General features: G+C 43.4%; 2 protein-coding genes across 2 annotated transcripts; one reads left to right on the top strand and one right to left on the bottom strand.

Moving 5' to 3' along the window:
• Positions 1 to 31,292: 31,292 nt before the first annotated feature.
• LOC120023194 lies at positions 31,293 to 40,753 on the top strand. Its single transcript, XM_038967220.1, has 5 exons — positions 31,293 to 31,675; positions 35,790 to 35,929; positions 37,113 to 37,294; positions 37,395 to 37,521; positions 38,839 to 40,753. Exons 1-5 carry the CDS (start codon positions 31,527 to 31,529, stop codon positions 39,042 to 39,044), a joined length of 804 nt encoding a protein of 267 aa, XP_038823148.1. The 5' UTR covers positions 31,293 to 31,526; the 3' UTR covers positions 39,045 to 40,753.
• A 1,542-nt stretch (positions 40,754 to 42,295) lies between these two features.
• On the bottom strand, positions 42,296 to 44,038 carry LOC120023198 (transmembrane protein 179-like). The gene is made up of 4 exons (XM_038967228.1): positions 43,737 to 44,038; positions 42,839 to 42,976; positions 42,679 to 42,757; positions 42,296 to 42,503 (listed from the first exon to the last, which is right to left on the bottom strand). Exons 1-4 carry the CDS (start codon positions 44,036 to 44,038, stop codon positions 42,321 to 42,323), a joined length of 702 nt encoding a protein of 233 aa, XP_038823156.1. The 3' UTR covers positions 42,296 to 42,320.
• Positions 44,039 to 51,770: the final 7,732 nt, after the last annotated feature.

The following is a 51,770-nucleotide window of genomic DNA, read 5'->3' as shown; positions in this document are numbered from 1 at the left end:
AAGCCTGCCCGCTCAAAGACCTCTTCCTCACGGTTGACAACTCCAGAGTATCGCCCTCCCAGAGTGCAAAGAACCATGGCGTGACCCTGGACAACACCCTGTCGTTCTCTGAAAACATCAAAGCAGTGGCTTGCTCCTGCAGGTTCATTCTCTACAACATCCATAAAGTACAACACTATCTCACACTGGAAGCGGCGCAGATTCTATTCCAGGCACTTGTCATCTCCTGCCTGGATTACTACAACTCGCGGTTGGCTGGGCTCCCAGCTTGTGCTTTCAAAACCCTGCAACTTATCCAGAATGCTGCAGCTCGCCTGATTTTCAACCTTTCCAAATTATCCTGTCACCCTGCTCCCCCGAAACACTCCACTGGCTTCCAGTTGAAGCTCGCATACCATACTCCCCAACCCAAGCACTCTGTTCTGCCACCTTCTCTGTCCTGGCATCACAATGGTGAAACCAGCTTCCCCCTGAAGCTAGGACATCAGAATCCTTGCCCATCTTCTGAAAGAACCCTGAAACCATCAAAGAGTATCTTAAATACTGATTAAATATTGATAATTGTATGTGTGGGGTACAGAGATGAGGTAGTCATTCAAAAATCATAAACACTATTATTGCACACAGAGTGATTACATGCAAGTTATTATGTGACTTGTTAATCTTGTCAATAGGGGGGCGCTGTTTTCACTTTGGAAAAAATCGTGCCCAATTTAAACGGCCTCGTACTCTATTCTAGATCATACAATATGCATATTATTATTACTATTGGATAGAAAACACTCTCAAGTTTCTAAAACTGTTTGAATTATATCTGTGAGTAAAACAGAACTCATTTGGCAGCAAACTTCCATATAGGAAGTGAAAAATCTGAAAACGAGGCTCTGTTTCAGGGCCTGCCTATTCAATTGCCTTATATTTATTGATATGCATGCACTTCATACGCCTTTCACTAGATGTCAACAGGCAGTGGAAGGTGGAATGGGGTGTCTAGCTTGATCTGAGGCCGAACAAGAGCTTTTGGAGTGGCAGGTCAGGAATTCTACCAAGTCTACCAAGGCGCCGCGGAGCTCGACATTGGCTTCTGAAAAGCGTTACGTATACACGGCGAATATCTCCGGCTCTGATTTTATTTGATACATGTGATAATAACATCATAGTAGATTTTATCCGTTTATTTAACGTTTATTGGGACTTTTGGAAATTTCCGTTCTTTGCGCCAAGAGTTGATGGGCATGTTCGTGCCACATGGCTAGCTAAGGTTGCTAATTCGACAGAAGAAATGGACATTCTAAAACCAAACAACGATTTATTCTGGACCAAGGACTCCTTGTACAACATTCTGATGGAAGCTCAACAAAAGTAAGAAAACATTTATGATGTTATTTCGTATTTCTGTGTAAAATGTTGAGTCCTATTCTCCGCCGTTTTGGTGAGCGCTGTCTCGCAATAATGCAAGCTGTATGTTATGGTAAAGTTATTTTTAAAAATCTAACACAGCGGTTGCATTAAGAACCAGTGTATCTTTCATTTGCCATACAACAAGTATTTTTATGTAAAGTTTATGATGAGTTCTTTGGTCAGATTAGGTGAGTGTCCAAAATATCTCTGGAGATACTGGTGAATCGATGCTACGTATTCACAATGTATAATCAGGATTTGTAGCTCTAAATATGCACATTTTCGAACAAAACATAATTGTATTGTATAACATGATGTTATAAGACTGTCATCTGATGAATTTGTTCAAGGTTAGTGATTAATTTTATATATTTTGCTGGTTTTTGCGAAAGCTACCTTTTGCGGTGAATAAATGCGTTTGTGTGTTTGGCTATTGTGGTAAGCTAATATAATTCTATATTGTGTTTTCGCTGTAAAACACTTAAAAAATCGGAAATATTGGCTGGATTCACAAGATGTTTATCTTTCATTTGCTGTACACCATGTATTTTTCATAAATGTTTTATGATGAGTATTTAGGTATTTTACGTTGCTCTCTGTAATTATTCTGGCTGCTTTGGTGATATTTTTGATGGTAGCTGCAATGTAAAACTACGATTTATACCTCAAATATGCACATTTTCGAACAAAACATAAATGTATTGTATAACATGTTATAAGACTGTCATCTGATGAAGTTGTTTCTTGGTTAGTGACTAATTTTATCTCTATTTGGTCGGTTTTGTGATAGCTACCTATGCGGTAGAAACATGGTGAAAATATGCGGTTGAGTCTTTGGCTATTGTGGTTAGCTAATAGAAATACATATTGTGTTTTCGCTGTAAAACATTTTAAAAATCGGAAATGATGGCTGGATTCACAAGCTGTTTATCTTTCATTTGCTGTATTGGACTTGTGATTTCATGAAAATTATATTATATGATATCCCTGTCCCGTTAGGCTAGGCTATGCTAGTCAGCTTTTTTGATGAGGAGGATCCCGGATCCGGGAGAGAGAAGTGGTAGAGGTTTTAAGGACATTTTTACTCCTGATCGTATTTAGGCTTGCCATAACAAAGGGGTTGGATACTTATTAACTCAAGACATTTCAGCTTTTTTTGTTGATGTAATTTTTACCCCTTTTTGTGATATCCAATTGGTAGTTACAGTCTTGTCCCATCGCGGCAACTCCCATATGGACTCGGGAGAGGCGAAGATCGAGAGCCATGCGTTCTCCGAAACACGACCCTGCCAAGCCGCACTGCTTCTTGACACACTGCTTGCGTAACCTGGAAGCCAACCACACCAATGTGTTGGAGGAAAAACCGTACTGGCAACCAAAGTCAGCGTGCATGCGCCCGGCCCGCCACAAGGAGTCGCTAGAGTTCAATGGGACGGCCAAACCCTCCCCTAATCCGGATGACGCTGGGCCAATTGTGCACCGCCTCATGGGTCTCCCAGTCGCGGCCCGTGCAACACAACCTGGTATCGAACCCGGGTCTGTAGTGATGCCTCAAGCACTGCAATGCAGTGCCTTAGACCGCTGCGCCACTCGGGAGAGCTTTTCATTTTTTATGAATTTGAAAAAAAATCGACAAACATAATTCCACTTTGACATTATTAGGTATTGTGTGTAGGACAGTGACACAACTGTAACGGTCATCGTTGCATGAAGAAATGGACCAAAGCGCAGCGTGGTAAGTGTTCATGATTTATTAGTAAAACTGAACACTGAATAACAAAAACAACAAAGAGAACGAACGAAACCGAAACAGTTCTGTCTGGTGCAGACACAAAAACAGAAGACAACTACCAACAAAACACAGGTGGGAAAAGGCTACCTAAGTATGGTTCTCAATCAGAGACAACGATAGACAGCTGCCTCTGATTGACAACCACACCCGGCCAAACTCACAGAAATAGAAAACATAGAACACAAAACATAGAATGCCCACCCCAACTCACGCCCTGACCAAACCAAAATAGAGACATAAAAAGGATCTCTAAGGTCAGGGCGTGACAACAACATCGCAATTTAATACATTTTAAATTCAAGCTGTAACACAATAAAGTGTGGAAAAAGTAAAGTGAATACTTTCTGAAGGAAATATAGTTCCTGAGGCAACAGCAATAACAGCAATAACATGGTCATGTCTATGTTATCTGAGCTGGTGGTGAGGCAATACCTTTTTACCACGTGTCTTCTTCTCTGTATCTGGCAGGGTGGCTGTACCTGTTTGGGCTCAGGCTACAGTAGCTCTTATGAAAGTTGATGTTTGACCCAACGGAGAGGAGGTATACTTTCCTCAATGTCGTAGCCAGGATATTAGGCCTCTTATGAATATGGTGATGTGAGTAATGTAATATCTGCAACAGTACTGCCCTATCAGCAGCGCATCAAGCATTTTCTGATGTCTGTGTCAAATAGAGTCTCAGTGACTGGCTGACCTACTGTATGAGTGTTTTTGTTACCATGGTGATTTTAACAGCTGAAATGGAGAGAAGAGAACAAGGGGGAAATAAACATTATCACCCTTTAGTTCAATTAAAATCCGCTATCAATATCTCACAACAAACACTAAAGAGATTTTAAATATATGAAAACATATTTAAGTAAATTAGAAGCCGTAAAGTGAAATGGATCATGTGCTCTGTGTATTCATAAAATGAACGGATTCATTGCACTGTGGAAAATAATAATAATGAAAAACATATTTTGGTTGATTTAACAAATGAGAATTTGACAGCGTACTGTACGTCTAAAATTAAGGATAGATTGAATTAGCACATCCCTGTGCTGGAGCGCAGGGACTTTCTCGTTAAACAGACCCATTTATTTGAGAGCGATTGCTACGAGGCCTAATTCCCACTGCAATCGAAATCCACTAACATGCATGAAAGGTGTAGAAGCAGATTCATCATAACCACATTTTTTTATTTGACAACTCCTATCTAAGAGTCATTTAACAAACGGTATGCACTTCGGTGAAAAATAGGGTTTGATATAATCAGTTTGACTAATTAAAATACAACACTTCTGGTTAGGAGAATGGTTGTTGTCAAGAGAGCATGAATAAATTCAACAGTAATGTGACTACAGTCTGTTCTGATGAGCAAAAACAGAAACTATGGGTTACATCGAACATCATACCCCTGGCACAGGATGTTAACATTGGACCATTGCTTGCAGTTCAAGGTATCACACAGGCTTGTGTGCCACAGTTTAAACGAATTGAGGGGAGATGAATTGGAGTTGATGAGGATACAGTGTTGTGATTCCATAGCTGTTTGATTTGAGTTGTGATTGAGATTCTCCTTTCAGTCCTGGCAGGCTCTGCTGACTGAATCCATTATATTCAGCCCTGATCAGCTCATATTGCACAAACCAGGGGCCTTCGCTTTCCTAATGAAAGACTCCCAGATCCCATCATTATTTTTCCACTCGGTCACACTAACTGGGGGAAATCGACCAAATCCAGCAGCTTGGATGGGGTGGCCGTGTGGCCCACACCTGTACCATGACGCAGGAAGAGGGAACGAAGGAGGGAGGAGGACCATGAAAGGATTAAGACGTCCATAACGTGCAGGTGTGTCTTGTTAGTGTTTGGCTGTGATTGTCTGGTGGTGTGTGGTCATCTCCCAGAGGACAAAGCAGTAACCTGTCACACCACACATGCCATCAGGCGATGGCTCCTGCTCCCCTTCTTTAGATACAAAGAGGACCATCAGCCAGCATATCTAACGTGAACATTGGCCCACAGATATGGGTAGCCTAGGGGTGGACACTTTTAAGAGAGAGCCATTGACACACTCTCAGGTAACGGCTGATACATGAGCTAAGAGGTACAGCACAGACATGTCAACAGTCAAAGATGAGAATAATGTGTCTGACAGATAAAATGGCCATGCTTGTTTCGTCTTACGTGGATTATGGTTTCCCCTTCTGTATTTCCTTATTCTGTAGGTAGAACTGGTTGGTTGTCATGGGACTATACTGAGTAGTGTTGTAAATGCAGGTTAGCTGGCACTGGAATGTCGTGATTCAACGTTAATAGAATTACCTTTCCCCCTGGTTCTCACATCATTTTCTCCACTTGAGTTAAGGAGCTCACATAATCATGGGCATGAATTAGTGTGTGTGAAGCACTGCAGCACAAATGGCAAACAAAAGGCACAGGTGCTTGCTGTTAATGATGCTGCTTGCAATACAATCAATGAGATCTCTAACCCTGTGAGGATGACAATGATGCTGGCGTGCTCCACCCTCGGTCCCAACAGGCTGAAGAACACCTGTGGCGGACTTTGTCCACAGTTCCCAACCAGGCTTTCATATCAGGGCAATACGAGCTGCTGTGACAACACAGCTGAGGGTAGAAGACTAGAGAGAGCAGGGTATGATTGGCAGAGAGAGGAGAGGCGAATAGATGCAGTACTACTAAGGGGAGGCATCTGAGATCTAGAGTGGGAGAGAGGAGAAGTACAGTTAATTGCCCTGAGCTTGACGCTGTCAGAAGCACCCAGCAAGCAGATCAGATAGGCTTTCACCAGTTGTATTATGTCATTGTGTGAGACTGATTACCTCCACAGTGGGAGGTAAATGGCATCCCAGAACACTTCATAGTGTCTCCCAATTAGCTCTCCACACAGCAACAGTAATCTCACGCAGTACGCTCTTCTAATGCCAAGCTGCACTCTTCTCCTGGCTCTGTACGTGGCTCGTCGTTAGAAATAAAGAGCTGAGAGTAGCAGATATTATTATTGTACAGCACGGAAATATCCATTATGAATTCTCCAAAAGTAGAACACATTTTCAGTTGCTATAAGCACTGCCTCTGTGTGTAGTTACTAGAGGGTCGGTTATCTGCAGTGCTGCGGTAGACAGGCAAATCCCATTGAAGCTGGTAGATGTTTCTCCATTATCCACTGGGGGGCACTAGAATGGAGCAAAATATACAATTCTCACTTCAGCGCAAGGTACAGGCCACAGTTAATCAATTCCGAGCAAATTAATGGGAATGGTATTTATAGTGTAATAATAATGACCATCATTATAATTGTCATTGTTGTACTCAATGTGAACATTTACAGAGACATTGGGAAGGACCTCTGATGTGTACAAGCCGTTATAACGTGACAAGTGTAATGAGTGTGAAAGGAACAATTCGCCAGAAGCCAAAACTGTACTTGATCTATGATGAACAACAGTAAATGGCCTCCTGCACTGTGCTCAAGGACAGTGTTTACTAGAAAAGTTGACTGGCTCTGAGAATTGACCAAAAAGTGAATGCTGGATGATTTATGAACGTGTCATAGACATAGACATAGCTGGGGTTTGCCTTACAGTACTTACTGGGCCAGTGTTTGTCAGTAAAAGTCATTGGATCAGATAATTGAGTAAAAAGAGACAGATGGTGGCAGCATTTACTGCTGATTACATGGAGGTCATAAAAGTATCTTCACTAGGAGGAGGATGACCAGGCCAAGTACATAAAAACACCCAGAGCTTGAATCCTGAAGGGAATTCTTCTGTAGCCCAGCCCAGGACTCACCAGGCTGCTGTACAGATGAGACAGTCTACCTCTGCATATCTAGATTGATTAAGAAGAAATGTTCTTCTTAATGATTTCATAGGGTCCTCCTTCCCTGTACCTTCTCAGGTCTTTGATCACTGGAGAAAGTAAACTTCTATAGGGAAAACAACTTCTATAGAATATCCATGGAAGATTGAGGTGTATCTTATATGTCCTCCTCAAGTCAGTTAACTTGACATTATTGTAACTAGGGACATATTCACTGACATTTCGCTGAATATAACATTTTCCACAGCACAAGACCATTGGTTGAGAGAGGACTGCATACTGTAGTGTAGTGTATATCTGTATGGTGCAGTAAATATAAATAGTATGTGCTGATGTAGGGCCATGCGCAGTGATGTCCAACAACACAAGGACACAAGAGAAGCAAATTCCTTTTCTGAACTTGCTGGACTATGCAAAATTGACTTCTCCAACAAATGTTATACTGTATGAATCAGCTCTGGTCAGGTTTGTTCAGACACTGGGTATTTTGGGGATAAAATGGCACATCCACAGATGGCAAATGTTCACTTGGATTACTAGTGTTTAAGTCAGTACTTATTATACCACGTAGCTAACACTAGACACACTATTCACTGAGGACTGAGTTCATAAAGGCTCAACACCTTACTGTGCAAAAACCTTTGTACGGTTACATCTGAACTATATATTTGTTACAGATCCTTGATGTTTCCTGGTTACCATACATATAAATGTATGGTGTATGGGCCTGTCTGAAGACAGGGGCCTTAGACAGTGTCTACTGATCACACTGATGTACAGTATTTGTCCAGGAACCTTGCAGGTCAGGCAATCAATATTCCAATTACAGGTAGATTCTAGGGCCGTTGAACAGCTGAACATCAATCAATATGGTTGTCAAAACAACAAAAGTATATTTGAGTCAACGCATATGTGTGAATGTAGACTTTCTTTTTTTTCAGAATAGGCCCATGCAGTCAGCAAGGAGTGGTCACCCTTGGGATATTAGAAAAGGCATCTTGGGCTGCGCCACCAGAGTCTCTGGGTTCGCGCCCAGGCTCTGTCGCAGCCGGCCGCGACCGGGAGGTCCGTGGGGCTACGCACAATTGGCATAGCGTCGTCCGGGTTAGGGAGGGTTTGGCCGGTAGGGATATCCTTGTCTCATCGCGCTCCAGCGACTCCTGTGGCGGGCCGGGCGCAGTGCGCGCTAACCAAGGGGGCCAGGTACACGGTGTTTCCTCCGACACATTGGTGCGGCTGGCTTCCGGGTTGGATGCGCGCTGTGTTAAGAAGCAGTGCGGCTTGGTTGGGTTGTGCTTCGGAGGACGCGTGGCTTTCGACCTTCGTCTCTCCCGAGCCCGTACGGGAGTTGTAGCGATGAGACAAGATAGTAATTACTAGCGATTGGATACCACGAAAATTGGGGAGAAAATGGGATAAAATTTAGGGAAAAAAATAATAATAATAAAAGGCATCTTGGGTTAATTACATTTTTTATTACATAAATGAAGGAATGTGTTCAGAACAACTACTTTGTTCTTTACTGTAAAATGGAGCTGTAGCTATTTCAATCAAGAGTGATAAGAGTGATAACTCAACCTCTCAAAAGGTGACTAGAATTACAGTATAAATGAGGTTGCAATAATACAATATATTCGCTATGGTTGCATCCTACTGTAACCTTATCAGAAGAAAATGGCATGTAGTCACCTAGTATAACTTTGAACCTTTTCTGCGGGATAATTACAGAAGGGTGTTGTTAGTCCTGATGCATGGCATGTTGTGGTAGGTGAAAGCATGTAATGCTGGTTGGGTTTACCATGGCATGGCTTGGAGCCTGATAACATGGACAGAGGAACATCCAAGGCCTTATCAGATCAGGCAGGTGTATTTTCAGCTTGGTTGGACTCTAATGAGCAGATGGATCCTGTTCTGTTTCAATTTGGACAAAATGGCCTGAACAATGAGAGTCGGAGAGCTGCTCCATCACATCAGAGGCTCCTGCTCTGCCAGCAGACTGAATCATACCATGTAGTGAAACTGAAGAGAAGTGAAGGAGAATGAATAGTGTGGACATCATTAGCATAATCAACTCCCATCAGTCCTCTTGATGCTATTAGCTGAGACGTAGTGCTCCATGGCGTGGCGCTCCCTCCCTCAGCCTGACCTGCCCATGCAGCTTTAATGCTCTCTGATCCTCCTGCGACTTGGCATTCACAGCCATTAAAATCCTATCCTGTGAAGCAAGTTGGATCAGACGTAAATGGAGACTGACTCTGGCCATTTGGTTTGTGTTTCCCCTTTCATTTGGTTTGAGAGCCACCATGGCTCTGCAGGGCTCTGCCGGCATAGAAGAGGACAGGTCAGGTCTGGACGTCAGGACCCATTCATATTCACCTAGATCATGTCAAGTGTTGTGGGCATATCACACCCTCTCCCTGGACAGATTGTCCCTGGTTTAATGTTGATTAGCAGAGTGTGAAGGAAGTGCAAACATCTGAGGCAGCCCGGCCGGTGGATAAATATTAGTCATCCTTCTTTGGACAGTGGAGTGCTCTCTATCTACACATACAGCGGGTGTTACTAATGGCTCAGTGTTTACATTCACTGTCTGTCACGCATTACTAAACACATGAGTGTATGGAAAGATGTTTTTACATATTTTAATTGAATTTGTTATATCAATATATATTTTATTTTATATCAATAGTACAATTCACACCCCATCGTACACCGCCCTCCCCACCCACACAAAAGGTCCATACAGTGCCTTCAGAAAGTACTAATACCCCTTGACTTACAGTATTCCACATTTTGTTCTGTTACAGTCTGAATTCAAACTTGATGTTTTTTCTCACCCATCTACAGTACACAGAACAGCCCATAATGACAAAGTGAAAACGTGTTTTTAGATTAAAAATGAAAATGAAATACAGAAATATCTCATTTATCTGATTCACACCCCTGAGTCAATACTTTGTAGAAACCTTTTGGCAGCGATTACAGCTGTGAGTCCACACCTGCATTGTGCAACATTTGCCCATTATTCTTTAAAAATGTCTTCAAGCTCTGTCAAATTGGTTGTAGATCATCGCTAGACATCCATTTTCAGGTCTTGCTATAGATTTTCAAGTAGATTTAAGTCAACACCTTGTGTTCAGCATAAAAAGTGAAAAAATTGGTTTGCCAATTTTTTTTTTGCAGTATTACTTTTGTGCCTTGTTGCAAACATAATTTATTTAGGATTGTCATAACAAAGGGGTTGAATATTCAAGACATTTCAGCTTTTCATGTTGTATTAATTTGTATTAATTTGTAATAATTTCGAAAAACATCATTCCACTTTGACATTATGGGGTATTGTGAGTAGGCCAGTGACAAAAACTAAATGTAATCTATTTTAAATTCAGGCGGTAACAGAACAAAATGTGGATTAAGTCAAGGGGTGTGAATACTTTCTGAAGGCACTGTAAGTTCTCTGTCTTCCCTGCTGTTAAGCAGTTTTCTTGACAGGGGTACAAACAAAAGTGTTGATATCTGTTCAACCTGCATATACAGGGCCTTAAGGAAAGTATTCAGACCCCTTGACTTTTTCCACATTTTGTTACATTGCAGCCTTATTCTAAAACGTATTAAATAGTTATTTGTTCCCATCACACAATACCCCATAATGACAAAGCAAAAACAGGTATTAATTTTTTTTGCAAATGTATTAAAAACAAAAAACTGTATTGAGAGCCTTTACTCAGTACTTTGTTGAAGCACCATTGGCAGTGACTACAGCCTCAAGTCTTTTTGCGTATGACGCTACAAGCTTGGCACACCTGTATTTGGGGAGTTTCTCCCATTCTTCTCTGCAGATCCTCTCAAGCTCTATCAAGTTGGATGGGGAGCGTCGCTGCACAGCAATTTTTAGGTCTCTCCAGAGATGTTCGATGGGGTTCAAGTCTGGGCTCTGGCTGGGCCACTCAAGGACATTCAGAGACTTGTCCCGAAGCCACTCCTGCATTGTCTTGGCTGTGTGCTTAGGGTCATTGTCCTGTTGGAAGGTGAACCTTCGCCCCAGTCTGAGGTCCTGAGAGCTCTGGAGCAGGTTTTCATCAAGGATCTCTCCATACTTTGCTCCATGCATCTTTCCTTCGATCCTGACTAGTCTCCCAGTCCCTGCCGCTGAAAAACATTTCCACAGCATGATGCCGCCACCACTATGCTTCATTGTATGGATGGTGCCAGGTTTCCTCCAGACGTAACGCTTGGCATTCAGTCCAAAGAGTTCAATTTTGGTTCCATCAGACCAGAGAATCTTGTTTCTCATGGTCTGAGAGTGTTGAGGTGCCTTTTGGCAAACTCCAAGCGGGCTGTCATGTGCCTTTTAATGAGCAGTGGCTTCCATCTGGCCACTCAACCATAAAGGCCCGATTGGTGAAGTGCAGCAAAGGTAGTTATCCTTCTGGAAGGTTCTCCCATCTCCACAGAGGAACTCTCGAGCTCTGTCAGTGACCATCGGGTTCTTGGTCACCTCCCTGACCAAGGCCTTTCTCCCCCGATTGTTCAGTTTGACCAGACAGCCAGCTCTAGGAAGTGTCTTGGTGGTTCCAAACTTCTTCCATTTTAGAATGATGGAGGCCACCATGTTCTTGGGGACCTTCAATGCTGCAGAAATGTTTTGGTACCCTTCCCCAGATCTGTGCCTCGACAGAATCCTGTCTTGAAGCTCTACAATTCCTTCCACCTCATGGCTTGATTTTTGCTCTGCCATGCACTGTCATCTGTGGGACCTTATATAGACAGGTGTGTGCCTTTCCAAATCATGTCAAAACAATTGAATTTACCACAGGTGGACTCCAATAAAGTTTTAGAAACATCTCAAGGATGATCAATTGAAACAAGATGCACCTGAGTTCAATTTCGAGTCTCATAGCAAAGGGTCTGAATACTTACGTAAATAAGTTATTTCTGTTTTTTAAGCATGCATCCTGGGGTATTGTGTGTAGATTAATGTAGGAATGAGGAAAAATAGTATTTCAATCCATTTTAGAATAAGGCTGTGACGTAACAAAATGTGGAAAAAGTCAAGGGGTCTGAATACTTTCCGAATGCACTGTAGACTCCCAGCTAGAACTCTGTGTTCAGTGCATATGTGGGGTCCGATATGACCTTGAGGCTACTGGCTGCTGATGGTCTCCTCGAAAATGTCCTGGAGAGAGGATGGAAGTTTCATGCCTATAATCTTCCCTGCTGTCTTGGTCAGTCTTACGATTTTGGCTTTGAGCTGCACTGTCAGGTTACCAAACCATGTAGCAATGCCGTAGCGTAGGATTGACGCATTGGTGGATCTATAAAAGAGGAGCATGATCTGGTTAACTCCATAGACCCTGAGGCAACACAGGAAGTGCAAGCGCTGTTGGATGCGTGAGCACTCGCTCTCCACATCGGTGCACCAGCACAGCCCACTGTCAGTACTTGTAAGAGTTCACCTGCTCAATGTTCTCTCTGTGTACCACAATGGGGCTGTGGTCCCCAACGGACTTAGGGTCAATGATCATCTCCTCAGTTTTTTTCACATTCAGTTGTAGGTGATGTTCATGACACGGTCTGGTGAATCCTTCAAACTCTGCCTTGTACCCGTTGATGTTAAAGCCTTTGTTTAAGAGCCCTAGGACATCGGTGTCGTCCGAGAACATAACCACATAGTCGTTTGTATACAGCGTGAAGAGGAAAGGGTAATAGAGGATAGGGGAACACCATTACAAGTGTGAATCATTTTGAATAAGATTAGTTTTGTGGTGGCAGCATCATGTTATGGGTATACGTGTTACCGGCAGGGGCTGGGGAGTATGTTAGGATCAAAAGAAAAATGAAAGGAGCAAAGGATAGGTAAAAAGTTAGAGGAAAACAAACCATAGTCTACTGAAAAGCTAACCCTGGATAGTTATATTTTTCAGTGGAACAATTACACAAATTCTAATGCCAAAGACACACCAGAATGGCTTTCCAAGAGGTGTTGAGTGTTCATGAAAGAGTCTTGTAGTCCCAGTCCTGACCTAAATCTGCTTATAAATCAGTGACAAGAATTTAATATTGTTGTCCATCAATGATTCCCAATCAAATTTACTGAGCTTGAGTATTTTTGATAAAAGCAATGGATATGTTGCCATTAAAGTTGTGCAAGGCTAGAATAATCTTATTAAAAATGATTCACAACTGTAATGGCTGCCAAAGGTGCTTCCACCACATGTAAGGGGTGCGTAACTGGTGGCAGGGAAGTCAGACGCAGGCGAGCAGAACGCGCACCAGTCAACATGTGCACAAGCACTTACAACAAACAATACCACACAAAGACATGGGGGGAACAGAGGGTTAAATACACAACACGTAATGAGGGACATGAAAACCAGGTGTGTGGGGAAACAAGACAAAACAAATGGAAAATGAAAAATGGATCGGCGATGGCTAGAAGACCGGTGACGTCGACCGCCAAACACCGCCCAAACAAGGAGAGGAACCGACTTCAGCAGAAGTTGTGACACCACATATTAACTCTGGGGTGTGAAGACACGTCATTAACACATTTTAATTTCTTATTTTTGTATTAATTTGTCAAATGTTCTATAATTTTTATTTTACCTTGAAAAAGAGGAGCAAATTGTGTAGATCTATAGGAAATAAATCTAGCCTTGCACATCTCTTTTTAGATTCAATTTTAAGGCAGCAAAATGTGAAGATTGTGCAAGGGGTGTGTAGACTAGCGACTGTATGTAGAAGCATGCACATGCAATCCCGCCCTCAAGAAGTGCATTAACATCCACAAAAATTGTTGATATAAAAATTGTTTCATTATTGATATCAAATATGTAATTATTGCTATAAAAAAAATATATATATCAATATAAAAATGTTATGAATATATGTTAAAACGTCCATGTGCTTATGCTACTCAGAGAAACATGTAGACATACTGCATTTCTTTCTCAAGCACTTTCTCAAGTCTGTGTATGGACATTGCACATTTTCACAGGCTTCTCATTTATAAACCATAAGTAAAGCATTAAGATTTCTTGATTTAATTCCTTCCCCCCCAAGACATGTTATGTCACGACTTCTGCCGAAGTCGTTGCCTCTCCTTGTTCGGGCGGTGCTCGGCGGTCGACGTCACCGGTCTTCTAGCCATCATTGATCCATTTTTCATTTTCCACTGGTTTTGTCTTGTCTTCCCACACAGCTGGTTTCAATCCCATTCATTACCTGTTGTGTATTTAACCCTCTGTTTCCCCTCATGTCTTTGTCAGAGATTGTTTTATGTCAGTGTTGTTTCTGGTTGTATAGGTGCGCGACGGGTCCTCATACCCATGTTTATTTTATGTATGTACATATTAGTGTTTGGAGCATGTTAAGTGGACATATATTAAAAGACTCCATTTACACTCCGTTTGACTCTCCTGCGCCTGACTTCCCTGCCACCTATACACACGACTCTGACAGAATCTCTGACCTAAAATATGAAGTCAGCAGGAGGAGACACTTCGCTCATAGAGGTAGAGGAACGCGTCATGGAACAAGCGGAGGAGATTGACAGTCTGAGCGCCGCCATGGATCGCATTGTCCAAAATATGGACCGCTGGGAGAGACAGGGAGTTTCTCCAGCGCCGCCTCCACCACAACCGGGATTTCCTTTGAACGTGTTTTCTCCTCCTGAACCTAACAAGATCCATTTATCCCTACCCACGGGATACAACGGAGATACTGCCAGCTGCCAGGGTTTTCTCCTTAAACTGAACTTGTATCTGGCCACGGTCTCCCCAGTACCATCGGACCGTGAGAAGAGTTGCGCCCTCGTCTCATGCCTCACCGGGAAAGCCCTGGAGTGGGCCAGCGCTGTGTGTAGAGAGGAGGATGCGGCGTTGGACCATTTTGAGGAGTTCGCCCGCCATTTCAGGACAGTATTCGACCACCCACCCGAAAGCAGAGCGGCGGGTGAGCGCCTCTATCATCTGAGGCAGGAGACGAGGAGTGCACAGGAGTTTGACGTCTCGTGGACGTCTAGATCGGGGTCTGGTTGTTCCATCCTCCCGCACCCTCTCTCCCGAACCTATGGAATTGGGAGGGATGGTGCGCAGGGAGACCGGAGGGGGTTCCCGCTCAAGCACCATCTATGGTCGCAGAGGGCACACTGCTGGTCGGTGCCGGGTTGGTTCCTCTGGGAATAGAGAAGGCAGGAAGGGCACTCTGGCATCACCCCAGGTGAGTAGGCACCATTCTCATCCAGAGCCCTCTGTTGCACTAATGTTTGTCTGTCACTTTTCCTGATTTTTCCCTGCATTCCCAGTATAAGGCGCTAGTAGATTCAGGCGCGGCTGGGAATTTCATTAATAAAAGTTTAGCTCATAGTTTAGGGATCCCTATTGTTTCTGTGGATATGCCTTTCACTATTCATGCCTTAGATAGTCGACCATTAGGGTCAGGGTTTCAGGGAGGTCACCGCGCCTTTGTGTATGATAACGCAGGAGGGTCACAAGGAGAAGATTAGTGTTTTCCTTATTGATTCTCCTGCGTATTCTGTGGTGCTAGGCCTACCCTGGTTAGCTTGTCATAACCCCACTGTTTCTTGGCCACAGAGGGCTCTCACAGGGTGGTCGCGTGAGTGCTCAGGTAGGTGTTTAGGGGTTTCCGTTGGTGCTACTACGGTGGAAAGTCCAGACCAGGTCTCCACCATGCGCATTCCCCCAGAATATGCCGATTTGGCTCTCGCCTTATGTAAAAAGAAGGCGACTCAATTACCACCCCATCGACGGGGGGATTGTGCGATAGATCTCCTGGTAGACGCTGGATATCCCAGGAGTCACGTGTATCCCCTGTCGCAAGCGGAGACGGTGGCTATGGAGACATATGTCTCTGAATCCCTGCGTCAGGGGTTCATTCAGCCATCCATTTCACCCGTCTCTTCGAGTTTCTTTTTTGTGAAGGAGGATGGCGGTTTACGCCCGTGCATTGATTATCGAGGTCTCAATAAAATCACGGTGAAATATAGTTACCCGCTACCTCTGATAAATACAGTTATTGAGTCAATGCACGGGGCACGCTTCTTCACAAAATTGGATCTCAGGAGTGCGTACAATCTGGTGCGTATTCGGAAGGGTGATGAGTGGAAGACGGCATTTAGCATCACCTCAGGTCATTATGAGTACCTTGTCGTGCCATATGGGTTGATGAATGCTCCATCAGTCTTCCAATCATTTGTAGATGAGATCTTCAGGGACCTGCACGGGCAGGGTGTAGTGGTGTATATCGATGATATCCTGATATACTCCGCTGCACGCGCCGAGCATGTGTCCCTGGTGCGCAGGGTGCTTGGTCGCCTGTTGGAGCATGATCTATATGTCAAGGCTGAGAAATGCTTGTTCTTCCAACAATCCATCTCCTTCCTAGGGCATCGGATTTCCACATCAGGAGTGGAAATGGAGAGCGACCGCATTGCAGCGGTGTGCGTAATTGGCCGACTCCAACCACGGTAAAGGAGGTGCAGCGTTTTTTAGGGTTTGCCAAATACTACCGGAGGTTCATCCGGGGTTTTGGTCAGGTTGCTGCTCCCATTACCTCACTGCTAAAGGGGGGCCCGGTGCGCTTGCAGTGGTCGGCTGAGGCGAACAGGGCTTTTGGGCACCTGAAGACTCTGTTTACCTCGGTACCTGTGTTGGCTCATCCGGATCCCTCTTTGCCATTCATAGTGGAGGTGGACGCATCCGAAGCTGGGATAGGAGCAGTGCTCTCTCAGCATTCGGGTGCTCCACTGAAGCTTCGCCCCTGTGCTTTCTTTTCGAAGAAGCTCAGCCCGGCGGAGCGAAACTATGATGTGGGGGACCGGGAGCTGTTAGCTGTCGTAAAAGCCTTGAAGGTGTGGAGGCATTGGCTTGAGGGGGCTAAACACCCTTTTCTCATCTGGACTGACCACCGCAATCTGGAGTACATCCGGGAGGCGAAGAGACTGAATCCTCGCCAGGCAAGGTGGGCCATGTTTTTCACTCGTTTTGTGTTTACTCTTTCTTACAGACCAGGCTCCCAGAACGTTAAGGCAGACGCATTGTCTCGGCTGTATGACACAGAGGAGCGGTCCATGGATCCCACTCCCATACTCCCAGCTTCGTGTTTGGTGGCGCCGGTAGTGTGGGAGCTGGACGCAGACATTGAGCGGGCGTCACGTGCAGAGCCCTCTCCCCCTGAGTGTCCAGCTGGTCGTCTGTACGTTCCGTCTGCTGTCAGCGACCGATTGATTTATTGGACTCACATGTCACCCTCCTCTGGTCATCCTGGGATAGGTCGGACGATGCGCTGTCTTGACGGGAGGTACTGGTGGCCCACTTTAGCTAAGGACGTGAGGATTTATGTTTCCTCCTGCTCGGTGTGCGCCCAGTTTAAGGCTCCTAGACACCTGCCCAGAGGTAAGCTACCATCTTTACCCGTTCCACAATGGCCTTGGTCGCACCTGTCGGTGGATTTTTTGACTGATCTTCCACCTTCACAGGGTTACACCACGATCCTGGTCGTTGTGGATCGGTTTTCGAAGTCCTGTCGTCTCCTCCCTTTGCCCGGTCTCCCTACGGCCTTACAAACTGCAGAGGCCCTGTTTACACATGTTTTCCGGCACTATGGGGTGCCTGAGGATATAGTGTTTGATCGGGGTCCCCAGTTCACATCAAGGGTCTGGAAGGCGTTCATGGAACGTCTGGGGGTCTCGGTTAGTCTTACCTCAGGTTTTCACCCCTAGAGTAATGGGCAGGTGGAGAGAGTTAACCAGGATGTGGGTAGGTTTCTGCGGTCTTATTGCCAGGACCGGCCGGAGGAGTGGGCGAAGTTCGTTCCCTGGGCAGAGATGGCCCAGAACTCGCTACGTCACTCCTCCACTAACCTTACTCCCTTTCAATGTGTATTAGGGTATCAGCCGGTTCTGGCTCCTTGGCATCAGAGTCAGACCGAGGCTCCTGCGATGGACAATTGGTTTCGGCGCGCTGAGGAAACCTGGGAGGCAGTCCACGTCCACCTTCAGCACGCCATAAGGCGCCAGAAAGTTGGCGCAGACCGTTGCCGCAGTGAGGCCCCGGTGTTCGCACCAGGGGACAGGGTCTGGCTCTCGACCCGAAACCTGCCCCTCCGCCTGCTCTGCCGGAAGCTGGTTCCGCGGTTTGTGGGTCCGTTTAAAGTCCTGAGGAGAGTGAACGAGGTATGTTATAGGTTACAACTGCCCACTAATTACCATATTAACCCCTCGTTCCATGTGTCTCTCCTCAGGCCGGTGGTGGCTGGCCCGCTCCAGGAGGCTGAAGTGCGTGATGTTCCTCCACCTCCTCTAGACATCGAGGGGTTCCCGGCGTACTCTGTTCGATAAATTTTGGATTCGAGACGTCGGGCGAGAGGCCTTCAGTACCTCGTGGACTGGGAGGGGTACGGGCCGGAGGAGAGATGCTGGGTTCCGGTGGAGGACGTGTTAGATCCTTCCATGTTAAAAGAATTCCACCGTCTCCATCCGGATCGCCCTGCACCTCGCCCTCCGGGTCGTCCCCGAGGCCGGTGTCGACGCGCTGCTGGAGCCGCGCGTCAGGGGGGGTACTGTCACGACTTCTGCCGAAGTCATTGCCTCTCCTTGTTCGGGCGGTGCTCGGCGGTCGACGTCACTGGTCTTCTAGCCATCATTGATCCATTTTTCATTTTCCATTGGTTTTGTCTTGTCTTCCCACACACCTGGTTTCAATCCCATTCATTACCTGTTGTGTATTTAACCCTCTGTTTCCCCTCATGTCTTTGTCAGAGTGTCACGTTCCTGACCTTATTTCCTTTGTTTAGTCTTTGTTTAGTTGGTCAGGACGTGAGCTGGGTGGGCATTCTATGTTTTGTGTTTCTATGTTGGGTTTGTTGTTTGGCCTAATATGGTTCTCAATCAGAGGCAGGTGTTTTGCATTGTCTCTGATTGGGAACCATATTAAGGTAGCCTGTTTTCACTGTTTGTGGGTGATTTGTTTCTGTCTTTGTGTTCTGCACCAGATAGGACTGTTTTCGGTTTTCACTTTTATTGTTTTGTAGCTTGTAGTGTTCACGTTATTATTCTTTATTAAACATGTTGAACACTAGCCGCGCTGCGTTTTGGTCCTCTCCTTCATCCAACGACGAGAGCCGTTACACCGAGATTGTTTTATGTCAGTGTTGTTTCTGGTTGTATAGGTGCGCGACGGGTCCTCGTACCCATGTTTATTTTATGTATGTACATATTAGTGTTTGGAGCATGTTAAGTGGACATATATTAAAAGACTCCATTTACACTCCGTTTGACTCTCCTGCGTCTGACTTCCCTGCCACCTATACACACGACTCTGACATGTTTTCAGACTTGCACAAAATTGCTGTACGAGTGCACTAGACAAATTTAGGTCAGTTTATCCTGAAATTATATGAAATGAACAAATCTAATACATTAAACGTGCACAGTAGTGAATCCTTGCAGAAGCTTAAAGCCCTGCAGTTTGGTTTCATAAGGAGTGAGGGAAAGCCAGCCACAGTGCTCAGTCGACAGCTCCGTTTCCTACTTGCTGAGACTGCTCACACACGCTGGCTGGGCTACTGTACGTGAGTAAAACAGTGATTGGTCGTGGGCTCTGCCAGTCAGTGAACAAATCCCCTCTGACTTCCTCTCCTCCTTTCCTGATGCAGCGTGGGAGGAGAGGGAGGGGCGTGGATCGGTCTTCTCTCAGCCACTGAGCCTCTCTCAGCCTGCCTCCGCTTGCTCTTTAGCTCAGCTCGTCACCTGCCCTTGAGTTCCTGTGGATAGATGAGACTGAGAGGAAGCCGTTCTGTAGTCTGGCTCTTCTAAACCCTATCTCTGCTGTATTTTTTTATCTCAGGGCTGTTTTCATTCTTTTTTATCCTCTCTGCTCTGGGGCTGTAGTGGAGTTGGGTGGAGTGGAGCATTTGTCCCTGGCTGGCGGAGCTCCGATGGGAGGCAGCTCTGCCTCTGGCTGGGACTGGGGATGCTGAACGGGGGGAGGGAGGGCCTGTTTCAGCTGGGACAGCAGCTCCAGCAGCAGGGGGAGTGCCAGGCCGCCCTACACTGCTTCCTCAGCTCTCTGCTGGGGTTGAGGCACGTGCAGAGCTTCACCTCGCTGCCCAACTGCCTGCATCAGGTGAGCCAACGACCTTGATGTCTGGATGATCACTCATTCTCCCACACACATGTATACATGCACATACACGCACAAAAATACAGACACGCATACTGTAGATGCATGTTTGCACACACAAACGTCCAGGGTCAACAGACAAATGCACACACTTGTGGTGTACATTCATATGAGCACACAGACATAAAACACACTCACCACAATACTGATACCATACATACTGTAACATACAGTACTGACACTTTTACTGATTCGCAAATGCAGTGTGTGTATGCCTGTTACTCATACTGTACATTACCATATACTATACAGACACAAGTCACACTATACATACCAATACAACCTTCACCAATGTGAAACGTCATGTTGCCACTCACAGCACAGGATCAGCATGTTTCCTGTTGACAGTGCATGGTACAAGGTGAAGAGAAGGAGTCTGTCTGTCTCTCTAGCACAAGAACAGACAGAAAAATGTCAAATGGCTCTTTTGAATGTAAGTAATATGCCATAATGCCAAACTTGTAAATATGTCATCTGCTCTGCAAGAATAAGAGTGTTTGAACTGGTCCATGTATAGTGTATAATACAGTATGTCAGCACGGTATTACCTACAGTTCTGACAGAGGAGTTGTCCATTCCTCACCACAATATAGTAGCTGATATGAGAATAGTGGACTGAGAAGGCTCATACATGGTGAGCTGAGTAGAATGCAGATAGTAAATTAATTGTGTACCGTATTCATATCATACAATCCTGATATGTGTTTTCCTCTGTGATTACAGATTGCTGAACTCTTCATCTCCGAAAATAATTGTATCCTTTACACACCAACGGAGGCCTTGTGAAACCAAACCCCTAGCCCTTATCTGACCCCCACTTCCAGAGAACTATTAGTACTATCTTTGCATGAAAAGCCTACACCTGTGAGTATAATGGGGAACAAAAGATTGTTTCCAATTTTGGTGGCAGCGGGCATGGTGAATTCCAGCACAAAATGTGATTTGACTGTACAGAGAATGCACTGTAGAAAGAGTGTCCTTGGGCCAGAATATAATCACGGCTTTGTCCCAGAATGCTCAAGGTTTTGAATAGGGCTCAAACCCTGTGTCTTTCTCCTAAGAGGATTTGTAAGTGCTTATCTCCCCACAACACAGAGTATGAGAAAACGAATTAACCTGTATTCTGCAGTGGCTGTGTGTCACCACCACCGCCATTATCCACTATAGGCCAGTGCAGTATAGTGCTCAGATAAGATGGGTGTAGTGTTGCAGGATCTATAACCTCTTCCCATGGCACTCCTATCTGTTACTGTGACACTGAAACACTTTACACGCCAGCTCAACTTATCTGCCTCAGCAAGACCCAGCTCTTCACAACCCATCTCCCAAAATAGGTTGATTTACTGGGCTGACTTCATCAATAGAGCTATTCATAGTCTGCTCATGTCCTCAGAACTCATCTAGTTAAGAGGCTCATCGGTCATGGCAGGGTTGTCTTTGGAAATGAACCAGACACATAGGATCATGAATAATTATGGCAGAATTGTTAACAGTAACATTATATAAACTTTATAGGCAGAGGTCATGGGTTGCGTCTCCATGTGAGCTACTCTGACTACAGCAAGTATATCATTAACACTGTAATGATTTAAAGTAGATAGTTTTATTCATTCACAAAGTCATTTGAGTTGTTATTATGGAACTTTATGTGAAACTCAGTATGATCCAGACATGTATTTTTGTCGACACGGAGAACAGGCCAGAATAGTTGGATACATGACAGAGTCAGTTAGAGTCCCTGGTCCCTGAAGACAAATTAAAACAGGATAGTCATGTGGCTGGGCAGAGCCAGAGTTGAACAATGCTCTCTGGGTTGTACAGTTGAAGTCGGAAGTTTACATACACTAGGTTGGAGTCATTAAAACTAATTTCTCAACCCCTCCACAAATTTCTTGTTAATTAACAAACTATAGTTCTGGCAAGTCGGTTAGGTCATCTACTTTGTGCATGACACAATAAACTTTTCCAACAATTGTTTACAGACAGATTATTTCACTTATAATTCACTGTATCACAATTCCAGTGGGTCAGAAGTTTACATACACTAAGTTGACTGTGCCTTTAAACAGCTTGGAAAATTCCAGATAATGATGTCATGGCTTTAGAAGCTTCTGATAGGCTAATTGACATCATTTGAGTCAATTGGAGGTGTACCTGTGGATGTATTTCAAGGCCTACCTTCAAACTCAGTGCCTCTTTGCTTGAGAAAATGAAAAGAAATCAGCCAAGACCTCAGAAAAAAAATTGTAGACCTCTACAAGTCTGGTTCATCCTTGGGAGCAATTTCCAAACGCCTGAAGGTACCACGTTCATCTGTACAAACAATAGTACGGAAGTATAAACACCATGGGACCAAGCATCCGTCATACCGCTCAGGAAGGAGACGCCTTCTGTCTGCTATAGATGAACGTACTTTGGTGCGAAAAGTGCAAATCAATCCCAGAACAACAGCAAAGGATCTTGCTGGAGGAAACAGGTACAAAAGTATCTATATCCACAATAAAACTAGTCCTATATCTACATAACCTGAAAGGCTGCTCAGCAAGGAAGAAGCCACCGCTCCAAAACCGCCATAAAAAATCCAGACTACGGTTTGCAACTGCACATGGGGACAAAGATCATACTTTTTGGAGAAATGTCCTCTGGTCTGATGAAACAAAAATAGAACTATTTGGCCATAATGACCATCGTTATGTTTCGATGAAAAACGGGGACACTTGCAAGCTGAAGAACACCATCCCAACCATGAAGCACGGGGGTGGCAGCATTATGTGGTGGGGCTGCTTTGCTGCAGGAGGGACTGGTGCATTTCACAAAATAGATGGCATCATGAGGATGGAAAATTATGTGGATATATTGAAGCAACATCAGTCAAGAAGTTAAAGCTTGGTCGCAAATGGGTCTTCCAACTGGACAATGACCCCAAGCATACTTCCAAAGTTGAGGCAAAATGGCTTAAGGACAACAAAGTCAAGGTATTGGAATGGCCATCACAAAGCCCTGACCTCAATCCTATAGAAAATTTGTGGGCAGAACTGAAAAAGCGTGTGCGAGCAAGGAGGCCTACAAACCTGACTCAGTTACACCAGCTCTGTAAGGAGGAATGGGCCAACATCCACCCAATTTATTGTGGGAAGCTTGTGGAAGGCTACCTGAAATGTTTGACCCAAGTTAAACAATTTAAAGGCAATGCTACCAAATACTAATTGAGTGTATGTAAACTTCTGTCCCACTGGGAATGTGATGAAAGAAATAAAAGCTGAAATAAATCATTCTCTGTACTATTATTCTGACTTTTCACATTCTTAAAATAAAGTGGTGATCCTAACTGACCTAAAACAGGGAATTTTTACTCTGATTAAATGTCAGGAATTGTGAAAAACTGAGTTTAAATGTATTTGGCTAAGGTGTATGTAAACTTCGGACTTCAACTGTATTTGGGGAGGTTCTCAGGGGAGTGAGGGAGGTGAAGACAGACTAATCTAGCTGACTGATGGAAACTCATAGATTCACAAGCACAGACTCCATAGCATCAACTCAGCATCTAATGCCAGAATAATAACTCCCTGTTGCTGAAATTCTTCTCAGAGCTGCCAGAATTCAGAAGTGACCTCTGTCCCTCTGGCCAAAAGCCATCTTGGCTCCACTTTTGTTTATTGACATTTCTTCCATGGAAAGTGTACTCATCTGTCAATTCAATTTCACTCTCAAATAATTTTGAAAGATTAGTGGAATCTGTGTGAGTAGCTGGACAGGTAGGATGACTGACAGTGAAGGTGAACAGGTCACGGGTCAGGTGACAGAGGAATGGATGAGACTGAGGCAGGAATTCCTTTAACCATAAAATTGTATATTTACTGGGTAGTGTGGATTCATGGACGCACAGAACGTCTGAATTAGACGGAGTTAAGGAAGAGAAAGCAACGAGATCGGGCGATGGCAATTTCCTCATTTTAATGAGTGGAGATCTGTCAGACATTTCCACCTGACCTAATTGAAGCGCCCCTGGCCCAGATGAGCAAGTGGCCATGAATTAAAGGATTTAAAGAAATTTCAAAACACATTAATTTCAGATTGCACATTTCACTTTGGGCTGATTTCTGTAACTTGCTTGAGGCATGACGTTGTATTGAATGCTTTTTCATGAAAAAGTAAAGAGATGAATTGAGTGGGTACAGTTAAAACTTCTTCTGGCTGCAAGCCCGAGGTCGGTACACTTATGACAACAGCCAGCTCAAGTGCAGGGCGCGAAATTCAAAATATATTTTTTTGAAATATTTAACTTTCACACATTAACAAGTCCAATACAGCATTTGAAAGATAAACATCTTGTGAATCCAGCCAACATGTCCGATTTTTAAAATGTTTTACAGCGAAAACACCACGTATATTTATGTTAGCTCACCACCAAATACAAAAAAGGACAGACATTTTTCACAGCACAGGTAGCATGCACAAAACCAACCTAACTAACCAAGAACCAACCAAACTAACCAAGAAACAACTTAATCAGATGACAGTCTTATAACATGTTATTCAATAAATCTATGTTTTGTTCGAAAAATGTGCATATTTGAGCTATAAATCAGTTTTACATTGCAGCTACCATCACAGCTACCGTCAGAAATGGCACCGAAGCAGCCAGAGTAATTACAGACACCAACGTCAAATACCTAAATACTCATCATAAAACATTTCTGAAAAATACATGGTGTACAGCAAATGAAAGACAGGCATCTTGTGATTCCAGCCAATATTTCCGATTTCTTAAGTGTTTTACAACGAAAACACAATATAGCATTATATTAGCTTACCACAATAGCCAGAAACACGAGCCATTCCCCAGCAGCAAAAGTTAGCGATCGTAACAAACCAGCAAAAGATATATAATTTTTGACTAACCTTGATAAGCTTCATCAGATGACAGTCCTATAACATCAGGTTATACATACACTTATGTTTTGTTCGAAAATGTGCATATTTAGAGCTGAAATCAGTGGTTATACATTGTGCTAACGTAGCATCTTTTTCCCACAACGTCCGGATATTTTTCTGACACTCACATATTCTGACCAAATAACTATTCATAAACATAACTAAAAAATACATGTTGTATAGGAAATGATAGATACACTAGTTGTAACGGCAGTCTAGCTCTTCCTCCTCCTCGGACGAGGAGAGGAGAGAAGGATTGGAGGACCAATGTGCAGCGTGGTAATTTTCCATTAATTTAATTAACACAAAGACAAGATACTGACAAACTAATACAAAACAACAAACGACCGTGAAGCTACAAACAAAAGTGCAATGCACAAGCTACTAACGTTAGACATAGACACTATACAAAATAACAAACGAACTAACCGTCACAGTCCTATCTGGTGCAGAACACAAACACCGAGACAGGAAACAACCACCCACAATCCCCAACACAAAACAAGCCACCTATATATGATTCTCAATCAGGGACAACGATTGACAGCTGTCTCTGATTGAGAACCATATCAGGCTGAACACAGAAACAGACGAACTAGACACACAACATAGAATTCCCACCCAGCTCACGTCCTGACCAACACTAAACAAGCAAAACACATAAGAACTCTGGACGTTACACTAGTTCTTAATGCAATCGCCGTGTTAGAATTCTAAAAATAACTTCATTACGATATGCAGTTTACGTTATGGCGAGAGCGTGCCCAAAACCTGGCCGCAAACTACTAGTACAACATGTTCGACAGATATATGAAATAACATCATAAAATGGGTCCTACTTTTGACGATCTTCCATCAGAATGTTGTACAAGGGGTCCTTTGTCCAGAACAATCGTTGTTTGGATTTAGAATGTCCTCTTCTCCAGTCAATTAGCACGGAAAGCTAGCAAAGTGGCGCGAAGCTCTCCTTCCTGAACATACGCAGACAAAGCAACACGCCTAACGTCCCAAAAAAATTTCAATAATCTAATAAAACTATATTAAAAAAACATACTTTACGATGATATTGTCACATGTATCAAATAAAATCATAGCCGGAGATATTAGTCTTCTATAACGACAGCTTTACAGAAGGCAAAACCAGGTCCCTTCACGCGCTCTCCAGAAAACAGGAAACTGGTGACACGTCATACAAAGAGCTTTTATTCGACCCCAGATCAAGTTATACACTCCATTTCTTCTCTCACTGCCTGTCGACATCTAGTGGAAGACGTATGAAGTGCATGTATACTGATATATATCAAGGACATTTATAAGCAGGCCCTAGAACAGAGCATCGATTTCAGATTTTCCACTTCCTGTCAGGAAGTTTGCTGCAAAATGAGTTCTGTTTTACTCACAGATATAATTCAAACGGTTTTAGAAACTAGAGAGTGTTTTCTATCCAATAGTAATAATAATATGCATATTGTACGAGCAAGAATTGAGTACGAGGCCGTTTGAAATGGGCACATTTTATCCAGGCTACTCAATACTGCCCCTGCAGCCCAAACAGGTTAATATGCCAGGAAATACAATGCAGTTATATCCATACTGAATCTATTAGTTGTGAACGCATCTCCAGACATCTGATTTATTGACCTGTGAAAAGTGCTGTGTCTGTAATGACCATCAACAGTCATTACATCAGTGGCCCAGTAAACCCTGGAGTTAACCCACAACTGTCTGTCATCAGCCCAATATGTCTACCTCAACCGGGCTTTTATATACGAGCTATAGGGCTTCATTTTCGGCTGCCATTAAGCGAGCGCACCCCACTTTGGTGGCACCTCTGGTGCGGGGACCTTCGTCGCCGACCCCGGACTGGGGTCCCTCGTTGCGGGCCCCGGACTGGGGACCCTCGTTGCGGGCCCCGGACTGGGGACCCTCGTTGCGGGCCCCGGACTGGGGACGCTCGTTGCGGGCCCCGGACTGGGGACCCTCGTAACTGGCCCCGGACTGGGCACCCTCGTTGTGGGCCCCGGACTGGGCACGCTCATTGCGGGCCCCGGACTGGGCACCCTCGCTGCGGGCCCCGGACTGGGCACCCTCGCTGCGGGCCCCGGACTGGGCACCCTCGCTGCGGGCCCCGGACTGGGCACCCTCGTTGCGGGCCCCGGATTGGGAACCCTCGTTGCGGGCCCCGGATTGGGAACCCTCGTTGCGGGCCCCGGATTGGTAACCCTCGTTGCGGGCCCCGGACTGGGGACCGTCGCTGGAGGCTCCGGACTGGAGACCGTCGCTGGAGACTCCGGACTGGAGACCCTCGCTGGAGACTCCGGACTGGGGACCCTCGTTGCGAGCTTCGTGCCATGACTCCTCACTGGAGGCTTCGTGCCATGGATCATCACTGGAGGCTTCGTGCCATGGATCATCACTGGAGGCTTCGTGCCACGGATCATCACTGGAGGCTTTGTGCCACGGGTCATCACTGGAGGCTTTGTGCCACGGGTCATCACTGGAGGCTTCGTTCCACGGATCATCACTGGAGGCTTCTTGCCATGGATCATCACTGGAGGCTTCTTGCCATGGATCATCACTGGAGGCTTCTTGCCATGGATCATCACTGGAGGCTTCTTGCCATGGATCATCACTGGAGTGAGGAGACGTATGGGCAGTCAGGTACGTGGAGCTGCCACAGGGCTCACCAGGCTGGGGAGACATACTGGAGGCTTGTTGGTTCTTGGCGTAGGCACCGGATACACTGGGCCGTGGAGGCGCACTGGAGGTCTCAAGCGTAGAGCCTGCATAACCCGTCCTGGCTGGATGGTTATCTTCACCCTGCACATGCGGGGCGCTGACACAGGACGCACTGGGCTGTGCAGACGCACCGGAGACACAGTGCGCAGAGCCGGATATCCTGGGCCGTGGAGACGCACTGGAGGCCAGATGCGCTGAACCGGCACCTTCTGTCCTGGCTGGATGCTCACTCCAGCCCGTCCAATGCTGGGAGCTGGAATGTAGCGCACCGGGCTATGAACGCGCACTGGAGACACCGTGCGCTCCATCGCATATCACGGTGCCTGACCAGTACTAAGCTCCCTCTGGTAAGCACGGCGAGTTGGTTCAGGTCTCCAACCTGACTCAGCCAATCTCCCCGTGTGCCACCCCCCAAAACATTTGGGGGCTGCCTCTCGTGCCTGCTCCGTTGCCGTCTATTGTGGATTGATACTACAGTTTATGAAATGTCATAGGCTACAGTCTTGACTATATTTCCTATTCATTTTCAACTCATTTCATGTATGTTTTCATGGAAAACAAGGACATTTCTAAGTGACCCCATATTTTTGAACGGTAGTGTATTTTGGAGAATTTAGTACGACATCCGGGAACTTTTGGCATACTAACAATATCTATACTATGACCAATAAACATCCTACATACTCAATTTATGTCATAAATAGTACCGTTAGTGCAGTTAGTATGAGTATTCGAACACAGCTTTGATGTTTTTTTACTGTTGTATTACTCATGACTGTAGCCTATGACATTTCATAAACTGTAGTATCAATCCACAATAGACTAGGATGAGTATATTCTGTGCCCCCAGCCGAATTGGAGTTGATGAAAATGCAAAGACAGAACTTGAAACAACGGTATGCAGTATTAAGCCAAGAAATGCGTTGCAAAATGCACCATACCTACTGTATTTCTATATTTTGAAAGTTATATATCTTAAACTTGATTACTGACATTATGAAAAAATTTAGTTTTTAAACAACTTAAATTCAAACATTATGGGTTAAAATACACATATACACTGAGTGTACAAAACGTTAGGAATTTTCCATGACAGACTGACCAGCTGAATCCAGGTGAAAGCTATGATCCCTTATTGATGTCACTTGTTAAGTCCACTTCAATCAGTCTAGAGACGAAGGGGAGGAGATCACGTTGCAAAGCACCATATTGTGACACATTTTAGAAATATTCAAATAAGGCTTTAGACAATTATAACTCAAAGGAAGTAAACTGAAAGAGAAATGTACTCTTCTGGAGTTGATTGTTTATTCAAAACAACACAAAGTCTAAAATGGCAAATGGATTTATAGGCTACTGTCTTTATAGGCTACCATTTTGTTATGTTGTCGAAAGAGCAGGCTTACATGTGCCCTTAAAACTTGGCTCAAGGGAGTGGTGCAGGCAGAGGACTCTTTCTTAGCGACACCATGAGTGAGACCAGCTGCTGTGTTTTTCAGATCCAGGTCAAATCATTGTTTAGTTTTTCAGCTCTGACAGAGGTAAAAAGCTGTAACCAACATTCTGGTGGCCTGTATTCACTGTATATGACACATACTTTAAAAAAAGCTTTAATTTGTATCTGTGCTACTTTAACAGAAGTCAATAGGTCACACACAACAATTCAGAAATAGAACCAAGCAAAGGCTGGTCTCACGTGCAACAGAGAGCTCCTGCTTTTAAGTAGGCCGTTTATGCAGGGCTGTATGTCTGTGTTTATTTTAGGCACATTTTCCTTGCCAAGTGTAAATGGTGTTGACTACAAAGGGATGCATTTATTTCAGTATGCAGAATGCCTTTGACAAAGTGAACAAACTTGGCTCCTGAGTCTATATTTAGGGAAAACACATATTTAGTGTGTTATTATGGAATCAGATACAAGAGACTCTGGCACATCAACATGGACAAACAAGAGACTGTCCAGATTATTATAGTTCAGGCCTTCACAGAGAATCTTGGAATCTATGATTACAGTTGCTTGTCTATTTAGAATGTTGGAATCTATGATTACAGTTGCTTGTCTGTTTAGAATATTGGTGATGAGCTTGTTACTTGCTGAGGTCACGTTCAGGAGCCATTTAAAACAACACATTGCAGTTGAGCCTGGCGACAGCACTGTTTCTGACTTCAACAACTGACTTAATCCCTGAGACAACTGATCCTTCACCTATATAAACAGACGGCAAGGCCCTGCAGTTCATTCAGGCTGAGAAGATGTTCTATGAGGTTGCTCTGATCGAGCTCACTGCTGTTCAGGGGAGCACAGGCAAGTACATTTAGATCTATACCATGGGGGCATTAAGGGGCTATTATCACTCTAACTTGGTGATTAGGGAGTGTCGTAATGGTACCCAAGGAAATGCAATTGCTAGGAGCCAACTTTGCGGTATACAGTATGATATACAGTGGGGGGATTTACCTGCTTTTTGTTATATACAAATCTGAATTGATACCAGTGAGCAATGTGTGATTCTGTACAATAGAGAAACAAACCTCCAACAGAGAGCCTGGCGTATTCCTTACAGCCCAACAGGCACCATGTGATTCATTTAACCTCGGTCCATCTTTATTTGCTGTAAACATAGCATAGCTCTGAGACAGTGTTCACCTCAAGTGTCCAGTCATCGGTCACCTGCTGCCTCTCCTCTGCAGACGTCTGCATTCATCTCTGTCTTTCTGTCTCTCTTTCTCTGCCTGTCTGACAGGAGGCTGCTCTTAGTTTGTCTGCCAAGAGGCTGTTCCCTGTCTGTCTGCCCGGGAGGCTGCTGTCTGTCTGCCAAGAGGCAGATGTCTATCTGTCTGCCGGGAGGCTGCTGATGCTGCAGCAGCTCAGTGTTGCGTGGGCCGGAGGTAGCAGGAGTTATGAGACAGACAGGGAATACTAATGGCCATGCTAGGCATTATCTCATAAAGAGTTGTGTGGCGCCATGGAATACTGAGGCCCCTGATTCAGCACTGTGCCTGCTTCTCTGCTTCTGGCATCACAATCACTCCACCAACCTTCTGTCTCTCTCTCTCTTCAATCTCCTGTTCAAACCTTTGCCCATTTTCACATTCTCTCATTCTCCGTCAAAGATATTGGACCTACCCTATTTCCTATTCTTTCTTTTACCTCATCCTGTTCAAAGTTTCCGTCCACTTATTGCCATTTCTGAACCACTTTACTTTTCTGTTTACCTCTCTGTAACATTAGGCTGTAAATGTTTCTATGTAGGCTAATCTCCACTCCCAACAGGGTCAGGTCAGTTGTGTATTTGCCTGTGTAAGCTGGTAGCTGTGTCACTGCTCTTGTGGGCGTGGTGAGTGTTCTGTTTTGACTCACAGTATCTTCTCCCTGCCCTCTTACCTCTGCTCCCCTGCTCACTATCCTGTTGGCTCCACTGTACCCTGCTGTTCAAACTCCACTCTCATCTCCACACTGCCAGCCCTGCCAGAGACCACGTCGCCAGCCTTTTGGATTCTGTTTACTTGCTGTGGAGAGAGACAGAGACAGAGCGAGAGGGAGTTAGAGGGATAGAAAGAGAGAGAGGGATAGAGCGTGGGAAAGAGAAGGAGAGACAGACATTAGCGGGCAGCTGACTGCGTCTGATTACATGACCTGTGTGTGTGTAACAGGCCCCCAGGAGGAGGCTTTGCTGGGCTCGGCGGGGACAGGATGGGCATCCTCAGAGGAGCTATCGGATCACGCCTCCCAGGCACAGCACCTGGAGCAGCTAGCCCAGCTCTGCATCGTGAGTAAAAGGTGCGTAGAGATGAATAACGTGAAAGGCTGTTTCCGCTGTGTGTTACAGTACTGTATGTAATTAAAAAGAGGCTAATTTATTATGTGTTCTGTGTGTCTAAAGGCTCTCTGGGCCCAGTGAACAAGTAGAACACAAAATGTCCTCACTTGCAATAAGGACAGTGTTGCTTAGTACTGTTGGTTTTCCTCTCATTAAAAAAGATGTCCAGCTGTTTCTGTTCTGCTGACCTTTCTGTACTTTTGTTGGTCTATACTGGGTTTCAAGTAAGGATGGGATGAACAAGTAGATAATTATCTTGTTAAAAGGCCTGTTATACACTGAGTGTACAAAACATTAGGAACTGCATTTTTTATATCGATAATTCAATCTTTAATATAATTGTTTTTATTTTTTATATCGCTAATTACATTTTTAATATCAATAATGTAATTGTGTATATTAATAATTGTCCAATTCCGCATATATTAGTATACACCAGTGGTGGAAAAGTACCCAATTGTCATACTTGAGTAAAAGTAAAGATACTTTAATAGAAAATGACTTAAGTCACCCAGTAAAATAATACTTGAGTAAAAGTCTAAAAGTATTTGGTTTTAAATATACTTAAGTATCAAAAGTAAGAGTAAAAGTATGAATAATAAAATAAATCCTTATATTAAGCGAACTAGACGGCACAATTCTCTTGTTTTTTAAATTTACGGATAGCCAGGGGCACATGCCAACACTCAGATATCATTTAAAAACTAAGCATTTGTGTTTAGTGAGTCCGCCAGACCATAGGCAATACGGATGACCAGGGATGTTCTCTTGATAAGTGTGTGAATTGGACCCTTTCTGTCCTGCTATGCATTCAAAACGTGATGAGTACTTTTGGGTTTCAGGAAAAACATATGGAGTAAAAAGTACATAATTTTCTTTAGGAATGTAGTGAAGTCAAAGTAAAAGTTGTCAAATTACAAATAGTAAAGTGAAGTACAGATACCCAAAAAAACAACTTAAGTAGTACTTTAAAGTATTTATGCTTAAGTACTTTACACCACTGGTATAAACTGAGTGTACAAAACATTAACAACACCTGCTCTTTCCATCACATACACTGACCAGGTGAATCCAGGTGAAAGCTATAATCCCTTATTGATGTCATCTATTAAATCCACTTCAATTAAAGTAGATGAAGGGGATGAGACTGGTTCAAGAAGGATTTATAAGCCCTTAAACAACTGAGACATGGATTGTATGTGTGTGCCATTCAGAGGGTGATTTAAGATTTAAGTGCCTTTCAACAGGGTATGGTAATAGGTGCCAGTAATAGGTGCCAGAATGGTTGCTGCTGGGATTTTCGTGCTCAACCGTTTCCCGTGTGTCCACCATCCAAAGGACATTAAGCCAACTTGACACAACTGTGGGAAGCATTGGAGTCAATATGGGCCAGCATCCCTGTGGAGCGCTTTGGACACCTTGCAGTGTCAATGCCCCGACGAATTGAGGCTGTTCTGAGGGCAAAAGAGGGTGCAATTCAATATTAGGAAGGTGCTTCTAATGTTTTGTCCACTCAGTATAGATCGTATAATATACAGTATTGACCAGGGGTATTCAACTATTACCCTACTAGGTCAGGAACCTGCTGGTTTTCTGTTATACCTGATAATTGCACCCACCTGGTGTCCCAGGTCTAAATCAGTCCCTGATTAGAGGGGAACAATGAATAAATGCAGCGGAACTGGCTTCAAGGTCCAGAGTTGAGTTTGAGGGGTATAGTGGCAAAAAAAAGGCTGTAGTTATATTTATGCTGTGTATTTTGATACTCAGTCTAGCTCTTTTTACTTTTCAAAGGCTGTATATGAGAGTATAATATCTTTAAAAGGTGATTAACAGTGATATTATTGTGCCAGAGGCTATCTCACAGAGACATTGTTTGCATTGTTTAAATAGAACATTTCTGAACTGTCTATGTGGTGGAACTGTCTCCAAAATTGTTAGCTTTTCTTTTCTTATTTCTAACAGAAATGTACCGTATTTAAACTGTAGATTGTCTCACATCTTCAGTTGATTGAACTCAGTAACACATTGCCCCTCCCTCTGATTGTTAGTGAAAGACGGATTATATCTTTATAATGCTTTGAACATATGTCATCAGGATGGACATTTCCTCATCCAATAAACAAGTGCAGGAATAAGTGTTTGCATCCGTGGCCCCAATGCAAAAACCACCGGGTTGATTTCACTTGGAGAAAAGGGCCACCATATCTAATGTTACCAGAACACAGGGATCTGGTCCTTGATGCAGGGGTACTCTGAGACAGTAACATCAACATTTATTTGCCCATGTTGTCATTGGTTGGAAGATTAAAGCATTAAGCTTGATTGTCTTGAGAGGGTGGAAGGGGGGGACAGGTGCATAGGGAGAGGGGTGTGATGGTTGGATAAAGTGACGAAGCTAGTTAATCTTGAATGAGATTGTAGAGATTGTTTATGGCTGTACCCAGGGTCTTGGGTTTCTGGGCAAACAAGGACAAGCAGATTGTAGAGATTGTTTATGGCTATACCCAGGGTCTTGGGTTTCTGGGCAAACAATGACTAGCACTAGTTCGTTTCTGCTGTTTGACCTCATTCTTGTACTATACTTTTGGTTTTGGGTCTCCAGCACAATGGTCTCATAGACTAGACGTAACATAGTAAATGTAAATGTAAATATATTTTATGATTGGAATGGTTAGATAAGACAGATGGTTACTTAAGGCAAAAATTAAGTGGGTGGATTGATCGGCGTATAACCCAAAGGTTGCGAGTTCGAATCTCATCAGGGACAACTTTAGCATTTTAGCTAATTAGCAACTGTTTTACTACTTACTACTTTTTAGCTACGTTGCAAGTACTTGTTACTTAACACTTAACCCTATTAGCTAACCCTACCCGTAAACCTAACCTTAACCCTTTAACCTAACTCCTAAACTTAACCCTAACTTTAACCCTAACCTCTTACCCTAACCCCTAGACTAGCTAACGTTAGCCACTTAGCCACCTAGCTAGAATTTGTGATCTAATAAGAGATAACTGGAAGAGATGGACAGGAACTTCTTTTGGACTAATATAACGGGATGTTGTAGTCGCCAGCCCCCATCTTCTCTTGTGGTGCTTCCTGAATCTTTCAACGCTGTGGCAGGAAGTTCTTCGGCCGTTGAAGGGCTTCTCTGTACTTTGGCGATAGGATGTCCTCAAAGGACATTCTAAACAGTGCAAAAGGACACCTGGCCATTACTAATTGAAGGGAATAATGGTTTTGGAACAGCGATCCTGAAATCTGCCACACTAAACGGGGCTTCCTCTCATCTATGGCCACACATGAGGGTGATGAATGACCTTGTGTGGTGTTACCCGCTGGCAGATACAGATACAGATACAGAGAGCGCAGCAGAGTTGGAATTTGTCATGCCATGCTATGCCCACCTAACTCTGTTCCAGAGGGGGATAGCCATGGAAGGGTGCAGAGTAAACCAACCTGTGGAGGCCATGGCATTTGTAATTCACCCTGGAGCCAGGATGAGGGCAGCCGCTTGGCAGTTGGCAGGCCCTGGACGTTTCCACTGGCTTCATAAGGTTGGGTCTTTGGCCCTGAGCCCACAGCCCTGTCGGCCCAGCCTCGTTGCTCCAAATCTAATCACAGCTCAGCCCACGTGTGTTTGGATTTGTCATGCTGCTCTGCTTCAAACACCGACATCGATCCTCACACCTGACAATGCAGCCCGTCCCACTAAGCTTGATTAAGGTCAGCCATTGTTGTGCTCCCTGAAATGATTTATTTATGGGATTAAATTAACCAAGGGTGCCAGAAAATATATATTTCAGCCCGAATCCAAGCCCAGGTTGATTCTTTGGAATGACATGAACTGCTTTTTCTAGTTCAAGTATTATGAGCATACTGATACAAAAATAATCTACTGATACTACTGATACAAACTACTGCTGATACAAAAATAATCTACTGATACTACTGATACAAACTACTACTGATACAAAAATAATCTACTGATACTACTGATACAAACTACTACTGATACAAAAATAATCCATAAAATGTTACTTATCTATGTGTTCCTGTCCTTTGTCTTTCAGACCTCATCTTGCTTTAGAGTACAGTGGGAAAGCCACTAAGATCCATCAGAGGGCCTTTGGCAACGACCACCCGATCACAGACAGGAGTCTGGAGCTGCTGGCCACCGTCTACGCAGAGATCGGCAAGACAGAATACTCAGGTAAAAGCCATAGCCATGCTGAGTAAAGACAGAAAAGCCATAGACATATTGAATTGGTCATGAGTGTGGCTGAGTGTGATAGCATGTACTGTACTGTCAGTATGACAGACAAGCCTTCCTTACAGCACACAGGCAGACGAAGAGTTTTATATTTGATCGTTTGTGGTTAAAAATGTACACTGTACACTGAGAGGTGACGTAGTGTAGACCTTGTCACCACGTTAACACAAAGCACTCTCCAGTGGCATGACAAGCCCAAGAACAACCACCTTGCTTCAGCTCACACACTGCACTGTAAGTGGCATACAGAATTCCAATTAACCTTCGTACTGTACGATGTCAGCTCAAGGAAATGTTCAATTAAATAACACACTCACTGTGCTGTTGGACATCAGTGGTTTTATATAGAGCTGAACATAAAATACTTTGACAGTTTGAGGCCACTGTAATGTTGTGCTCATGCTTCGCTTGCATGAAGAGGAAGATGCATTTTCTATTATTTCCCAAAGTTGACATTTTTAGGGAAGAGAGGTCTTCATTGGGTAAAATGTGCCCTAGATGTTAAGATCAACTGTTGAGTCAGCTTTCACAGACTAGGGTGCTCAGTAAAGCAGGTTATGTAGAACCTGGGTTGCTAAGACAACAGTTCACATTGTACGTTGTTATTCATTCCGGTTGACCTTCTTGGTCATATCCTAGGTAAAATAGATCTGTAAATAAATACAGAGAACAGCTGAAGCAAGAACACAGTTTGTCTTTGCAATGTAATCCAGGTCACTGTCAGGGTACACGTTTCATTCAAATGACTCTGTTTTCTCTCTGTGTAACCTTAACTTAGTTTCATACACAAAGCGTGATTTCTCTGTGACTTAAAATCGCTGTCATGGAGATGTCATTATGGGTGTGTGCTGCACGCCTCCTATAAATTCCTTTATTGATAGTTGGGCCGTCTACATGTTGTTTATTCATTCTATTGCACAGCTATCATAACACAAAGCTAGTGTATTGCTTTGTAACTGTGTACATGGCCATGATGGAGTCAACACAAAAATGTTTGTTTTGTATTTTGAACTTTCATCTTCAGCTCTATCTACCCAGTATTTGTCTGCATGTTTACTTGTACCTTGACTCCAGGTTCCATTGACAGTTAGAGACTAATGTTTACTCATGGTTAACTCCTTAGACTCCCTGGGCCAGTGTGTGTCAGTGCTGTCCAAGAGGTTTGCTGCTGCCGAGTCCTTCAGAGACAAACTCAACAACGGTCTTCCCCATTCCCACTCTCATTCCCATTCCCATCGGGAGAAACACTCCGAGGTCTGGCACAGGAAAGACCCCAGTACACAGGATGATACACCAAAACCAAAGGTGACACTTTCGCTAAGACTACCTTTTTTTCCCAGTCAATGTACTTAAAACTGGTGTCCATTGTGTCCTCACTTCTAATGATATCTCACCCACTCCTCAGGTCACCAACGGTAAAATTCCTACGTCCATACTGAAGAGGTCCGTCTCAGGATCAGACTCGGAGCCCAGCCACAGACGGAAAGGCGAGCGACGGGTCCGGTTCCGGGAGCCTGAGACCACTGTGCATGGTGAGAGACACAGCCGGATAAGAGATCAAATACCAAACATAGGGAGGCCATGAGGACAAGACCTGTCCTAACTTTAAAAGTCTGGGCCCATTCAGTGCATGTAACGAGCCGAGGAGAGATAAAGCGTGTGTGTCAGACTATAGCTGATGGAGAGGGTTACCCTCTGGTGCATTTTCACCTCTACCCAATCACTCTGACTTCTTTACTGCACTTGGAGGCTCTGGTCTGCAGAAACAAGAAACACATTTATCATTGGACTGACTCAGCTCTATTACACTGGGTTTGGGGAGTTAAACACTCACTATATCAAAATGTATAAAACAATTCTTAGTAATATATTGGTGAGATATACTGCTAAATCTACTGTTCTCCTCATTCTCTATGGGCCAATGTACCTCACAAAGGGGAAGGAATTGTTATGGCGTAGCTGTAAAAGAAAATGAACAAGATACAGTAAAATCCTGTGATTAGATCGTAAAACACTGTCCCTTGAGGATACTGTAGTATTTAATGCAATGCTGAATTTAGAAAAAGAACAAACATGTTCAAGTGATTTACACTTTCTGATGAATTATGCATGCAAATGAGTCAGCATACAGTCTGTGACACAGAGATAGCTAATTCCGTGCAGCCATCCATTGTAGCTGTACGCCACCAGGCATGTGTGTACTGTGGCTGCAGCTAGATGTCTAAGTGCAATGTGAAGCTGTTATTTACTTGTTTATTATCTATCGGTTTCGCAGACGTTCCATACTATGACTGTTTAGTTGGTAAGTCTGTCTGAGAGTGGTCCCAATTATTAACTTACTAAGAGCATGAAGCAAGTGTCACCCTCACTGACTGGTCATTACTGACTTGTTATAGTAAACTTGTTTATGGAATACTGTTGTGTGGTGATTCATGTGAAAATATGCCATCATAGACATTTTAATATTGTACTGTGATGCATGGGTTTTCCTCCCTCCAGTGAGTTCGTTTTGCATGGCCCGTTGCCCCAGGTGGGAGAAGTTTGCACATTAAGTGAAATCTTCACCCACCGGGGCACCGGGCCATGCAAAATTAACTGGCCCATTTGTATCCACTGTTGATATTGCATATTCCAGTCCAGTATCTGGTGTATGGAACTTTTTATACAGTTAGCAAAGAGCCATAACCAAAAACACAAAAAAAGCAGGCCTCTAGCTACAATGGGTGGAGAAAATTTATTTTGGAATCAGGAAGATGCCATGCCCCTCACACCTGAGCAGGCAGACTGGATGAGCCATTGCAATTCATAAATCATTCAACAGTTTGTTGTTGGTCTCTTTTGGTTCACAGCCTATGACACGTCACCGCCACGCCCCCACCTGGCCCTGTTCACCTGCTTGTTCTTGCTGATGTCACTGCTGGGCGTGGTCATGTACAGCACGGACCGCCGGCTCCCACAGCGTGTGTGTGAGGAGCTGGAGGCCTCACTGGCTGTCTATCTGATACACATGAAACAGCTCCTGTGGGGCTGCTGGATCTGGCTAACCATGCAGTGACTGGGAGCCACCAAAGGGGGAGACGTGGAGCACTGAATTCACTCTCTTCCTCACTACATGTCCCTTAAGGTGTCCTTACCCAGCTTGGTCTACGAGCACACCTCAGTCATACACACTGACTATCTATCTATCTATGGTGTTGAGATGTGCACCCCTACTGCTACGCTCACACCCATATATGGAGAAATGTGTAATCTCAGAGATACAGTACGTATCCTCCATGCCTGTACACTGGTGGTATGCAGCCATGTTTGTTTTGTCGATAAGATGTTTTGCACATCAGCAATGTTGACGCTCACTGATTATGCTCATTTAATTGCTACAATTATTTACATTTTCCATTCTTGACGCCATCTATTGTATGTGAGTAAATGTTTAATGTTTAATGGAATGCAAAATCAATTGTATTTATTTTATTACAATACTACAGTACGTAATTTTGTGTACTTAAAAGATTACTACAGATATGAATGTGTATATACCGTATAGTAAGGACTATCACAATATTACGCCTTGTTATTGCACATAATTGAATGTAGAAAATGTGAAAACTGCTTTAAATTGGCAAAAAACACCCTTACTGTCTAAAATAAGGATTATGGATTGAGTCGAGCACAATGTGACCACCTTTTAAAAAGGATTTCTGAAACAGACACAGGACTGCTTCAATTCACAGTGCCAGGTTGATCTAGCAAATTGATTGACAAAGCCATCTTTCTTTTACAGCATAAATACTGTAGTCTGACCATTTTTAGGTCAGATAAATGTTGTGATCCCAGTTGGACAAAGATGACAACTTCAGCACAATAATATGAATGCTCTCTTTCCTGGGAATGTACTCAAATTCAATGAGTGATTATGACAGTGTACCTCTTGGTAAATGCTAAAATGCCACAGGCAATATCCTCTAAATGTTATTTATTTCTTATATACTGCCTATCTGCATCTACTCAAATATCCAATACTTTTGTTTTCTTTACAGTACATTTTGAAAGGGCTTTTTTTGCATTTCTATTTTTTGATTGATCCGATATTCAGGTTTTAATCTTCATGTCAAATGCTTTTAAAGCTGTGGATTATTTGGGGATTGAAACATACTTTAAATTAGAGTAAATGTTTATGATGCAAAGTAAATAAAAGGAATGTACATTAACTGTACGGTCCGATGATATAGGGTAAGATGCAGCAACATTATGACACTAATTGAAGCATCACTGTGGGACCTTCCTTAACTGGCACCATTCAAATATCGAGCATTTAGAAATTGAGTCTCTTCTTTAAATGTGTTGAGCTTTAAAGGGCAATGTGATGCTTATCAAATACATGTCAATCTGAGCAATAAAACACAAAACATTGTTTCCAATAATACATATTCTTTATACAGCTTTCAGGGAACACAACTATAGGAAAGAGTCAGTGTTGGAAAAAATCTGAGCAATACGATGCAACCAATGTCTGAATGGAAGAGATACTGAGACTGAAGGTTTTCTCTGCACTCTCAAGCGGAACGACTGTCATTAGCAACACAAATACCTAGCAAGTAAACATGGCCTGTATCTGCACATTTTGGTTAGTAGCTGCATTTCACTGCTGACAATCTGTATGTGGTCACTTTGAAAGAAGTGCCTTTTAGAAGGATTTCTTAGTTTCTATCTTTTTTTATTTAATTGAATTATTTTAAATAAAACTGTCATTGCATACCAAAGTCAGTGAGGGTGGTGACTAGCTTTTTATAGTCTAACATGCTTTTGAATGTGTGTGTGTGTGTGTGCTCGCATGCATGCGTTGGTGTGAGAGAGAGCGCTTGCATGTGTGCAATAAAATGATGATCCATCTTTCCACGCCGCAGGCTACATTTCCTCACGCACAACAACACAGAACTAGCCTTGGATAATGTGTCATCCTGTCTATGTTACAGACTTCTCACTCACTGTCAAAACATTTTTTTTGCGTCAAGATTGTGTCAAATAACAAAGGAGGGGCGAGCCTGAGCTTTTATGATTATCAGGATGAACAGATTGACTGATTTAGCTACTCATGTGATTTTCAGGCATTTCATCCTGAGATCTGTTCCAGTCAGTTTAAGTTCATTGACAAAGTTCTTACAAAGTACACTTTTCTTTTTTTTTTAAATACTGTTTGGTAATTGTAGATACTGCATAATAGACTGAAAATCACACATCATACTCTGTTGCTGCATGCATGCAAAGAATTCACACATTACTGAAAGACCATCATGAATGTATTCGACTGTTACAAAATAATATATTGCCCAACACAGAAAACTGTCAGCCTGCTCACAGTACATGCAAAAAATGAAACAAAGAAAATATGATCCATTTGAACCATCCTTTAACCACCTTGTGTGAGTCACCATCTATGTGCAGCTAAATGGGAAATCACGGTAAAAACGAGTCTCAATGCACCATTTCTATCCTCATTAAATGGCCTTGATTTTCTGAGCTCATTTACGCTCCAGTGTGTGTCTTGAAGTGGAAGACATGTCAACAGTAACTCATTATCAAATATAAATATAGCAAGTGGACAAATGCATTGAATCAGCTCCACAATACAGCCGGAACCTCTTTACCCTACAGCGCTTTACCGTCAACAGCAGCGTTTTCAACGGGAAAATCAGGAAACATATATGAGGAGGAGTATGTCCAAGCAAGACATAACAATGCACTCTAAAAACAGTTAATGGATTTCATTTGATTGAAAATGCACTGAGTGTACAAAACATTAAGAACACCTGAAAGCTATGATCCCTTATTGATTGATGTCACATGTTAAATCCACTTCAATCAGTGTAGATGAAGGGGGGATATAGGTTAAAAAGGCCTTGAGACAACTGAGACATGGTTTGTGTGCCATTCAGAGGGTGAATGGGCAAGACAAAAGATTTAAGTGCAGTATGGTAGTAGGTCTCAGGCGCACCGGTTTGTATCAAGAACTGAAACGCTGCTGGGTTTTTCACACTCAACAGTTTCTTGTGTGTATCAAGAATGGTCCACCATCGAATGGACATCCAACCAACTTTAACACAACCGTGGGAAGCATTGGAGTTAACATGGGCCAGCATCTATGTGGAACGCTTTCGACACCTTGTAGAGTCCATGCCCCAACGAATTGAGGCTGTCTGAGGGCAAAAAGGGGTGAAACTCAATATTAGGAAGGTGTTCCTAATCTTTTGTACACTCAGTGTAGATTGACAGGGGCTGGCAGTTGGGGTAGGATAGGAGGATATGTCAGTAATGTGCACGTGCCCTCTGGGTGTTAGATCATGCCACTCTTCAACTGGTTGGCATCGGAGCCCCGGTGGGACGAGTGTCCCAGCAGCAGCTCCTTCTCGTGGATCAGACTGTCCAGAAGGTCCTCCTGGCGGTAGTTGTGGTAGACCTTGAGGAAGGCCATGACCATGATGCCCAGCCATGTCAGCCACGCTGCCCACAGACCAAACTGCACAGCAGAGATGGGGGGGGCAGGGGGGGATGTTTAACAGACATTACATAGCCTCACAGATTTAAACAAGCGCTAGGGGTTTCCAAGTTCATTGCAAATGTTTTAACAAGTCCCCGGTACAGTCTAAGATATCAACACAGTGTATGACAATATACATCCGTCTGACCCTTACCTGGGCAATAGCAAACTGGTCATAGAACGATGAGTTGTCCAATCCTAACTCCAGATCAGTGTCCTGCATTTCCTCACAGCTGAGATACAAGACAAAGTTAGTTTAGGAAAATAACTCTTCGGACTGTCCAAGAGCCATATGATGGGGTCATGAGCCTCACCTGCTGGGCATGCCCCCCCCCTCTGTGATGGCGTCACACCACAGGTTGAAGCCCACACTGATGATGGTGCTAGAGAGGAACACTGTGAACACCACCAAGGAGCTGATCAACAGATTCAGGAAGGCATTGAACAGGGAACTGCACTCACAGAGACAGAGTGAAAGAGCAAGAGAGAAAGTAAGAGAGAGAATGTAAGACAGTTCAATAATGTAATTGTTCTATCATTACCATCCCTGGCACATTTGCCTAATGTTGTATGTATTGGACTTGATTAGATGATAATTAATTTAACTGTGACTATGTTGCATTCTAATGGACGATATGACCAATAGAAGGAGATTGGTGCTGTACCTGTATGCCAATAATTAATTAATTCTTAGTTTTAGATACATGTTTTTTAAGTGGATGGATAGATTAACCTATCCACCCTATGTCAGAATGAAACAATGACAGACTAATGAAAACCTCTGCATTGCACAGTAGCAAAACGGTTATTATAAAGATTGCAAGCGTCTAATCATTATATAAGGCCTATCAATCAATGCAGTTTTTGTGATTGCACCTCTGTTGAAAGGCAGAAAATGGCATGTCTTCCCTCGAGCTGATTGAACATATTGATTACGGAGCAAAGCAGCGAGATGGGCAGACTTTGCCATAGCAAAAACATACCTTTACATTTTTTGAGGGCTAGATCTGTAGACCCCAGAAAAGGCAATTGAACGAAAGGCTGTAATTATTCAAGAAGGATCACTGATCATTCAGGTGTGGGAGTGGATGGGCATGGGCTACTTGAAACACATCCCATCTATTTTTCTCTATTTAAATAATTCAGATAGAATAAACACAAAGAAAACCTGCAAATCAAAACACAAGAACCACAAGTGATTAGGACACTCACTCGTCGTGGCCTTTGAAAAGAAACAACAGCAGTCTCCATGACTGCACTGCGGACAGGATGAGAGATGCTATCCCGACAAAAGTGATGAAACTGCAGGAAGACTCCGGTCCCCACTCCTCAACGATAAAGCGCTGCTTTGAGACTGTGATGTTCTCATTCTGCCAAATACCACGCGTGAAAAGCAAGCATTTTCCATGAAAATCCTCCGTGTTTTCGGAGAGAGGCACTACGGCAATAAAACCAAACACAAACGCCAAAAAATAGAGGATGCATTGGGCGAAAATTAAATTATCAAGGGCCATTATTGCGACTCCTTTCTCTTACTGCGTTTGTTGCATCGGCGACTGCGCAGTAGAGACATTTGAGCGTGGGCGCAGCATCAGCATCATTCGTGCTGGAGCAGCAGGCTCAATGGGAACGATTCAGACAAAGCCTCGTTCACATTAACCATAAGCACTCCTCCTTTACATTGCACCGGTTGTCATTCATTTCAATGTGGACGCCGACAATGGAGTGGAATCGCAACGCCCCCTTGCGGTTGAAGGCTCTGTTGCGAGACGCATACTTGATATTTTTCCAAACTTTGTGTGGTCTTCAGTCCTGCCAGAGGCTGCATTCCAAACACTTAAAAGACACACCCTCTCCCCTCAGCCCTCAAATTAAGTGGACACTTCTGATGACGTATCATGACGTCTGACGAGTTGATACTTGCAAGGCAAGGGAAGAATTAATTAATTTTAAATGGACCACTCTTGCCCAGAAATGTATCACTACTCGTTTATCCCACTGTTGTGTTTTCAGTCATCATGGAACTGTTGAGTGTGCCTTATATTCACTACAGTTAATTATGACTGCATTTCATATTTTGGCCAGAAGACAACGCATCCACAGACATCGTATGTTAGCCATCCTACTAACGTTATATCGAAAATTACAATATATAAGTGTGATGTCAGGGAAAGTAATGTGCACAAGCTAATGTTTCCAAAAGATAACCAAACAAAAACATTACTTTTGATACGTGTTTGAGCCGTCCTGTGCATTACTAGCACAATTTCTAACTTATTTACATTCGTTTTTACTTACACGTGTATGTTGACTTCTCCATATTAATGTAGGTTTTAAGTTTTGGCTGACTTTTCTTAGCGGATGTACAATCATCGCAAATTAAATTATGGGGTGTTTCAGGCCCCAGAGTGAACATAATTGTACACTCGCAAAAACGAGGGCTGATGGGCTACGATGTCAACTTCCTTTGCTTGGCTAATAATTTGGACCAACGACAAAGATGCCCGCAGGGATTCTCCCAAGGGCATAAGGCGAAGGTAAATGGACGCAACCAGAGTCTGGCAAAAAACAGGAAGTTACCAAAATCACAGAAGAAGATGGCCTTATGGGATAGCTAGCAAGTTCTAAGCAATTATCCATTCCTAGAAGTGAGTACAAGTAATGTTAAATAACGTTGATACACATTGGCTGTTAAGCTAATTATATTAAATGACTGTTGCCTCCAGTATATGTTAATTGTGATGGTAATGACATTTGTTTTTGATCGTAACTATTAGGAGGATCTCGCTAGCTACAATGCGGTATCTTCAACCTAACCTAGCTTTTAGCTAGCTGGCTGCTCTGCAAGCTTGCTATAAAGTTAGAGAAACAAGTTGAGGAAAAAGTAACTTAACAAAACATGATTTATTATCACCTGAAACAATATGTTTCTCCTGTCTTGAATGAAAAGGTAATATTTTGCAATCTACCAAAATAAATGCTATCTCTGACGAGAGGCTCTAGTGATGCTACATTTGATGCTCCGAGGCATGCATCTACAGAGAATATGTAGACTGGGCAGACGGAGCTTAGCGCAGTGTTGCAATATCGTTTCTCATCATAAGAGGTGGCTCCTTGTAGTGGTCCAATTGGAGTGAACCGTGCGCCAGGCTCCAGATTTAAACTGCTACCATATGGTCTGCGTTCCATAATGATTCAAATAGGCTATATGTGATTCGTATCGGGAAACTAGGCGTATGTCGTGCTTCACTACTTCACAGGAGAGACATTTGAAAGTAAACTTGAATTTTTTAACAAAATGCGTTTTTTGGCAGAAATGCCTTCTGGAACATGTGAAATTTGCCTTAATAATAAACTTGTATGCCATCTGTAAATGCGAATAAAATCTTTAAATTACAAGCCTAGTTGGTTTAGCCATGGAAAAAGGCAGGAACCTTCCCGCTAGCCATGATTGGCTGAGATAATGGATGGGCTGGACATGCCGAGAGATAAGTTCGGATTGGTCTGCCATGTAGCACGCTTTTGTCTATAATATGAGCTGGTCAGTATGTGTAGGTAATCCTTTCTAATGCTGCATTTTTGAAAGATTTCACGTAGTAGAACTGCAAAGGTGTTGGTCTCCACTTTCTGGAGGACTGAGTTTTGAAAACAGTGGAATTAGAGTATGATAGCTAAGGAGATGGAGAAAATGCAGGTGTTTGATTGCAAATGTGCAGAGAGAATCGAAAAGAGAACACACAGAAGGTGATTCTATAAAACAACTGTCTCGAGATTACATCTTCAAATTAAGGGCAACCATGGCATTCGTGACAGAGAGGGAGAAGCGTCCATCCATGGGTAAGATAGTCTAGCTAGCTACATTTTCAGATATGACACGTTTCTAATTTTGTCAGAAAGTCATTTTTATTTCAAGTTAAAGCATACTGTTAGCTATCTAGGTAACGTTAGCTGGCTGGCTCACTAGCTATCATTACGTGTATGATCTATGTAGTAATATTATTCATATCTCAGAGCCATTTGCATTGCTAGTTATAGCCTAATGTTAGCTAGCTAGCTAACATTGAACCTGGTTGATTAGCTAACTGCAGATTCATGCAGGGTAGTAACGTTATGAGTTGGGATTATGGTTCATTGTTTAGCTAGCTAGCTACGTCTAAACAAAAGACTCCACTATCTATGGAAGTAACCATTTCAATAGAATGTTCTTCATGTCACCTGCTACAACTGTCGATAGACGTAGCTGGTAAATTTGCTCTGGCTATCTACTAAGATTTCAGAGCACTCTCGTCTAAGTGTGCCAGAGCGCAGAATAACTGATGTATTTGCGAACACTCAACACCCGTTGAATATGGCCGGTATCAGTAAACGTTGGCAAAAAAAGTGTCATTAAATTGTTGCCAGCAGCACAGTTACAGCCACCAATGCTCTGGATAACATAAAAACGACCTCAGATCTGCTAGGGTGAGTAAAATGGTCGGAGTGAGCTGTTCTCTCATTTGTGTCTGGAAGTAGCTAGCAAGCTACAAACACACCCCTAGTATAAACCAGCTTCTAGTATTGAAATCTTTCCCATTGTTCCTTGAATGTAGTGTATGATATACCATTTTCTACCTCTGAGTCTCTACTTTTATCCAATTTATAAAACACAATTTCAATTTTTTACATAAGATCGAATCGAGCCGGTCGGACACATATGTCTTAAATCAGTGGTTCCCAAACTGTGAGCCATGCCCCCAAGAGAGGGTGCGAGGAGTCCGGCTATAAACTTAGTCCGGCTTTAAACTTACTCCTGAAAGTTGTAATAGTAGAATGCACAAGGAGCAATTTCGAAATTGGGTAGTGCATCATCAGTTCCTCATTGCATACCTTAGAGAGCTACACTATATATACAAAGTACAGTACCATTCAAAAGTTTGGACACACCTACTCATTCAAGTTCATTTTTTTTTGTTGACTACTTTCTACATTGTAGAATAATAGTGAAGACATCAAAACTATGAAATAACACATATGGAATCATGTAGTAACCAACAAAGTGTTATAACAAATCTAAAAATATTTTAGATTCTTCAAAGTAGCCACCCTTTGCTTTGACGAGAGCTTTGCACACTCTTTGCATTTTCTCAACCAGCTTCATGGGGTAGTCACCTGGAATGCTTTTCCCACAGTCTTGAAGGAGTTCCCACATATGCTGAGCACTTGTTGGCTGCTTTTCCTTTACTCTGCGGTCCAACTCATCCTAAACCATCTCAATTGGGTTGAGGTCGAATGATTGTGGAGGCCAGGTCATCTTATGCAGCACTCCATCACTCTCCATCTTGCTCAAATAGCCCTTTTACAGCCTGGAGGTGTGCTTTGGTTTCATTGTCCTGTTGAAAAACAAATGATAGTCCCACTAAGCGCAAACTAGATGGGTTGGCGTATCGCTGCAGAATGCTGTGGTTGCCAAGCTGGTTAAGTGTGCCTTGAATTCTAAAGCACCACCACACCATCACAACTCCTCCTCAATGCTTCACTTTGGGAACCACACGTGGAGATCATCCGTTCACCTACTCTGTGTCTCACAAAGACACAACGGTTGGAACCAAAAATCGGTCTAATGTCTATTGCTCATGTTTTTTGGCCCCAGCAAGCCTCTTCTTATTATTGATGTCCTTTAGTAGTGGTTTCTTTGCAGCAATTTGACTATGAAGGCCTGATTAATGCAGTCTCCTCTGAACAGTTGATGTTGAGATTAGAGGTCGACCGATTATGATTTTTCAACGCCGATACCGATACCGATTATTGGAGGACAAAAAAAGCCGATACCAATTAATCGGCCGATTTAAATTATTTTTTGTTGAAAAAATATGTATTTATATACACTGCTCAAAAAAATAAAGGGAACACTTAAACAACACAATGTAACTCCAAGTCAATCACACTTCTGTGAAATCAAACTGTCCACTTAGGAAGCAACACTGATTGACAATAAATTTCACATGCTGTGGTGCAAATGGAATAGACAAAAGGTGGAAATTATAGGCAATTAGCAAGACACCCCCAATAAAGGAGTGGTTCTGCAGGTGGTGACCACAGACCACTTCTCAGTTCCTATGCTTCCTGGCTGATGTTTTGCTCACTTTTGAATGCTGGCGGTGCTTTCACTCTAGTGGTAGCATGAGACGGAGTCTACAACCCACACAAGTGGCTCAGGTAGTGCAGCTCATCCAGGATGGCACATCAATGCGAGCTGTGGCAAGAAGGTTTGCTGTGTCTGTCAGCGTAGTGTCCAGAGCATGGAGGCGCTACCAGGAGACAGGCCAGTACATCAGGAGACGTGGAGGAGGCCGTAGGAGGGCAACAACCCAGCAGCAGGACCGCTACCTCCGCCTTTGTGCAAGGAGGAGCACTGCCAGAGCCCTGCAAAATGACCTCCAGCAGGCCACAAATGTGCATGTGTCAGCATATGGTCTCACAAGGGGTCTGAGGATCTCATCTCGGTACCTAATGGTAGTCAGGCTACCTCTGGCGAGCACATGGAGGGCTGTGCGGCCCCACAAAGAAATGCCACCCCACACCATGACTGACCCACCGCCAAACCGGTCATGCTGGAGGATGTTGCAGGCAGCAGAACGTTCTCCACGGCGTCTCCAGACTCTGTCACGTCTGTCACATGTGCGTGTGAACCTGCTTTCATCTGTGAAGAGCACAGGGCGCCAGTGGCGAATTTGCCAATCTTGGTGTTCTCTGGCAAATGCCAAACGTCCTGCACGGTGTTGGGCTGTAAGCACAACCCCCACCTGTGGACGTCGGGCCCTCATACCACCCACATGGAGTCTGTTTCTGACCGTTTGAGCAGACACATGCACATTTGTGGCCTCAAAAACATCTCTCTGATGTAGTTTCCTGGGTGTCATCCAGTCATAGTCTTGACATTCAGCACAACCTGCTTTCTTGTCCAGACATTGTCAATGAAATGTCCAGTAAGGCTCATCAGGGACTCTGTAGTGCCTGACCAGCAGTCAGTTGTGAATGCCATGTGTGGAGCGTTCCCTGCTGCCACCAGATTCTTCACTTTCATCACAACTCTTTCATATGTTTTATCTAGCATTTCTGTGCGAAATAATTTTTCATCTTTGATCCTGTACCGGGGTTCAGCAAGACTAATCAGCCGCTGAAAACCAACGTCAGACACCACTGTGAATGGCTGGTTGTCAGTGGCAATCATCTCAATAATTGCTACATCCATCTTCTTGGCCCTTGGGTCTTTGTCCTGCCATTTTGCTTGTTTATTAAACAGTTGTAAGATTGTAGCCTGCGATGTGTCTGTATCACTTTTCCCTTGTGAAGAATTTGCGTTTGCTTTTTTCATCATTGCTTCCTTATGGGCGTTTGGATGGGTGTTCTTAAGGTGATTCCACAGGTTGGTGGTATTTTTTGATTTAGCCGTTGCTGACCCCATGCTTACATCTTTATCACAAATAAGACACCTTGCTTTCCCTGGTGCCAATTCCATGTAATGGTCCCACACTGGTGCTCTGCTTTTCTCTGCCATCTGTAAAACACACACACACACAGCTCTGAAGTGACAATGATACTGAAGAGTCTGCTTAGGAGACAAATACTCTCAACTGTTTGAATAAAAATAGAGTTTAAGTTACCTGTGATGAATGTTGAAAACAAAAACTGTAATTTTATATGCAGGAAATCCTATTTTAATAATGGGCATGGTAAGAATTGACGACCAAAGTGCGAGTCATAATTCCCATGACACCTAGCAAAATCTGAATAGCGGTTCCTTCATTTATTCCATAGGATATTTTTAGATTCACTTAAAATAAGGTCTGTGTTTCGTGTAGGCTTACACCGCCAATTTTATAACTGTGTAGATATCCATAGGACAAGGTAACTCTGATCAATATTGGCTAAATATAAGCGAAGATAAAAACATTTGTAGAGTGGATTTATGAAAATATGTTGACAAATGTTACCTTATCCTATTGAGATTTACACGGGTATCAAAACGCAGAGGCGGTTTAAGCCTGCACGAAACACAGACCTTATTTGAAGTAGATCAAGACATTCTCTATGGAAGACATGAACGGTAAAATAACGAAGGAACCCCTTTCAAATTCAGCCGCAAGTTATTACAGGAATTATAACGCGTCGACTATTTCTCTCTAAACCATATACCTTTGGCTAATCCGGAAACTATCACCTCGAAAACAAAACGTTTATTCCGTTCCGTATTTTATCTAACGGGTGGCATCCATGAGTCTAAATATTCCTGTTACATTGAACAACCTTCAATGTTATGTCATAATTAGTTCGCAAAGAGCCAGGCGGCCCAAACTGTTGCATATACCCTGGCTCTGCGTGCAATGAACGCAAGAGAAATGACACAATTTCACCTGGTTAATATTGCCTGCTAACCTGGATTTTTTTTAGCTAAATATGCAGGTTTAAAAATATATACTTGTGTATTGATTTTAAGAAAGGCATTGATGTTTATGGTTAAGTACACATTGGAGCGATGACAGTCATTGATTGATTGTTTTTTATAAGATAAGTTTAATGCTAGCTAGCAACTTACCTTAGCTTACTGCATTTGCGTAACAGGCAGGCTCCTCGTGGAGTGCAATGTAATCAGGTGTTAGAGCATTGGACTAGTTAACTGCAAGGTTGCAAGATTGGTTCCCCGAGCTGACAAGGTTAAAAATCTGTCGTTACGAGGCAGAACGTTCCTAGGCCGTCATTGAAAATAAGAATGTGTTCTTAACTGACTTGCCTAGTTAAATAAAGATTAAATAAAGGTGTAAAAAAATTAAATAAAATAATTTTTTTAAATCGTCAAATCGGCGCCCAAAAATACCGATTTCCGATTGTTATGAAAACTTGAAATCGGCCCCGATTAATCGGAATGGCCGACCTCTAGTTGAGATGTGTCTCTTACTTTAACTCTATGAAGCATTTATTTGGGCTGCAATCTGAGGTGCAGTTAATTGCCGATTTCTGAGGCTGGTAACGGTAATTAACTTACCCTCTGCAGCAGAGGTAACTCTGGGTCTTCCTTTCCTGTGGCAGTCCTCATGAGAGCCATTTTCATCATAGCGCTTAATGATTTTTGTGACTACACTTGATTTGACTGACTTTTATGTCTTAAAGTAATGATTTACTGTCATTTCTCTTTGCTTATTTGAGCTGTTCTTGCCATAATATGGACTTTGTCTTTTATCAAATAGGGCTATCTTCTGTATACCACCC

The sequence above is a fragment of the Salvelinus namaycush genome, chromosome 28, assembly GCF_016432855.1.
Source record: "Salvelinus namaycush isolate Seneca chromosome 28, SaNama_1.0, whole genome shotgun sequence".
Lineage (NCBI taxonomy): Eukaryota > Metazoa > Chordata > Actinopteri > Salmoniformes > Salmonidae > Salvelinus > Salvelinus namaycush.
Note: the sequence above shows the minus strand (reverse complement) of the source record. Positions and strands in the feature narration are given on the sequence as shown.

Coding starts and splice junctions, on each gene's coding strand:
- LOC120023194 (XM_038967220.1), top strand. CDS start 31,527: ATGACCTGTGTGTGTGTAACAGGCCCCCAGGAGGAGGCTTTGCTGGGC. Junction 31,676..35,789: donor CTCTGCATCGTGAGTAAAAG/GTGCGTAGAGAT, acceptor TTTGTCTTTCAG/ACCTCATCTTGCTTTAGAGT. Junction 35,930..37,112: donor CGGCAAGACAGAATACTCAG/GTAAAAGCCATA, acceptor TTAACTCCTTAG/ACTCCCTGGGCCAGTGTGTG.
- LOC120023198 (XM_038967228.1), bottom strand. CDS start 44,038: ATGGCCCTTGATAATTTAATTTTCGCCCAATGCATCCTCTATTTTTTG. Junction 42,977..43,736: donor CTTTTCAAAGGCCACGACGA/GTGAGTGTCCTA, acceptor CTGTGAGTGCAG/TTCCCTGTTCAATGCCTTCC. Junction 42,504..42,678: donor ACCAGTTTGCTATTGCCCAG/GTAAGGGTCAGA, acceptor TCTGCTGTGCAG/TTTGGTCTGTGGGCAGCGTG.